The 67627-nt window shown below is 42.0% G+C and overlaps 1 protein-coding gene and 1 long non-coding RNA gene across 3 annotated transcripts; both read left to right on the top strand.

The window, feature by feature from the left end:
• Positions 1 to 16607: 16607 nt before the first annotated feature.
• On the top strand, positions 16608 to 20960 carry LOC119044965 (uncharacterized). Of its 2 annotated transcripts, none has more exons than XR_005081706.2 (3): positions 16608 to 16774; positions 19083 to 19270; positions 19743 to 20960. It is a non-coding gene; the product is annotated as an uncharacterized LOC119044965 (long non-coding RNA). The 2 variants fall into 2 exon arrangements; XR_005081707.2 differs by having other exon boundaries at positions 16608 to 17405.
• A 25950-nt stretch (positions 20961 to 46910) lies between these two features.
• PBDC1 (polysaccharide biosynthesis domain containing 1) lies at positions 46911 to 52629 on the top strand. The gene is made up of 6 exons (XM_037139552.2): positions 46911 to 47016; positions 47105 to 47170; positions 48423 to 48482; positions 49009 to 49149; positions 51426 to 51537; positions 52144 to 52629. The coding sequence occupies exons 1-6, from the start codon at positions 46987 to 46989 to the stop codon at positions 52362 to 52364; spliced, it is 630 nt and encodes a 209-aa protein (XP_036995447.1). The 5' UTR covers positions 46911 to 46986; the 3' UTR covers positions 52365 to 52629.
• Positions 52630 to 67627: the final 14998 nt, after the last annotated feature.

Genomic DNA, 67627 nt, shown 5'->3' with positions numbered 1-67627 from the left:
TTGTATCTTCTCTTGACTTGGTATTTTTTCTTTTTTGTTCCACATAGTCTGTCCCTTGACATTTTCCCATATGTACCCCACTATAATATTTGTTTGAGGTTTGTTAGTCTGCTGATGAGATGGGTAAAGTGGCATTCTCTCTTTCTTATGAACTAGGATTTTCATGTATGTTCTTCACAAGTATTTATACCCCTCCTCCAAATCTAAAAGCAACCGGGGAGATGAATATGGGCACACCTGTGGTGGTGATCTCCATTACCTCAACTGTAATAATGAGTTTCCACTAATGCACTACAAAAAATATAAAGTCTATTGGCCCTGACTGGTGTGGCTCAGTTCATTGGGCATCATTTTGCAAACCAAAAGGTTTCCAATTAGATTCCCTGTCAGGGCACATGCCTGGGTTGTGGGCCAGGTCCCCGGTTGGGGGTGTGCTAGAGGCCACTAATCAATGTTTCTCTCTTACATCTATGTTTCTCTCCCTCTCTATCTTCCTCCCTTCTCCTCTCTCTAAAAAAAAATAATAAGAGCTTTTTTTTTTAAAAAAAAGATAAAGCCTTTTGTTCTGTAATGCAAATGGATGGGAGGAGGATATTGGTCTAAGTTGATTTTGGCAATGACTCTTGTTTACTTCCTCCAGCCAGAAACAGCGGGGAGCTCTCTTAGAATTCTCTTCAATCTTATCTATGGGGTTTCTAGGGAAAAAAGTCCTGCAAAGGGGTGAAAACATATTTGTGCCTGAGGCTCTCAGGGACTACATGCTCTTATGCTAATACACAATTGACCTTTAGCAATTGGCTAAATATTTCTAGTTTAATCCTCCTACAGTTTATATGGCATTCACGACATCTATTCTGGGTAAACAATGATCAAGTTCTGTTTTTCTCTGAAGATTACTCTCTCTCTCCAGATTTCAAGTCAGTTGTCTGCCTTTAGTTCAATTCACTGATATGCTCAAGAAAAGTTGTTAATTCACATTTTGTCGAGCACTTTTTCTGTTGTATGGCTCTTTCCACATCTCTATATATTCCAGCTGAAAAGAGAAACTACTGTGTATAAGCTTTTAAAGAGATTTAAATAATAAAATTACTTTATATGTTTATCCATGCCATTATAATTTTTGCAGGCACTCACTCATGTTGAAAAATATTTCCACAAAGTATTATTTTCTACCTCTCTGAAAGACTTCATTTACTTTTTTCTAAATATATTTTATTGAATTTATTGTGGTGACATTGATTAATAAAATTAAATAGGTTTCAGACCTGGCTGGTATGGCTCAGTGGATTGAATGCCAGCCTGCAAACCAAAAGTTCACCAGTTTGATTCCCAGTCAGGGCACATGTCTGGTTCCAGGCCAGGTCCCCAGTAGGGGGCATGCAAGTGGCAACTGATCAATGTTTCTCTCACATCAATGCTTTTCTTTCTCTTTCCCTTCCCCCCTCTAAAAAACAAATAAAACCTTAAAAATTGTATAGGTTTCGGGTTTACAGTTTTATAATATATCATCAGTATACTGTATTGTGTGATCACCACCCCAAGTCAAGTCTCCTTCCATCACCATTTATCCTCCTATACCTTTTTCTACCTTCACTACTCCCCTTTCCTGCTGGTAATCACCAAACTGTTATCTGTATCTATAATTTTTTGTAATCCCTTCACCTTTGTCACCCAACCCCTTAACCCCCCTCCCCTCTGACAGCAGTCAATCTGTTCTCTGTATATGTGAGTGTTTTATATTTTGTTTCTTTATTTTGTTCTTTAGACTCCACATATAAGTAAAATCATATGGTATTTGTCTCTCTAGCTGTTTGTGGTATGGATCTACTGCTAATGTATACCTGAAAAAGTTATTTCACTTCTATCTTTTTGAGAGTTTTTTTCCAGATATAGAATTCTAGGCTGACAGTTTTTGTTTTTCAGTACTTATGTTAGTCAAGGTAATACAGAGAAAAAGAACCAATATAATGTAGATATATAGATAGATAGATAATTTTAAACATTTGGTGCTGGTCACACTATCATAGCTCCTTTCTGCCCAGTGGAAGTTAGTCTTTGCTCTATTAAGACCATCAATTGTTTGGATAAGATCCACCACATTATGGAGGGCAAACTGATTTACTCAATGTTTACCAATTTAAATGTTAATATTCAAAAATATCCCCACAAAAACACCTAGAATAATGTTTGATCAAATGTCTGGGTGTCATGGCCAAACCAAATTGACATGTAAAATTAAATATCACAGTACTTTAAAAATATTGATGGGCCATCTTCTTGTTTGCATTGTTCCCAAAGAGGTATCTACTATCCTCCTCATATTTATTCCTCTGTATATAACACGCCTTTTCTCCTGGGTGCTTTTAGATGTTTTTCACTTGTTTTGAACAATAAGATTATAACATGTCTTTGCTTATGAACCTTACCCAAACTAATCAAAAAAGGAAAGAAAGACAGAGAGAACTGAAATAAGTGAAATCAGAAATGAAAGATGAGAAGTAATAACTGACATCACAGAAGTACAAAGGATGGTTAAAAAACAACTATGAACAAATATATTCCAATACATTGGACAACCTGGGTGAAATAGATAAGTTCCTAGAAACATGCAATCTTCCAAAATTGAATAGGGAAAAATCAGACAATCTGAATAGAAAGATCACAACTAGTAAAATGGAAGCAGTACTAAAAAAAAACTCCAAACAAACAAAAGTCCTGGACCAAAGGGCATCACAAGTGAATTTTACTAAACATTCAAAGAAGAACTAAGACCTCTCCTTCCCAAACTATTCCAAAATGTTCAAAAGGAGTGAAGACACCTAAGCTCAGTTTACAAGGCCAGCATTATCCTAATTACAAAACCAGATAAAGACACTACAAAGAAAGAAAATTATAGGCTGATGTCCCTGGATGAACATAGATGCTAATATCCTCAACAAAATATAGCAAAGTAAATACAGCAATACATTAAAAAGATCATACACCATGATCAAGTATGATTTATTCCAGGGTTGCAAGGCTGGTACAATATTCACAAATCAATAAATGTGATATATCACATAAATAAAAGAAAAGATAAAATTACATGATATTAATAAATGAAGAACAAAACAGATGTATTTACAGCATTCATTTGTGATAAATTCTCAGCAAAGTAAGAAGAGAGGGATCATACCTCAATTTAATAAAGGCCATATATGACAAACCTACAGTCAACATCATACTCAATGGGCAAAAAAAATTGTTTCCCTTAAGATCAGGACAGAACAGGGATGTCCACTTTCACCACTTTTATTCAACACAGTAGTAGAAGTCCTAGCCACAGCAATCAAACAACAAGAAAAAATAAAAAGCATACAAATTGGAAAGGAGGAAGAAAAACTGTCCTTACTTGCAGATAACATGATATTGTATATAGAAAACCCTAAAGACTCACCCCTCAAAACTACTAGGTCTAATAAATAAATTCAGCAAAGTAGCAGAATAAAAAATGAATATTCAGAAATTGGTGGCATTTTTATATGCCAATAATAAACTATTAGAAAGAGAACCTAAGAAAATGATCTCATTTGCTATTGAAACAAAGAAGAGAGTACCTAGGGATAAGTTTAACCAAGGAGGTAAAATACCTGCACTTGAAAAACTATAGGACATTGAAAAGAATTTAGGAAGATACAAATAAATGGAAACATATACCATATTCACAAATTGAAAAAATTAACATCATTAAAATGTCTATACTTCCCAAAGAAATATATAGATTCAAAGCAATTCCTATTAAAATTCCATGGCACATTTCACAGGTTTAGAATATTGTTAAAATTTATATGAAACCAAAAAAGACCCCTAATAACCTCAGCAATCTTGAGAAAGAACAAAGTTGGAGGTGTCACAATACCTGATATCAAACTATACTACAAGGCTGTTGTTATCAAAACAGCCTGGTAATGGCATAAGAAGATAGATAGATAGATAGATAGATAGATAGATAGATAGATAGATAGATAGATATAGATATAGATATAGATATAGATATAGATATAGATATAGATCAGTAGAACAAAACAGAGAGTCCAGAAATAAACCCACATCTTTGTGGTCAATTAATATTTGACAAAGGAGTCAAGAGCATACAATGGAGGAAAGACAGACTCTTCACTAGATGGTGTTGGGTTCTGACTAGTTGCTCAGTTGGTTGGAGCATTGTCCCATACATCAAAAGTTTGTGGGTTTTATTCTTGGTCAGGATATTCACCTAGGTTGCAGGTTTGATCCCCAGGCAGGGTGCATATGGAAAGCATCCAATCAAACTTTCTCCCTCACATCTTTGTTGTTTTTCTCTTTCTGTCTCCCTTCCTCTATTTCTAAAATCAGTAAATATTCTCAGTTGAGCATTTTTTAAAAATAAATAAAAAGTGGTGCTGGAACCCAGCAATTCCACTATTAGGAGTATATTCTAAGAACCCTGAAACACCAATCCAAAAGAACCTATGCACCCCAATGTTCATAGCAGCACAATTTACAATAGCCAAGGGTTGGAAGCAACCTAGATGCCCATCAGTAAATGAATGGATCAAAAGATTATGGTACATGTACACAATGGAATTCTATGCAGCAGAAAGAAAGAAGGAGCTCCTACCCTTTGCAACAGCATGGATGGAACTGGAAAGCATTATGCTGAGTGAAATAAGCCAGGCGGTGAAAGACAAATACCACATGATCTCATCTTTAACGGGAACCTAAACAACAAAATGAAGAAGCAAGCAAAAAATGACCAAAGACACTGAAATATAGAACAGGCTGACAGGGACCAGAGGGGAGAGGGGAGAGAATTTCAGGGGAAAAGGGGAAGGATTCACAGGAACGAGTATAAAGGACACATGGGCAAAAACTAAGGCAGGGGGGAATGGGAAGGAGATGGGGAGCACTGGGTGGGGGTGGGCTGGGATGGGAGTATAAGACAGAAAACTGTACTTGAACAATAACTAAATAAATGTTTTAAAAAAGTGGTGCTGGGAAATGAGTACATGCAGAAAATGGAACTGGATCACCAACTTACGCCATACACAATGATAAACTCAAAATGGATAAAAGACTGAAATGTAAGTCATGAAACCATAAATATCTTAGAACAAAACACACACAATAAAGTCTCAGATATCTCCTGTAGCGATATCTTTGCTGACATATCTCCTAGAGCAAGGTAAACAAAGGAATAAATGAACAAATTAAACTACATCAAACTAAAATGTTTCTGCACAGCAAAAAAGAAAAAAAAAAACACCAACAAAATGAAAAGGGAACCCACTATATGGGAGAACATCATTCCCAATAATGGGAATGGGTTCATTTCCAAAATACATTTTTAATATATTTTATTGATTATGCCATTACAGTTGTTCTATTTCCCCCTTCATTCCCCTCCACCCTGCACACCCCTCCCCCACCATTCCCCCCCTTTAGTTCGTGAACACGTGTCTCAAGTTCTTTAGATTCTATATTTCCCCTACTATTCTTGCCCTCCCCCTATCTATTTTCTACCTACCATCTATGCTACTTATTTTCTGTACCTTTTCCCCCCTTCTCTTCCTCCCACTCCCCTGTTGCTAACCCTCCATGTGATCTTCATTTCTATGGTTCTGCTCCTGATCTAGCTGTCCTCTTAGTTTGCTTTTGTTTTAGGTGTGGTTCTTAGTGACTGTGAGTTTGCTGTCCTTTCACTGCTCATCTTTTTTAGCTTCTTTTTCTTAGGTAAGTCCCTTTAACATTTCATATAATAAAGGCTTGGTGATGATAAACTCCCTGAATCTGACCTTATCTGAGAAGCACTTTATGTGTCCTTCCATTCTAAATGAAAGCTGTGCTGGATAGAGCAATCTTGGTTGTAGGTCTTTGGATTTCATGACTTGGAATACTTCTCTCCAGCTCCTTCTTGCTTGTAAGGTCTCTTTTGAGAAATCCGCTGGCAGTCTAATGGGAGTTCCTTTGTAGGTGACTGTCCCCTTATGTCTTGCTGTTTCTAGAATTCTCTCATTCATTTGAATCTTGGCTAATGTAATTATGATGTGCCTTAGTGTGTTCTTTCTTGGGTCCAACTTTTTTGGAACTCTCTGAGCTTCCTGGATTTCCTGGAAGTCTATTTCCTTTGCCAGATTGGGGAAGTTCTCCTGTATTATTTGTTCAAATAAATTTTCCACTCTTGGCTGTTCCTCTTCCCCTTCTGGTACCCCTATAATTCAGATGTTGGAACTTTTAAAGATGTCCTGAAGGTTCCTAAGCCTCTCCTCATTTTTTTGCATTCTTGTTTCTTCATCTTTTTGTTTGGTCATTTTTTTTCTTCCTCCTGGTCCACTCCTTTGATTTGAGTCCCAGTTTCCTTTCCATCACTATTGGTTTCCTGTGCATTTCTCTTCATTTCAATTAGTTTAGCCTTCATTTGTTCCTCTAATTTGCGACTAAAGTCAACCAGTTCTGTAAGCATCCTGATCACCAGTGCTTTGACCTGTGCATCTGATAGGTTGGCTATTTCTTGGACGCTTAGAGTTATTGGCTCTGGGGATTTGAGTTCTTCTTGAGCCATGTTTTGGTCTGTTCGTGCCTGTTATGTATGAGGAGAGGAGTCTTAGGTGTTCACCAGGGTGGGGCCACCCAGGTCGCTGGGTTGTGATGCTGTATGTGGGGCTGGGGTCAGAGAGGATCAATAGCAGTCCCCTCTGTTGCTTCCCACAGCTGGGGCCTGCTTGGTCTTTCTCACTGCTTGCTCCTTTGCCTGGTTTATCTGTGCATTAATGTGTGACGGTGGTCAGCCAGCCACCCTGTGCTTTCACTGGGTCTGCTCGCTGCAGCCCCACACCTGGGATCTGCCAACCTCCGCCTGCTCACCTGGGTCTGTCTGGCTGAGTTTTCCTGGGCAACCCTGCTCTGCCAGTCTCTGGCTCTGCCCCTCTTACTGGTGTGGCTGAACAGTTCACTGTTGCCGGACTTCCATATAGTTCAATTTTCTGTGTTTTGGTTGCGGTTTTGTTACTAAAACTTTGTTGTCTTTAAACTTGGTTGTGTGAGGAGGCACAATGTTTCCACCTACACCTCCATCTTGGCTGGAAGGCTCAAAATACATTTTAAAACTTATGCAACTCAATACCAGGAAGGCGAACAATCTGATTTTTTAAATGGGCAAAGGACCTGAATGGACACTTCTCCAAAGAAGACAGAGATGGCCAATAAACATATGAAAAAATGCTCAATATCACTAATCATCAGAAAAGATGTCAAAATGGCTATTACCAATAAATCAAGAAACAAGTTCTGGCGAGGATGTGGAGAAAAGGGGACCCCTAGTGCACTGTTGGTGAGAATGCAGACTGGTGCAGCCACTGTGGAAAACAGTATGGAATTTCCTCAAAATCTTAAAAATGAAACTGCCTTTCTACCCAGTGATCCTACTTGTGGGAATATCTTTTAAGAATCCCCAAACAACAGTTTAAAAGAATATATGCACCAGTATGTTCACTGAAACATTATTTACAAGAGCTAAGATCTAAAAACAGCCCAAGTATTTGTTAGTGGACATGTGCTACATTTACACAATGGAATACCATATGGTGGTTAAAAAGAAAGAACTCCTACCTTTTGTAACAGCATGGATGGACCTAGAGATTATTATGCTACATTAAACAAGCCAGTCAAAGTCAAGTACCATATGATCTCACTTTTATATGGAATATAATGAACAGAATACACTTATCATTAAAATAAAAGCAGCCCTGGTTAATGTAGCTCAGTGGATTTAGTGCCAGCCTGTGAACCAAAGGTCACTGGTTAAATTCTCAGCCAGGGCACCTGCGTTGTGGGCCAGGTCCCCAGTGAGGGGCACTCAAGAGGCAACCACACATTGATGTTTTTCACCCTTTCTCTCTCCCTTCCCCTCTCTCTAATAATAACTAAATGAAATCTTAAAAAATAAAATAAAAACAGAGGTGAGGGTACATGGAACAGACTGACAGCTGTCATGAAGGGAGGGATGGGGGGGACTGAATGGAAGACGGTGAAGGGATTATCCAATGAACATATATGCATGATGCATAGTCACAGGCAACATTGTGGTGATGGCCAGAGGGAAGGGGGAGCTGGGTAGATGTGGGCAAAGGGGGAGAAAATGGGGACATCTGTAATAGTGTTAATGAAGTTTTTTTAAAAAGCTTTTCCATACATGCTGAAAATGAAAGAATTCACCACCATAAGACCTGCATACAAGAAGTATAAAAAGGGGCTCTTTTACCATAAATAAAAAGACAAAAGGATACTAAAGTATGAGTAAGATTACTAACAGGCAGTCAGAGCAGAAAATTGTAACTATTGTTCAAAATAGGATATTAAACACTTTAATATAACATAAAGGATAAAAATGTTAAAAGCATTTAAAAAGACAATGATAGCTACTGCAATTTGGAAATGAATGCACAGCATGAAAAATTATTTGTTGACAGAAAAAACATGAATATAAAGGATAAAAGAACTAAACTTACACAGGTAAATGGAAATAAGATGTAATCAGAGGAGAAATGACTATTGTACATAGAAAAAAATTTGCATAAATATAATGGTAACTGCAAAACAAAAATCTATAACTGACATATATAACATAAAAAGATGAAACAGTAGAAAAATATAGATTATCACCAAACCAAAATAACAGAAAAATGGGGCAAGAAATAATTTAGACACAGACCTAAAACAAAAGAAAAATTGCTATAGGAATTTTTCACAAATCAATAATCACTCTGAATATATATAAACTGAACTCACCAATTAAAAGGCACAGAATGGACTTAAAAAACCAAACCAAACTATATACTGCCATTAAGAGCTACATCTCAGCTGTAAAATTTACCAGACTAAAAATCAAATTGGTGAAGATTGACACTTGAAGCAAGTTAGATCCAGAGAAAATCAAGAGTAACAATAACTATGTCTGACAAAATGGAGTTCAAAATAAAGACAATAAAAGAGACAAACATGAACATTCTGTAATTGTAAAGGTGGCAATATATCAGGAAAACATATAACACATTTTAATACATATGCACCCAACCTGGGAGCAGCAAAATGTATAAAGCAACTACTCACAGAACTAAAGGGAGAAAAGGACAAAACTAAAATTATAGTAGGGGATCTAAATACCCTATTGACAGCTACGAATAGATCATCTAAACAAAAAACATTTTAAAAATTGGCTTTAAATGACCCATTACATCAAATGGAAATAATTTATATTTGCATAGCCTTTCACCCAGATTATACATTCTTTTCATGTGCACATGGAACATTCTCAAGTATAGGAGAGATTATATGTTGGGGCACAAAACTAACCTAAACAAATTTAAAAATAGAAATCATACCAAACGTATTCTCTGACCACAATGCTTTGAAATTGGATATCAACTACAAAAAAAGGGTGGAAAAAGCACAAATATGTGGAGATTAAACAACATGCTACTATAAGAACAACTGCATCAGCAAAGAAATAAAGAAGAAGTCAAAGACACATAGAGGCTAATGAGAATAATAGGACATATTAAAACTTCTGGGATACAGAAAAAACACTAAAAGAACAGGAAAGCTTATCATTATCAGCCTATCTCAAGAAATAAGAAAAATCTCAAGTAAACAACCTAATTTCACATCTTTTTAAAAAAACTATATTTTATTGATTATACTATTACAGTTATCCCATTTTATTTTTCCCTTTATTCCCCTCCACCCTGCACTACCCCCTCCCATCTGCATCCCCCACTCCTTAGTTCATATCCATGGGTTGTAACGTAAGTTCTTTAGCTTCTCCATTTCCTATACTATTCTTAACTTCCCTGTGTCTATTCTGTACCTACCATTTATGCTTCTTATTCCCTGTGCCTTTTCCCCCATTCTATCCCTCCCCCTCCCCACTGATAACCCTCCATGTGATCTCCATTTCTGTGATTCTGTTCCTATTCTAGTTATTTACCTAGTGTTACTGCTTTTATTTTTATTTTTTGTTTTTTAGGCTCAATTGTTAATAGTTGTAAGTCTGTTGCCATTTTACTGTTCATAGCTTTGATAATCTTCTTTTATTTAGATAAGTCTCTTTAACATTTCATATAATAAGGGCTTGGTGATGATGAACTCCTTTAACTTGACCTTATCTGAGAAGCACTTTATCTGCCCTTCCATTCTAAATGAAAGCTTTGCTGGATAGAGTCATCTTGGATGTAAGTCCTTGCCTTTCATGACTTCAAATACTTCTTTCCAGCCCCTTCTTGCCTGCAAGATATCTTTTGAGAAATCGCCTGATAGTCTTCTGGGAACTCCTTTGTAGATAACTGTCTCCTTTTCCCTTGCTGCTTTTCGGATTCTCTCCTTAGCTTTAATCTGGGTACCTTAATGATGATGTGCCTTGGTGTGTGTTTCCTTGGGTCCCACTTCTTTGGGCCTCTCTGAGCTTATTGGATTTCATGCAAGTCTATTTCCTTTGCCAGATTGGGCAAGTTCTCCATCATTATGTTTTCAAAAAAGTTTTTCATTTCTTGCTCTTCCTCTTCTCCATATGGTACCCTTATGACTCAGATGTTGGAATGTTTAAAGTTGTCCCAGAGGTTCCTCAGCATCTCCTCATTTTTTGAATTTTTATTTCTTTATTCTGTTCTGGTTGAATGTTTATTTCTTTTTTCTGCTCCACATCATTGAGTTGAGTCCCAGTTTCCTTCCCATCACTGTTGGTTCCCTATACATTTCTTTTATTTCAGTTTTATATAGCCTTCACTTCTTCCTCTATTTTTGACCATACTCAACCATTTCTGTGAGCATCCTGATTACCAGTGTTTTTAACTCTGCACCTGATAGGTTGGCTATCTCTTCATCATTTAGTTTTATTTTTGGAGCTTTGATCTTTTCTTTCATTTGGGATATATATATATATATGTATGTATATATATATATATATATATATATATATATATATATATATATATATATGTCTCAGCACTCCTGTTACATAGTAAAGAGCAGATCCTTAGGTATTCACCAGGACAGAGCAACCTATATCATTTCACTGTGGCACTATATGTGGGGGAGGGGTCCAAGAGGGAACAATGCCACTTGCTCCACTCTCGGCTGGCTTTCAGTCACTTCCTCCTCTACCCACAAGCAAATTGGGCCCTTCTGGTGCTGATTCCTGGGTGGGTGGTTTGTGTACATTCTAGGTGCCTGTAGGTCTCTCCAACTAACTCTTTTGTGAGGCTGGGAGTTTCTCCCACCACCACAACCCCCACAGGTATTTACAACCAGAGGTTTTGAAGCTTTATTTCCCTGCACTGGAACCCTGGGTTGCACAGTCTGTCTTGCTCCACAGCTGTTCCTCTTGGTTTATCTGCATTAAAATGTGGGACCCTGTCCACCAGCTACCACCTTGCCCACCCCAGTCTACCAGCCACTGTCTTGCTGTGTGTCCTCTCTGTTCCTCCTATCAGTCTGGATTAATGTTTCTTCTTTAACTCCTTGGCTGTCTGACTTCCATACAATTCGATTTTCTGTCAGTTCTGGTTATTGTTTTGTTTTTAAATTTGTTGTCCTTCATTTGGTTGTGTGAGGAGGTAAGGTGTATCTACTTTTGCCTCCATCTTGGCCAAAAGTTTCTCCTAACTTTACATCTCAATGAGTTAGTTAAAGGGGGACTTCCAGCCAACATGGATAAAAACAATAAAATTTCAAAAAACAAAAATGAAGGAAACAATGTCCTTTGCAATTGCCACAAAACAAATAAAATACCTAGGACTAAACAATTAAAAAATGTGAAGGGCTTATACAATAAAAACTACAAGACATTGTTCAACAAAATTTTTTAAAAAGATACAAAGAGGCCTAGCTGGGTTGCTAAGTTGTTTAGAGTGTCATCCAAATATGCCAAGGTTGTGAGTTTGATCTTTGATCAGGGCACATAAAAGAGGAAGCCAGTGGGTTCATGGATGGGTGGAGAAACAGATGGATGTTACTCTCTTCCTCCCTACTCTCTCTAAATTCAACAAAAGGGATTTAAAAAAATAAGACATAAAGAAATAGAATGATATTTTGCATTCATGATTAGAAGAACCAACATAGTTAAAATGTCCATTTGACTTAAATAATATATAAATTTATTGCTATTCCCACCAAAATTACAATGACATATTTTTAAAGACAGAACAAAAAAATCATTAAATATGTATGAAGTCACAAAAGACCCAAATAGCCAAAAGCAATCCTGAGGAAAATACAAAAAGTCAGCTGTATCAACATTCTGACTTCAAATTATACTACAAAGCTACAGTAACCAAAACACTATGGTATTTCAGAAAACCAGACAGAGAAACAGAACAAGGATTAAGAGGCCTGAAATAAACCAACAGGTACATGTGTAACAAATATTAAATGAAGGGATTAAATAAATACAGTGAAGAAAAAAGCCTCTTAAATAAATGGTGTTGGGAAAATTGGAAAGACATACACCCCCAAAAAACCCTAAATTGTTACCTGTCACCATATACAAATATTAACTGAAAATGAATTACAGATGTGAATATAAGCCCTGAAATAATAAAATACATAGAAATAAACATAGGTACTAAACTTACAGACCATGGTCTCAGAGACGATTCTATGACCTTGACCCCATAGGCAAGTGTTGTAAAAGCAAAATCAAATGAATCAGCCTACATCAAATTTAAAAGTTCTGGACAGCCCTGACTGGTGTGGCTCAGTTGTTTGCATACTAGCCTATGAACCAAAGGGTCACCAATTCAATTCTTACTCAGGGCACATGCCTGGGTTGTACGTTCCCAGTGGGGGTGTGTGAGAAGCAACCACATACTGATATTTATTCTCTCCCACTCTTTCTCCCTCCTTTTTTTCTCTCTAAAAATAAATAAACCAAATCTTCTAAAAAAAAAAGTTCTGGACAGCCAAACAAGCTATCAATATACCAGAGAGGCAATCAACTGAATGGTTAAAGATATTTGCGAAGAATACTTCCAGTAAAGGGCTAATATCCAAAATATAGAAGAAACTCATACAGGGACTTCCGCCAAGATGGAGGCGGAAGCACTGCGCCTTCTTACACAACCAAGTTTAAAAACAACAAAGTTTTAGCAACAAAAATGCAGCCAAACCACAGAAAATTGAACTACACGGAAGTCTGCCAACAACGAACTCTTCAGCCAAACCGGTAAGAGGGGCAGAGCCAACAGCAGAGTGGGGTCAGTCAGGAAAGATCCACGAGACCAACCCAGGCGCGCAACCCAGGCGCGCAACCCAGGCGCGCAACCCAGGCGCGCAACCCAGGCGCGCAACCCAGGCGCGCAACCCAGGCGCGCAACCCAGGCGCGCAACCCAGGCGCACTGACAGCTGTAGGTGGATCCGAGGTGTAGAGTAGCAGGCAGACCCACTGAAAGCACAAGGCGGTGGACTCAGTGATGGCTGACCACAGTCACACATTTGAAGGAGCGAAGCAGTGAGACAGACCGTGCAGGCCCCAGTAGTGGAAAGTGGCAGAGGGGACCGCCATTGTCCCTCTCTGACCCCGCCCCCACATACAGCATCACAAACCAGCGACCTGGGTAGCCCCTCCCTGGTGAACAACTAAGGCTCTGCTCCTCATATGTAACAAGCACGAACAAATCAAAACATGGCTCAAGAACAACTCAGAGCCCAGAGCCCATAACTCTAAGCAATGAAGAAATAGTCAAACTTTCAGATGCACAATTCAAAACACTGGTGATCAGGATGCTCACAGAACTGGTAGATTATAGTCGCAAATTAGAGGAACATATGAAGGCTAAACTAATTGAAATGAAGGAAAAAATACAGGAAACCAATTGTAATGGAAAGGAAACTGGGGCCCAAATCAAAGCAGTGGACCAGAAGGAGGAAAAAAATGACCAAACAGAAAAGGATGAAGAAACAAGAATTCAAAAAAATGAGGAGAGACTTAGGAACCTCCAGGACATCTTTAAACGTTCCAACATCCGAATCATAGGGGTACCAGAAGGGGAAGAGGAACAGCCAAGAGTGGAAAATTTATTTGAACAAATAATTAAGGAGAATTTCCCCAATCTGGCAAAGGAAAGAGACTTCCAGGAAATCCAGGAAGCTCAGAGAGTCCCAAAGAAGTTGGACCCAAGAAGGAACACACCAAGGCACATCATCATTACATTAGCCAAGATTAAAATGAAGGAGAGAATCCTAGAAGCAGCAAGAGATAAGGGGACAGTCACCTACAAAGGAGTTCCCATCAGACTGTCAGCGGATTTCTCAAAAGAGACCTTATAAGCAAGAAGGAGCTGGAGAGAAGTATTCCAAGTCATGAAATCCAAAGACCTACAACCAAGATTGCTCTATCCAGCAAAGCTTTCATTTAGAATGAAAGGACACATAAGTGCTTCTCAGATAAGGTCAAGTTCAAGGAGTTCAGCATCACCAAGCCTTTATTATATGAAATGTTAAAGGGACTTACCTAAGAAAAAGAAGATAAAAAAGATGAACAGTGAAACGACAGCAAACTCAGTTACTAAGAACCACACCTAAAACAAAAGCAAACTAAGAGGACAGCTAGTTCAGGAGCAGAACCATAGAAATGAAGATCACATGGAGGGTTAGCAGCAGGGGAATGGGAGGAGGAGAAGGGGGGAGAAGGTACAGAAAATAAGTAGCATAGATGGTAGGTAGAAAATAGATAGGGGAGGGCAAGAATAGTAGGGGAAATACAGAATCTAAAGAACTTGAGACACGTGGTCATAAACTAAAGAGGGAGAATGGTGGGGGAGGGGTATGTAGGGTGGAGGGAATGAAGGGGGGAATAGAACTGTAATGGCATAATCAATAAAATATATTAAAAAAGAAACTCATACAATACAAAACATCAAACATACAAACAATCGTATAACAAATTTTAGAAGAAAAACCAAGCAGACATTTTTCACCCAAATACATACAAATGGCCAACAGATACTTGAAAAGGTGCTGCACTTTTCTAGCTATAGAGAAAAATGGAAATCAAAACCACAAATAGATACCACCCCATATGTTAGAATGGTTATTATCCAAAAGAAAAAAAAGTTAGGAAGGATGTGAAGAAAAAGAGACCTAATACTAATGGTTGGAATAGAAAGTGGTACAACCACTATAGAAAACAAAGTATACATTTTTTCCAAAAATTAAGAATAATGCTGTCATGTAACTGAGATATCTTCCTCTTCTGTAATAAACAAAAAATTTTGAAAACAATTCAATATAAAAATATATGTATTATGATTGTGTTCATACACAATATATATCACAGCCAACACATAAAAATTTCCCAAATGTTCTTCAAGGAATAATTGTATAAAAAAGATGTGGTCTAGCCCTGGCTGGTGTAGCTCAGTGGACTGAGCACAGGCCTGTGAACTGGAGGATCGCGGTTCGATTTCCAGTCAGGGCACATGTCTGGGTTGCAGGCAGGTTCCCTGCAGGCCAGTTCCCAGCAGAGGACACGTGAGAGGCAACCATACATTGAAATTTCCCTCCCTCTCTCCTTCCCTTCTCCTCTAAAGATAAATAAATAAATTTTTTTAAAAGATGTGGTCTCTGTGTGTGTGTATATATATATAATTGAATATTAATCAGCTGTGAGTAACTGTGACATACTGCTATTCGCAACGTTGATCAATTTTGAGTAATCAATAGAAAAAACTCTAACAAAAAAACAAGAACCATATGATTTCACTAATAAACAGACAGCAATAAACAAACGAAGTACAAAAAACAATGAAAAATAAGAGTGGTTACCAGATAAAAACCAGAGTGGAGGGGAAAGCAGAGGGTAAAGTGGGTCCAATATATGGTGACTGACAGAGACTAGATTTTGGGTGGTCAGTGCAGAATGCAATATACAGATCGTGTGTTATATTCAATAGAATTGTACTTTTGAAACATATATGTTATTAACCAATCACACTGCAATACATGGACCTGGGCTAGGATGATTCATTTAGTAAACAAAACAGGGAAATTAATAAGCCCTTCAGGACTCTTGGCACAATGACCAAAAAACCAAAAAGTCATGAGCCAGAAAGTTTACAAGCCTACAACTAATCAAATACATTTAAAGAAAGAAGAGGGAGCTACCATGACTCTAGGAAAAGATCTGCCTCAGCTGAGAGGTAATTTAAGTTTTGGTCCTGAGGATCACTTTTTTCAAACACAAGGGCGGGAGCTGGGTTGGGTGTATTGGTGAAGTCATGCTGCCATCTAGTGGTCACAGTTTCGCTGAGCCGGGACGAGGAGCTAGACCAGGAGCCTGGGGACCTTCTGTTTGTGGCCCCAGAAGTAGCCCGCAGAGGTGCCTGAGCCAGATGGTGGAAAGCGGAAAAAGCAACAGCAGCTCCAGCAGGGAGTCTGAAAAGCAGCTAGTGGGGACGGGGGTGCCAGGGCAGTGGGCTTGCGACTGAGATTCCTTTGGGCAGATTTTGGAAGCCCTGTCCCGTAGCCATAACAACGGCGGGGGATGGGGCGGAAGTTTGTATCTCTCCAGCCAGGCCCTCCGGCTATAGCGCCAGGACTGATGGGAAGTGTGGCCGTTTCGGGCCGTAGGAGGGAGGAATTGGGCTCGGGCCTTAGAGACCTTCTCCAGTTATTTTGCAGGCCGCTTCTTTAGTATCCCTGCTGCAAGCACAGACAACTTAAGGGGTTACCGGAGGGGAACACGAGAGGAGTGGAATGCAGAAGGTATAGTGGATCAGTTATATGGGGACAGAGAGAGACTAGATTTTGGGTGGTATGCCCACAACACAATAGAGAGATGATTTGTTACAGAATAGCACTTTTGAAAGTCATCTGATGTTATTAACCAACGTCACTCCAATAAATTAGAAAAAAAGAATGAGTGAATGAATAGTGGTGTAACAGTTCACTACTTTTCACTAGATACTTTGTTTTCACTAGATATAAAGGTTTTTAAACGTTAAGAATTTTAATAAACGTAATCAAAACAAGAATAAAATAATAGAGGAAATAACTGCATACAAAAAAGGAGACTCTGTTTCGACCCATAAAAATAGGTATTAGATATGGAGATGTATTTTTGAGGGAAAGAACATTAATTTTATCCTAAAGTGAGGCTCACTGTTTCAGAATGGGAAAAAACAAAACAAAACAGGACAGAAATCTGAACTACATAGTTACAAGAGGTCTGTGTAAAAGGGGTCTTGAGAAAGGACATTTTCTATGTGGCCAAGCTGGTGAGACTAAAATAAATTTGGCACTAGTGGAGTGGCTCAGTTGCTTAGAGCCAAATCTCAAGAGGTTGCAGGTTCTTCCAGTCACGGCACATACAAGAATCCACCAGTGAAAATAATCAGTAAGTGGAACAGCAAATTGGTGTTTCTCTCTCTCTTTCTAAAATCAATGGAATAAAAAAAAACTTAAGGAATACTGAAAAGAATTTACTCGTGGGAGAGAACTTAAATCTCAAAAGTAAAATGATGCAAAATTAGATGAGGGTTTTCTCTGCTATAAAGGACGATTGGTCTGCTACTGAAGCTGTGAAAAACTTTTCTGCCTCCAAAGAAAAGATTGTGTTTTATTAAAATAAGTTTCTATGTTTTATGTTGTCTTAATCAGATCCTTGATTACTTAAGAAAACTGAATGACCTCAATAGTAAGACCTAAGTTTTGCAACCAATTATATAAACATATATATATTTGTCTTTGAAATCTATTATTGTCTCCCTGGTTAAATGGATAATTAAGTATTGCTTCATAATGACCCATGATCCTGTTAAGTCAAATGCTCAAGCTTTCTGACACATTTTGACAGACTTCCAAAATTTAAATTATAAATAGAGTCTTGACCTGGGAATAACTTTGAGGTTTATTCTAGAGGGACTTCTGGAACACCTCAAAAGAAATGTTTTCTCTCCTTATACAAGAGAAATACTTAACTAGGTAGGCTTATTTTTGGTGTGTTATAATGGTGTGGGAAACACTGACAAATAAGAAACAACACTGAGTCTTCTTTATGTTGTTTTTGTGTAAGTCTGTTGTAAGTGTTCCAGAAATTCTGTGAAATTCCTGGAAATCTGAGATGTCCTGCACCAGGTGTCAGTCACCAAAACTGAGGGACACACTGAAAGGACTGAGACCCAAGTCTCACATTGCAGCACAAGAGGATGGAGTTCCATCTAGTTTGGCAAAACAAACTCCTCATTTGCCAGACCCTTGCCCTTCTGCTGTGCTGGAAACATGGCAATGGTCTGCTTCTGAAGCAGAGATATTAAGATGGGTAAACAAGGCCTATAAATTACATGAATAGTTGGGGGCATGAGAACCCCAAGATGGTCACTCGGTTCTTCCAGGATCCCTGGCTTTTTTTTTTTTTTTGCTTTTTGCATTTCTTTATCCACCTGAGTACAGGTAAGCTGGATTTCATTCAACAGCCACGAAGTTTGGATTATCAATATGTTCTTGTTGTGTGTGTGTTTTCTGGATAAGTTTAAGCTGTCCCCAGCCACGAGGCTGATGCCCTCACAATGGCGAAGAAATTGCTTCCTATTTGGGGTATACCTTCCACAACCTCTAGTGAGTTACACACCCACTTTACTGAACAAATCATATAAATCTTTTTTTTTTTTCAAATCATATAAATCTTGATGTACAGCTTTGCAGACTTCTTGGAATCATCACTGGCCCTATCACCCTCAATTGTCAGGCAGGGTCAGGAGAACTAAGTGGGAAAACTGGGTTCAGGCAGAACAAATCTAATTGCACAGGACTGAATGAACTGGTAGAAATGGTTACAATGTCCGGTTGAGTTTTCTGGTTTTTAAAAAATCTTTTTAATTTCAGATGAAAGGAAGCTTCTCTTAAAACTTCCATTGATTTAGCAATTTGGTAAATTACATCTGTGTGAGCAGCATTGAAACGTTTATTTTCTTCTCTCTGCCTGATCCCTCCAGAGTTTGGAATCTCTCCGTGACTATTATGAAAATATGTTTGTTTGCTTAAATTCAGTATGAATCTATTCTCTTTATAACAGGACAGAATTGGAAACCGGTTTTATTACCAAGGCTTTGACTGGAATGCCATGTATGACCAAGACACGCATAGACTCCGGTAATGACCACACAGTTTTAAGGAATTAAGACCGACTTATGGAAGCCAACAAAAACTCTTGAAAATATTGGCCTGGCAGCTTGTTCACACCATCACCAGCGGCCTCACCACGTGAGTAAAGAATATCACTTTTTGGCAGGTGCAGGCACCTCGGGATATTTTGGGAACCTGGAGAAGAGAGGAATCCACCCCAATCTATAGATATCGAAGGCATCATCTGACAGCAAGTCCTTGACTAGGATTTTCAAGCCTTCGGAGGCCTTTTTAAGTTCAGACTAAAGATTCCTTATGAAAAAATTTCAGAAAAGCAGATTTAAAAGAGTCTATGTGTTTAATTACTCTTCTCGCTGGGCTTATACAAATAATCAAGCCTAGTAAATGCACTAGACTTATGTTGCATATAAATTAGTCATAATTTTGCTATCTTTGATAAAAATGAGTGTGATTTTAAGAGAGAAAATTTGTTTGAATACAAAGGATGATATAACATTAGTGGGTATTATGTTCTAAGGTTGTTCATTCTGTTTTGAGGTTGTTGGTTTGTTTTTTTAATTTTTAAATTTTAATTTTAATTTTTTTTTAGTTGTCTACCTATGAACAGGACTGAATCCTGAACTTTTCTAGTGCTCTTAAATATTTGGCTGAGAACCTCCAAACCAACATGTTAATTCTTCCATCCTTTAACTTGGAATCATTGAGAACTAAAGCTACCCTTTTCCCCACCGAGGTCTTGCAAGCTAAAGTGGGACAAGTTGATGTTGGCTTTACAGAAATCACCACAATGGCTCATCTACTGACAGTCTTCAAGCCTGCTGCAGAAAGATCACCAGAGACTTGCAAGCTGCAGGCCAGGAGAATCTATCAGACTCTCACTGCCTGCCTTCACCACATCGAAACACAATTCTACATGGACATCTAGAAAACTCAAATGCCTGCTTTCAGAACTCAGAACCTGAGGAAGTCTGCTCCTATCATTACGCTTGGTTTTTCTTTTGTGTCCATAGAGATGCCTCATTATATATTTCACTGCTTGCACCAGAGGCTTAACTTTGGGAGTAACACTGCCTTCCGAGGTGAGACACAACTTCACCTGAACTGCATGGACTTTTCTCAGGACTGAGACTGAACAGTCCCTCAGCTCAGCCTTGAGTGTGAAACATCCAGGAAAGTTTTAGAGGAGAGAACTGTGGAAGTGCAGAACAAGTGACTCTGAGATGGGCCTGTGTGGTATGTGGATTGTTTAGAGCTGAAGACAACTTTAGCTATGGGCTCAAGAGAAACTTCTGTTCCTCATTTAATTATCTAGAAAAACTTGCATTAGGGGCTTTGCCCATAATAACACATCATCAGCCACAATCTTTTTGATGCACCTATATGGCAGGGCAAACTTCTATTTACTAAACATCAGCTCTCCTTAGCATCCTGCAATGACCCTTCAAAGACCCCAAAGGCCTGTGAACTCATCCCTAGCTTGAGATGTGTTACAGACTTTCCTTCCTGTGGAATCTCTGACTCTCATGTACAAGGGCTTCCCATGCGTATGTATGCCTTAAATTTTGTCATTTTGTTTTACTAATCTGTTTCATGTCTATTTCATTATTAGAACCTTGAATGTAAAGGAATGTTTCTGTGTCACCCACAATGTTATCTGGACTTACTGTGGCGATCAGTCTGCAATGTATACAAATATTGAATCATGATATTGTACAGCTTAATTAATTAATGTGATAGCATATGGCACTTATACCTCAATTAATAAAAATCTTTACAAACAAACAAACAAACAAAGAAAAAAGAAACAAGCTACAGACCTTGGCTAGAATAATTTGGGAATAAATTCAAATAATAATCTTGTCAAGGGTATGGTAAATCCTGTCAATGCAAGAAATCTACAAACCTGTAGAGAATGGTTACAAGAATTTATTTGAGCCAAAATGAGGACACAGGCCTGAGAGCAAGATCCGAAATGCTCAAGAGAGTAACAGTTTTTCAGCTTCTTTGATATGTTTGATGTTAAAAAGAAAATTTAGGAAAGATTGCAGGGAGGTGGGAGAAAGCAAGAGGGAGACTGGATGACAGGACAGTTAACAAGATTATGTGCTTTCTTGAGGGTAGTGTTGTGACTTATTTCCAAGCCCAGTTAACCTAGATGCACAGAAACAATGGACAAGGCTTGCTTGAGACAAAGGACAAACCATCCACTACAGAACAGGCCTGAGGTGTCAGTACCCACCTTGAGCTGCCCAGTTAGGAATTTAAGATCAGATTACCCTGTGAGGTTACTTTCCACAGTCCACATAGTCTATGCAGAATGACGTTGATATTGCACAATAAGATGAAACCCTTCCAAATGTTGTTTGTGAACAGCTGCTGATGAGTGGGGAAAATACTACCCCCAAAATGCTATCCGGTTTATAAGGCAATAGAAAGTACACTGGTGGTCACTTCTGAGTAGTGGAGTGGGCTATTTATCTTAAGTATTTGTTCTGAGTTCTCATCATTTGTATACTCAGTATCTTGACATTCACTTAATAAATAAAACTGGGAAATTAAAATAAGACCTACAGGACTCATGGCACAATGGCAAAAAAAAAAAAAAACAACCCAAAAAGTCATGTGCGAGGAAGTTTATAGGCCTGATACTAATCAAACACATTTAAGGAAACACGTGAGAGCATACCAAGACTCCTGAAAGATCTGCTTCAGATGAGAGGTGATTTAGGTTTTAAAGCTGAGTACCACTTTTTTTCAAACACAAGGGCGGGAGCTGGGTTGGGTGTATTGGTGAAGTCATGCTGCCATCTAGTGGCCACAGTTTCGCAGAGCCCGGACGAGGAGCTAGACCAGGAGCCTGGGGACCTTCTCTTTGTGGGCCCAGAGTAGCCCGCAGAGGTGCCTGAGCCAGATGGTGGAAAGCGGAAAAAGCTCCAGCAGCTCCAGCAGGGAGTCCGAAAAGCAGCTAGTGGGGACGGGGGTGCCAAGGCAGTGGGTTTGCGACTGAGAGTCCTTTGGGCAGACCTTGGAAGCCCTCCCTCGTAGCCTTAACATAACGGGGAGTTGCAGATGCCTTACCGCAAGGGCCGTTGCAGTGACTTGAGCGCCAGGGTTGCTGGGAAGTGTGGCCTTTCAGGGCGGGAAGAATTGGGTCCGCCCCTTAAAGGCCTTTCTCAGTTTAATTTTATAGGCCTACCCTCCCCCGCCTTTTTTTTTTTTTTTTTTTTTTGCTTCTGGTGTTGGCTGACATTACAGGGAAAAGGGTAAATGAGAAGGAAGAAAACGTTATTTTTTGGACCAGTTTTCAGAATCATGTTGTTAATTACAATTGCAAAGTAAATTAACAGATCATTTTACTCATATATCATATGCAAATCTAGGACACAGGCCTTGGTATTAACTGGACATGTTCCAAAATGGGTGGGATGGGCAAGGTTTCTAAAGCTAAAAGCCATAAGGAGCTCATGATCAAAGAGATGTATTTCTTAGGAAAATAAGATCATAAATGTACATTACTGCTTATTTGGTGGGGGCAGCTGGACCTTTTGTTACCAAACAAGAGGTCCGGGGGAGTGGCAATACAATATTTGGCCCACCTAGGTTTGCCGAAAACTGCTATACAACAGGGGCCCCTCCCAAAAACAAAATACTAATATCTACTGGGCTCTTCTGTCCGCCACCAATTGGAAAGACATCTCTCAATGGCAGAGATTTGTGAAAAGGAAACAAAATGTTTATTTAATGCTATTCAGGCCTAACGCCTCCACTAAAATATCAAAGTCCTTTAGGGTATACACCTACACCCGCACAGCTCTCCCTTCTCCCACTGTCCCAACTCCGGGTACCGTAAATCAGGAAAAGAGCACACGTCTGTGTTTCAGGCCGCTGGCACCGTCAGCTGTGTCACTGTACAGAAACTCGAGTTAATCCAAAGTACTGTGGTACCCTCTCACGGTCCACTGGCAAGAGTTCTTTGTACCCAGTTCCAGTCAAAGTCTCTTGCTTTCCAGGCCACTCGGCCAAAGGGGGCACCCCAAAGTTGCGTGGGCCTCTTCTACCAAAGCTGCAGGGGTTCTCACTCCACCAAAAGCACTTTGTCTTTCTTCTTCACCTGGCTGCAGGGACCTCCATTCTGGCAAAGCTGCGTGATTTTCCCATTCACCTGGACAGTTATCACCTCATGTCCTGGAGCCCATCTTTTCCAAGCACTCTCGCAGGCCTTCCCCCCCAGGGGGGCAGCCCCTAGTTCCATCCTGAGTCCCCAGCTACTCCCTTCTCCCTCTCCGGCTCAAAACTTGGCCACAACTATTGAACATATCTATGAAACCAGTTAAAGGTTATAGATATGTTCAATAATCATTCCAGAGGTTAGCTGCAAAACTGTTGCTATGCAAAACAGCTCTCAATGGCCCTGCTCTATTGGTCTCTTCCCCCTGGGGGGGGTGAGGACATCTTATATGTCTCTCCAATATTCCTATACACTTTGAATTCTGGACACCATTCCAAATCCTTTTTTGCCCCCCCCCGCCCCCCCCCCCCGCTGCACCCTGTATCACTTTGAATAGTTGGCTGACTCAATGAGTAGAAGTGCTGTTATGAGATGCAGATGATGTGTAACATATGATTAGGCATTTATCAGTATCCTAATTCTGGTTCATGCTTGTAGGACAAAAGTGTTTGGGTAATTATTAACAAAATGAAACAGCACAGAATTCTTGTTTTGCAGAAAGTTTCTTACTCTAAGGAGCAGAGTTAGAGGCTACTCTAAAGTAGCCAGAGTTCAAACTGCAAAATTCAAATGTTGGGCCACAAGTTGTAATATTAATGTTGTGATAATAAAGTCCTCGATGTAGAAAAGAAATACAAAAATGGACATTTTCAGTCTTGTCTGGACATTTCTGCTTATATGGATCTCCCAAGCCAGCTGTGTCATCTCTGCCTTCAAGATACTTGGCAGGAAGTTTCTGCTGTTCCTTTACTTTGGGGGTCTGGACTTGTGTGCTTCAGTGGAATAAACAGAAAGCCAATCAGCACTGGAACCCATTAAGGGTTGATTCATTAGCCCATTAATTCATTAAACAAATACTTGTTGAGCACCCATTATGTGCCAGACACAGTTCTCAGATTCTGAGGCCCCCAAGACAATTAAGAACACAAGGGGTCTATAAAACAAAGAGAAAGAACTCCTGGACATGGACAATAGTGATTTGGAGGTGCGGGGGGTGGGTGTGGGGACGACTTTGCCTGCAAGTCCCCCCATCTGCCATGGATAAAAGTTACACTACCAAGATATGATCTGCTTGAGGAGGAGAGGTGGCCAATTTCTCAGATGAAAGAGGCCAGGAGCCCCTTCCTCTAGAGGCTTTTATTGGGTTGTAATACAAAGGCATACAGGGCAGCAAGGATCAAACTGTAGATAACATTTCAAAGAAATCTGAGGGCTTAGTCTCAGTGTCTGTCAGGAAAGGGGGTTGCAGAAACTTTGGGAGACATACTCATTTCCTGCTCGGACCCTTAACATGAATGAAAGCACTCTTACCAAAGCAGGTTTCACAGGACTTTTAGAAATTCTTTCTTATGCCAGGTTTACCCCGGATACCACTCTAGCAAGGCAAGGAACTGTACCACCTCCCCCATCACAGGTTTTCAGGCTTAAGTGAATTAGAGCCAGGAAGCGCTACTCTCAGAGGACATGAGGTCTCAGGCTATGTCAGAATAGCTGGGGGTGCAAGGGTCCATTGCTCCCTCTTTGTTGAAGCCCCCCAAGTCCTTCCATGATGGCCTCCCAAGTGATTGTGTCTGGCTTAGGTTGCCCCTCCTCTGACTAGTCTTACCCGTCATCCACTATCCAACCATGCATTGGGGGCAGGGGACTAAGCTGAAGCAGCGTTTGCTACCAAAGACAAACTTTGTCTCTTTGTGGCTTGCATTCCAGAGGTCCCTCACTCAGCCTTAGCCATGAAGGAGTTACAACTCCTGAAACCAGGCAGACCAGTTCCCAACATCTTCCCCCTTTTATTTGCTAAATCAATTGTAGCTGTTAGGCCTGTGAAACCCACTATTTGCTGTTCTTGAATGTGATCATGGGAAAATAACTTCCATATACATCGTAAAGCACAAATAAAAATTAAAACAAGGAGGAAGCCAAGGGATGCCATAGCCCAAAGTTGTAAATTCAGTCTGTTGAAAAATGATACAAATGCATGGGAATGACAAAAGTAACAGGTCTGGTTACAACTCAATCTTTGGAAGAATTAGCACAGACTTCAGGAAGTTACTTTAAAGATGTGTAGCAAGGGCTTGTGCCTGAACTCAGGGTGAAGGAGTTTTATTACAAAGCATTATTAGAACCAGTAAACAACCAGTGGCTCCAATGACCCACATTATCAGATTAAGTCCATCAAACCAATGTTTGGGGTTCAGGTAGTCAAAATTGTCAGGGAGGGTCTGAAAAACCTCCTGCTTGGTTAAGTGTTGAATGTCCTACAGCTATTGATCTAATTGTAACTGCAATTTATTAATTTGTCCCTTTAAGTTGGTAGAAAAAGTCTCTCTTAGATGATGTTGAATACCACTCCAGGGAAATGACACACAGCTTGGAGAAGTCTGGATCGAGAGAGTCCAGTGGGTGGAGGTGGGTCTTCCTCAGGGAAGCCTTTTCTGTGATATGGCTTCGCCCTTTTTGCTGGCAGTTCCAAAGGTCATTCTGGAAAGCAAACACAAGCATACCCTTTTTCCCAAGTTAAGAGTTAAAATCTGAGGGTAAGGTGGTTTTGACTCTTCTGTCTGAAAATGTTTTACAGTTGGAGTACAGAGCAACTCATCATAATTTAGAAAATTATAGATAAACATGGCAAATGAAATAAAATTTTGGGGGGTAGGACTCATAACTCCCTCTTTTTTGTTTGTTGAAAAGATTTTTAAAAGTATGATGAGCCTGTTCCACAATTGCCTGACTAGTTGCACTGTAAAGTACTCCTGTTAAAGCAGATGCATGTAGGGTATCAGAGTAAATATCAATAGAAATATGAACATATTTGAATTTTCCAAGGAGAGCATAATGAGTGACATCTGTTTGCCAAATTATTTGAGAACTTAGTCTTTGAGGATTAACTCCTGTACAATAAGGACATTCTCTTTTTTTTTAATTAAGATTTTATTCATTTATCTTTAGAGGGGAAGGGAAGGAGAGGGAGAGAAATATCAATGTATGGTTGCTTCTCATGTGCCCCCCACTGGGAACTGGCCTGCAACCAAGGCATATGCTCTGACTGGGTATTGAACGGCAATCCCAGGCCCACGCATTCACAGGCCCACGCTCAATCCATTGAACTACACCAGCCAGGGCAGGACATTCTTTAATAATTTGAAAAACGGTTACACGCCAAGGGCCTTTTGTGACTTGACTGACTAGTCATTTCCTCCGGGAGACAGTACACCTATATTTCAGTTTTACAATAAAAGTCACAGCTCTGACGTAAACAAGGAAGATTCTTAATATTTCTTTAACATGTCACAATTTTTATCTCACTTAGATCAAGCTTTAGATTGATAAACTTATGAACACATATATAACTTTTAGAAACAGTTTTTTCTCTATTGGCAAACATCTTTACCTTCTGCCTTAGCCTCCTGAGTAGCTGGGACTATAGGCACACACCACCTTGTCCAGCGCACGTGCCACCATGTCAGGTGGTGAAAACTTCTGTGGCTTGTACTTGAGTCTCACTCGGGCTCTGTCAAAATAGCCGGGGGACGAGGGTCCATCACTCCCTCTTTGTTGTAGCCCCCTAAGTCCTTCCATGATGGCCTCCCAAGTGACCGTGTCTGGCTTAGGTTGCCCCTCCTCTGGGGGGTCTTACCTGTCATCGACTAACCGACCATGCTTTGGGGGCAGTGGGGGGAAGCAGAAGCAGCATTTGCTACCAGAGATGAGCTTTGTCTCTTTGTGGCTTGCATTCCAGAGGTCGCTCACTCAGCCTTAGCCATGGGGGACAGTTACAACTCCTGAAACCAGGCGGAGTGGTTCACAACAGGTGAGGAAGAGGGTTTTGAGGGCTAAATGGTAATAGAAAAAGTACAATAAAAATGATGTAAAAAATGTAACATGTTAAAATTTTTAAAAAAGAATCAAGGCACCTGTTTCTGAGATCATTCCTCCCAGTGGGTGGAGACAGAAAATAAACAAACAAATTAACATTTTCTTTTCTCTTTTTTTAATCATTTTAAAATTTTATTGATTGTGCCAATACAGTTGCTCTATTTCCCCCCTTCATGTCCCTCCACCCTACACACCCCTCCCCCACCGTTCCCCCCTTTAGTTTACGTCCCTTTATCACAGATTCTTTAGCTTCTACATTTCCCATACTATTCTTTCCCTCTCCCTGACTATTTTCTACCTACTATCTATGTTACTTATTCTCTGTACCTTCTCCCCCCTTCTCCTCCTCTCACTCCCCTGTTGCTATCCCTCCATGAGATCTTCATTTCTATGATTCCACTCCTGATCTAGCTGTCCTCTTATTTTACTTTTGTTTTAGGTGTGGTTCTTAATAACTGTGAGTTTGCTGTCCTTTCACTGCTCATGTTTTTTTTTTTAACTTCTTTTTCTTAGAGAAGTCCCTTTAACATTTCATATAATAAGGGCTTGGTGATGACTAACTCCTTGAACTTGATCTTCTCTGAGAAACACTTTATCTGTCCTTCCATTATAAATGAAAGCTTTGCTGGATAGAGCAATCTTGGTTGTAGGTCTTTGGATTTCATGACTTGGAATACTTCTTTCCAGCCCCTTCTTGCCTGCAAGGTCTCTTTAGAGAAATCTGTTGACAGTCTGATGGGAACTCCTTTGTAGGTGACTGTCCCCTTATCTCTTGCTGCTTCTAGGATTCTCTCCTTCATTTTAATCTTGGCTAATGTAATGATGATGTGCCTTGGTGTGTTCCTCCTTAGGTCCAACTTGTTTGGGACTCTCTGAGCTTCTTGGACTTCCTGGAAGTTCATTTCCTTTGCCAGATTGGGGAACTGCTCCTTAATTATTTGTTTAAATAAGTTTTCCACTCTTGGCTGTTCCTCTTCCTCTCTGGTACCCCTATAATTCGGATGTTGGAACTTTTGAAGATGTCCTGGAGGTTTCTAAGCCTCTCCTCATTTTTTTGAATTCTCGTTTCTTCATCTTTTCTGTTTGGTTGTTTCTTTCTTCCTTCTGCTCCACTCTACTGATTTGAGTCCCAGTTTCCTTCCCATCACTATTGGTTCCCTGTGCATTCTCCTTCATTTCACTTAGTGTAGCCTTCATTTTTTCATCTAATTTGTGACTAAAATTAACCAGTTCTTGAGCATCCTGATCACCAGTGTTTTGAACTGTGCATCTGATAGTTTGGCTATCTCTTGGTTGCTTAGATGTGTTGGCTCTGAGGCTTTGATGTGTTCTTCCATTTGAGCCATCTTTGGGAGGTCTGGTTGTGCCTCCTACATGGTGAAACCTTAGGTGTTCACCAGGGCGGGGCAACCCTACCGCCAGTTGCTGGGCTGTGATGCTGTATGTGGGGGGGGGGCGGGTCAGAGAGGAAACAATGGAGTTTGCTCCACTGTCTCTCAGATTTCAGTCCCTTCTGTTGCTTCCCAAAAGCAAACTGGGCCCTTCTGGTGCTGGTTCCCAGGTGGGTGGTCTTGTGTATGTTCTAGGACCCTGTGGGTCTCTCCAATGAACTCTCCTGTGAGGCTAGGAGTCTCTCCCAGCACCCCAACTCCACAAGTGTTTTCAATTGGTGCTTTTAGGCTTTATTTCCTGGTGCTGGGGCTCTGGGTTGTGTGGTCTGTCCCACTGCCTGTTTTCGTCTGATTTATCTGTGCACGAATGTGGGACTGCAATCAGTCAACTGCCTTGCACACCTCACTGGGTCTGCTTATTGCCACCTTGCTCCCATGGTCTGTCACCTGTGTGCCCAGGTCACAAACCATGGCTTTTTCATGCTGCGACCCCTCTCTGCCAGCTGCCAACTCCACCACTCTTAATGGGCTGGATGAATGGTTGTCGGACTTCCGTACAGTTCAATTTTCTGTTCCTTCTGGTTGTTTTTTTGTTTCTAAATTTTTTGTTGTTCTTAATTTTGGTACAGTGTGTCTACCTACGCCTCCATCTTGGCCAGAAGTACCCAATTTCACCAAGTGATCAGATTTTGCTTCTTCAAGGAAATGACAGTTCAGGATATTCGGAGTGGTTCTCTACAGCCTTGATGCCATTGATAAGGATAAAAGCTTCTTTCTTTACATTGTTTCATGCCTTATTAATACAGAGGCTTAGATTAATGCAAAATAGAGATATGTTTGCTGCTTCAATTCCTGCAGTAGCTCCTAGACTCCCAAAACTTGCATTAAAATAGACATTTTGGATAGATGGGCTTAATGGATCAAGGCCAGGAAGTGCGGGCACTACAGGGTAGACAACAAACACTGGTAGGTTAGGGCCTCGAGTGCTTAGTTTAAAGGCCTCTTTCCATTGAGTCCAAAGAGTACAGAGGCTAGGGTAGCCTGGTGTTCCATCCTCTTTGTAGCCTTCCTTCTAGCATCTTCTCTCTGTGAATCCTAGGATCTTATCTTTTCAAAGTAGGTCACTATGAGGCTTGGCTTTGCTGTACTGTAGGACTGTGCCACAGACCAGAAGTACTATCAATGGAATTTTGATACCTGTGGAATTTTAATTCCATATTAAGGGTTTGAAGTAGGCCCAGGGATGGTACTGTTAAAATGTTGTCATAAGTGAAACCATTTTAAAATGGAGTCAGGAAAGCCATTCCAGAGGAATTAGACCTCATGCGTTACTCCTCAAATCTTTGGAATGTTTGAAGTGGGCAAAATAACATTTGAGCTGGGCCAAAGAAACATTATATTCAAAATAACTGACTGCAAATCTAGCAGGAAAGCAGGCATCCTAACTACAGAACTGAAAATTTGAGACATTCTGTAGAATTGGTAGCACAATGCATCTAATGAATAACTTAGCTTATTAGCAGTAATAGAAATATGTCCCTTCTATTCATGTAATTATTTCTCTTCCTTTCTCGTAAAATTCCCTTACTTTCAAACTGTAATTGGAACAATATTTGAGTTTCTTCCTGAATCATTGCTTCTTGAATATCTATTTTTTAACCTCAAATAAATGTCTGTTGAGCCCTGGCTGGTGCAGCTCAGTGGATTGAATGCTGGCATGCAAATCAAAGGGTCACCATTTAGGTTCCCAGTCAGGGCTCATGCCTGAGTTGCAGGCAAGGTCCCCAGTAGGAGGCATGCAAGAAGCAACCACACATTGATGTTTCTCTCCCTCTCCTTCTCCTTCCCTTCTCCTCTCTAAAAATAAAAAAAAGATTTTTTAAAGTTATCTTTAAAGTGTCAGTTGCTTTTTAATCTTCAAGGTTAATAGTACAGTAGGTCCTACATAATTTTTGGAGGCTTTTTAGACTTGGCATAAGTGACTATGATTGTGATAGTTTGAAGACTCTTTTGGTTCAGCATGAAGGTGAAATCATGTTGAAAGCAGCATCCCAAATGGAATGAATGAATGAATGAATGAATGAGTACTCTGTGGTAGACAGCAATAGAATCCTTTCATTTATCCTGGGTCTGGAGGAAGGAGGGGAACTGAAAACCTATAGACACATCATTAGCTGTGGTTCTCCTTTCATAGGTGTGAGGTGCACAGTGAAGAGAAATTAGAAAAATAGGCCTTCAGAAACAATGGCCACAATGAGATCCAGGGTTTGACTGTGCAAAGTAATATCTTGAGGCCTTGACCTGAGAAAATGGACTCTGAGACAAAAGAACAGTAAGTAGACAAAGGAAAGTGCATGGCTCTAGTAGTTGGGCGGGGGGGGGGGAGGAAAGGAAAGAGTGGGTCTGGTCACTGTGGTGTAAGGAAAGTCCTGAAAGGAGTCCCTGATACCCTGTTATTGGGCATCTACCCATTTATCTTGAGCGGAAATATGGAAGACACCAGCTGTTGTAGGTAGAGAAGTGGCAAGTCTCTGTCCTGTTGTATTGCATGGCAAGTTGTGGCAGACAATGATCTTCAATTCTTCCTATAATCAGCACTCACCTATTCTCCCAATATAGGCCATGAAAGGATTTGTTCTCTATTGTCAGAATAATGAGAGTTAGGATTATCCATACTCTACATATAACTTAATTACATTATTTGGGGGATAGAATTCCCTGTAAAGATGGGGGAAGGGGAGGTTAGAGGTGGAAGAAGTGTCTGCCATGGTATGTTTTGATCGATAGTGATAGTAATAATGGATGACTGCCTCCATTTTGGTTTTCTCATGTGTCAGGTCCAATTTCAAGGGCCTTCTCCATATTTCCTCATTCAATCTTGACAGTAACACAGAACACCAGTACTCTACTCCAATTTCTGTGTATGAGAAAACTAATTGAAGCCATGGTTTCAGTCCAGCTTTGTCTCTAGTCCAGTTTTTTCTGGAAGTGTGCTCCCCAGAACAACAGCATCAGTAGCACCTTGTGCATGCCAACATTTGAACAATCACTAACAGCATTGCCAGCATACCTGTGGAGTCGATGCTAAATTCTTGTTCTACTGCTCACCCTCCATGAAGAAATACAATCACCAGGTACCACAGAGAATACTAGGTTGGTGAAGACAACTACCTTTCCTTCTAGCACATCCATATTGTCTGCCAGCAAAAGAAGCCATGAGCCTGTCTACTGGGACCTTTCTAGAAAACAACAGTCATCATTCTTGTGAGCATCCATCTCTGGTTTTCTCTGTCTACATGAATCCACCAAAATTCCAAGGCTGTCTCCTCCAGCCTATCCAGTATGACTATCGCCTTCTGAGTTGGATTATCTCTTACAGCCTGCACTCCTAATCCAGAATGAGGAAGTGGAATAAGAAATAAAGACAGGATAGACTTTCAGCAACACTGTGGCATTTCCTAGTTTTCTCCACCCAGTAAGGATCCTACCTATAGGACTGATCTCCAGAACCAGCTGGAAAAATGCCCTAATCAGGTCAAAACATTGTAATGAGTGAATCCTTGGAAATCCAGGCCCCTGATACTCATGGTACAGGATTTCATGTTTGAAGGTAAACAAGGAAGCCAATGGGGCACAAACAGTTTGAGGGTCTTGAATTATTACCTGCTGGTTCAGGTTGAAGACCCAGAAGGTTTCTCTCTATTGCTTCTTATTACCTCAGGGGATGGCCTCAGGCAGCCCCTCTGGAGCCAGTTTACGTACTCTTCTCTGACTAGCAGTGCCTGCCTTTTACATTTCAGATCTTGTTCTTGTATTTAACGAACTACATGGACTAGACATGCTTGCTGAATAATATTTGGAAGTAGGGGAAAGTTACCAGAATTAATGAAAAAAAAACACCCCAAATTCCACAACCAGTGTATAATCACTCTTAGTACTGAATGTACTTACCAGTAGTCTCTTCTCTGTGAAAGTAACTTCACAGGTATCCTACTACCACCAGATGAACTGGTAACCCTCATTGCATTCCAGACATTGCTGGTGTGGGTGGTGACCTGCAGAATGCCTTCATCCTCCAGACCCCTCCCACAAACCCCATCCTTCATGGAAAATATGCTTCACCTCAAAACTAGGCAATGAAAAGTTTTAGCCACAGTGAGATACAATTTCTTTCCTATCCAAGGACTGTTTGATTTAGGGACTGAAATGGCTACTAGGAAATGACATCCCATGGAAGAGTGAGCCAGGAAGCCCATCTTGGTCCACTAACAGTACTGCAGCTGTGGGAAGGAAGCGGTGGTTTTGAGGATAGAACTATATCGCGTACTTAGGCTTACCTCCTGGCCTAGCCCCCATTTGACAGAATATATCCATATTTTGCCATGTATAATGCCCCAAACACTCGTGTTTTTTACCCAAACTTTCAGGGAAAAAATCTTTCATTTTAATTTTTAATTCATTTATTTATTTATTTACATTTAGATGCCTATTTTTTGTATTATAAAGGAACTTTTGCATTTCTTTTTGAACATATTATGGTACAGGAAATTTTATGTAACAAGTAATTACAAAACACAACAACAGGAGCAAGTTATTTCAGGTACTACCAGTGTAAAATGCACATCCTTATTTTTCCCTCAAAAATTGGGGCAAAAAGAAGTGCTCATTATACATTGTGAAATACAGTAAGTTCACTGAGGGGCTGAGGGGAAATACTGGAAGAGTTGTTTTCTTCAAAGTGTTGATGCTGTGCAACTCATCCAGCACCGCCCAAACAGCTCCCTCTCATGGCAGTCACTCAGTGCAACAGGTACCTCTGGTCAGAACATAGGATACTCCTGTGTCACCAAAAACCACAGGAGCCACTCCCAGAGAGATCTACTAGTGATACCTGGGTCTAGAGCCCTGAAATCTTTTGTATAAGTGCCAGAATCAAACCAGGGATGAGCACCAGGCCTGCAGAGTAGAGTTGTTGCCAGTCTAATCCCTGACTCTTCTCTGGCTGCTTCAGAACTCCTGGTGACCTCTTCATCAATGTACTCAGCAGCTCCAAGCAGCATGCAGTGGTCACCAAGGTTATCAGCAGGCTCAGTAAGGGTACAGGCTTGAAGGCACATCCTGACATATGATGTCATATCTCCACCCAAGAATGGAATGGAATGGTAAAGGAGAACTAAAATATGGCTGTGGGCAAGGCTTCAAAGGGCTCTGAGTGAAGAACTGATCCAAGTCTTCAATGAGTATTTTTTTTGTTTTTCCCTGTTTTATTAAAATGCAGTATACATTTGAACTCTTCTCTGTTTAAAATAATTCTCAACCACATGATACCACAATAAAAAAAGACAGGGCCCTGGCTGGTGTAGCTCAGTGGATTTACTACCAGCCTGTGAGGCGAAGGGTCACCAGTTTGATTCCCAGTCAGGGCACATGCCTGGGTTGCAGGCCAGGTACCCAGTGGGGGGTTCATGAGAGGCAACCACACATTGATGTTTCTCTCCCTCTCTTTCTCCTTCCCTTCCCCTCTCTCTAAAATAAATTTTAAAATCTTGAAAAAAATAAAAAAGACAGAAGGAAGAGAGTAGAAGTGCAACACTGTGTTTTGTCATATAATCATTCTGGTTTCTACAGACAACTAGATAAGAAACAAATGGAAAATTACCACTGTTTCTTATACTTTTCTAAATTTCTATTTCTTTAAAAATTTTTTCTTATTCTTGTTCATTTATAGTTGCCCTCCCCCCCCCCACTTACTCTCCCCTGCCCTGTCCACCTGAACAAATTATTTGATCGGTTAGAAAAAAAAACACAACTCCGGCAAGCACTTTTTCACATTTCTAGCTGAGAAAATGTAGAGATGGGGCTTGAGTTATTTGGTGTTAATAGCATTAAAAGCTGTTTTATGTTTCTATAAAAATTGCTCTGTGGTTATAAGAAAGAAGGAAGAAAAGGGGAGGAGAGGGTAAGAGAGCTCGCCTGTACAAAGAAGAAGGAATTAAGACTTGAATTCAAGGTATAAGTTTTATCACTATCTGCTATTATGGATATTGAATGGTGTCTCTTGAGTTTTCCTACCTCAGAAGCAAATTTGTCATCAGCTACAAAAAAAATAGCTGTAGCTAGAGTGCATGACCAGCCTGGCAGGTAAGATAATTGTTAACACAGCACCCTGGGAACACAAAATTTGGATGGGTGTGGCATCATGCATGTGGCACAAGGCCGAGAGGAAGTTATGGAGATTAGTAAGTAAATGGCTGTACCTTTCAGAAAGGGAGAGGTATTGGTGGCATCAGTTTCATGATGTCAACCCCCTCCTGGCCACTGCACCGCAAGATAGAGCAAGATTTTCGGGTATTTGTAAGTCCCTGTGTCAAAAAGGACGCAGTACATTGTCAGTTCCTATAACAACTTGTGTGAGGCGGACGAGGATGCCATTTGTTCATAAGGGACTGTTGTACTTCTTCCTGACCACGAACATACCCTGTATACAAGATCACTTATCTACAAGTCCCAACAAGCTCCAGCAACATGGCACAGGGCACCTCTTTTTACCTGTTACATTTTGTAAATCAGGTATTTTGCTTTCACTGAATACTGTCTCACATGCTTGCTGACTACAGCACCAACTTAATTTTTTTCTCTCAAATTTTGGTCACAAGTTTCAAGGCCAACCAAGTGTGCCTTCCTATCTATCATCCAATAGCCAAACAGTCACTAAAAAATCACATCCCTAAATACTATCTGCTTATTTTGCTACTCAATTCATGTTTAATATCTCAGTGACCTCATTGCCCCAAGACATCTTGCTTCATATTAATATGGCTTCTAGTTTGTCTGCATAAATTGGACTGTTTTTCCCCCAAGATTACGTTGGCCCGGGTTATATTTATTGTACATGTTGCATAGGTGCCTGACAATAATGTGTATTACGTAATATTTGGGTCCAGAGTTCAAGATTTATCTATTAAGTCATTTCTGCATGTTGTTTAAAGCTTCTAAATTTGTATTATGTTGCTGGCTGTTTGAGCTGTCAAATGCTGAGAGATGTGTTAAAATATCTCACCATTTTAATGGATTTGCCCATTTCTGCTGGCAATTCTCTCCATTTTAACGTTATGTATTTTTTAAATTTTTTAATTTATTTTTTAATTGATTATGCCATTACAGTTGTTCTATTCCCCCCTTCATTCCCCTACACCCTACCCCCCGTCCCCACCATTACCCCCCTTTAGTTTATGACCATGTGTCTCAAGTTCTTTAGATTCTATATTTCCCATACTATTCTTGCCCCCATCTATTTTCTACCTCCCATCTATGCTACTTATTTTCTGTACCTTCTCTCCCCTTCTCCTCCTCCTACTCCCCTGTTGCTCACCCTCCTTGAGATCTTCATTTCTATGTTTCCACTCCTGATCTAGCTGTCCTCTTAGTTTGCTTTTGTTTTAGGTGTGGTTGTTAATAACTGTGAGTTTGCTGTCCTTTCAGTGTTCATGTTTTTTTAACTTCTTTTTCTTAGATAAGTCCCTTTAACATTTCATATAATAAGGGCTTGGTGATGATGAACTCCTTGAATTTGATCTTATCTGAGAAGCACCTTATCTGTCCTTCCATTTTAAATGAAAGTTTTGCTGGATAGAGCAATCTTGGTTGTAGGTCTTTGGATTTCATGACTTGGAATACTTCTTTCCAGCCCCTTCTTGCCTGTAAGGTCTCTTTTGAGAAATCAGCTGACAGTCTGATGGGGACTCCTTTGTAGGTGACTGTCCCCTTATCTCTTGCTGCTTCTAGGATTCTCTCCTTCATTTTCATCTTGGCTAATGTAATGATGTGCCTTGGTGTGTTTCTTCTTGGGTCCAACTTCTTTGGGACTCTGAGCTTCCTGGATTTCCTGGAAGTCTATTTCCTTTGCCAGATTGGGGAAGTTCTCCTTTATTATTTGTTTAAATAAGTTTTCCACTGGTGGCTGTTCCTTTCCCCCTTCTGGTACCCCTATAATTTGGATGTTGGAGCGTTTAAAGATGTCCTGGAGGTTCCTAAGTCTCTCCTCATTTTTTTTGAATTCTTGCTTCTTCACTCTTTTCTGTTTGGCCATTATTTGCTTTCTTCTGGTCCACTTCATTGATTTGAGTCCCAGTTTCCTTTTCATCACTATTGGTTTCCTGTGCAATTCCATTCATTTCAATTAGTTTCGCCTTCATATGTTTGTCTAATTTGTGGCTGTAATCAACCAGTTCTGTGAGGATCCTGATCACCAGTGTTTTAAACTGTGCGTCTGAGAGTTTTGCTATTTCTTCATTGCTTAGATTTATAGGCTCTGGGGCTTTGAGATCTTCTTGAGCCATTTTTGGTCTGTTTGCACCCATTAAGTATGAGGAGTGGAGCCGTGGACTCCCATGTTGCTGGGTTGTGACGCTATATGTGGGGGCGTGGTCAGAGCGGGGAAATGGTGGTCCCCTCTGCTGATTGTTTCGTGCCGCTGGGTGAGGAGCAGAGCCTTAGGTGGTTCACCAGGGTAGGGCTACTTAGGTTGCTGGGTTATGATGCTGTATGTGGAGGTGGGGTCAGAGCGGGGAGATGGCGGCGCCCTCTGCTGCCGCTCGCTGTGGGGCCTGCTCAGTCCTGTAGTCTCACCGCCCACTCCCTCGCTTGTCTATCTGTGCACAAATGCGCGACCACAGTCAACCCGCAGCCCTGCTCCCTAGCGGTTTCCCTGCGGTCGCTCGACGTGTTGCTCACTAGGTCCAACCCTGCGCCTGGGTTCCACGCGCCTGAGTTTCTCTGACCAAGTTTTCCTGTGCAACCCTGCTCTGACAGCTGCTGGTTTCGCCCCTCTTACCAGTCAGGCTGAAGAATTTGTTGTTATCAGACTTCCGGAAAGTTCAATTTTCTGTGTTCTGGCTATGTTTTCTGTTGCTAATATTTAGTGGTCTCTAAACTTGGTTGTGAGAGAAAGCATGGTGTCTCTACCTATGCCTCCATCTTGGCGGAAGTCCCAACGTTATGTATTTTAAAGCTATGTCATTGTGAGGTTTCTGGGACAAGCTCCAATCTGGGAAAGCATTTGAATGTCACTGTTTTTCTCCCTCAGAACACAGAACACACCAGTAGACACCATCACTTGAGATCATCTCTAATATCCTGATTTCACGTGAAACAGCCTTATGAGGTGACACAAGTCAACCCCTGTAGGTGTGATGACTCACATACATCACAGCAAACACTTTTATTATCCAGATTTTGTATTTTCATGGTAGGCCATTTCCCAGGTTTCTGACCATAGGCCTATTTTTCCTCCCAGCTTTTAAAGAACAGTTTTAAGGTGCTTCAAGTTTTCCTTCATCATAGTCTGACAGCCACCAAGATCCCATGATCCCTATTTTTAGGGTGTATCTATATGGCTTCCCCACCTGCAAATAGCAGTGCTCACCCAACTGCCTTGCCATTGACAAACTTACATTCAATAATGTGAGGTGAATGCCTTCCATGCAAGACAACTTTCTCTACTCTGTGACACCCTAGCTCCAGCAATTATACCTTTTATTTTCTCCACACCCTTGTTATCCCTGGCATTGAAGACACCTTAACACCTTTGTTAAGACTGAAGATACCTTTGGCCCCACCATGGTATGTCCACATTACCTGTTTTAGAAGGAAGCTGAAGGTTAGCTCCGTGGCGCCCTTCCAGAAAACCACAGAATAATCCCAGTGGACTTCCATCTTAAGATTTCTTACCTCAGACCAAAGGGTCTTTCCTTGATATAGTTCTTAAAGTCCACCAGCTAATTCATGCCCTTTATGTATTACCTTTTGTTCCTGTCCCACTCCTCCATGCGTTATTTTCATAGCCAGCTACTTTGAGTCCATCTGAAACAGTAGGTGTGGGTGTGAAGGCCAATACTCATTGTAATACCTCCACCTGGGTTGGTTCTGGGACAGGCTCAGGATGACAGTTTTATCTCCTGCTGTTTTGTGGTGCAGAAGCCCTTGGCTTTTTCAGTCTTGTGAGGATCCAATTCCTGGTCTCTGCAAGTATCTACAGCTGTGAGTATTTCACTAATGAGAAGTTACCTTATTTGATTAAAACAATTTAAATAACTATGACAAACAAACTATGCATACTCTATATATCTTAACAGTTTTTTTTTAATTCAAGGTAATGGCCCTGGCTGGTGTGGCTCAGTGGATTGAGCACTGGCCTGTGAACCAGAGGGTAGCCAGTTCGATTCCCAGTCAGGGCACATGCCTGGGTTGTGGGCCAGGTCCCCAGTAGGGGGTGCTCAAGAAGCAACCACATGTTGATGTTTCTCTCCCTCTCTTTCTCCCTCCCCTCTCTGAAAATAAATAAATAAAATCTTTTAAAAAATTAGAGGTAATGAATCTGCTCAAAATATTAGACAAAGCAAATTACTTAAGCATTTCCTTGAGTAAAGGCCAGTTGGGTTTCTTGGAATTTTATTCATATTCACTTGTCATGAGCTAATCTGGCCGTCATCTTGAGCCTATCTCTCCATGTTGTAGTTGTCTATTGACCCCTGGTCTGACCTTCACATTCACTAACAGTCAACATCTATGTGCATAACCTCCCTTACATGCAGACTTCTGGGTTACATATACATTGCTGCCCTTGAACAATCATGTCCTGTACTTTCAGCTGTTCCCTGAAAACATCCCTTTCTCTCCTTGGCTCACCCTCTTCTCCCAACTGCTATACAGCACTTGTTGAGACATTCTTCTCAAGACAAGACTAACACATTCCCTCTTGCTCTCAGCTGCCATCTTGTGCTTCACAGAGAAAACAGAAAGCATCTGAAGGGAATGCCTCAATTTCCTGTTTTTGCTGCCTCTCTTCAATCAATTTCTGGGGATATATATACCTTGATCACCCCCAGGGCAGTCTTTTGTATAAGGCCAATTCCCCAGTACACTTAAATTGCTCTAAACTTAAAATAGGAATTTAAAAAGTCCCTGAGTTTCTTCAAAAATTTAAAAAAATCATTACCATGTGATTCAGCAATCTCAGTCTTGGATATAAGTCCAAAAGAATTAAAAGCAGGGTCTCAAAGTGATACTTAAATACCCATGTTCAAAACTGCCAAAAGATGAAAGCAACCCAAATGTTCACGGACAAATTAATGGATAAGCGAAATGTAGTATGTCCATATAAAAAGAAAGGAAGCTCTAGCTGGTGTGGTTCAGTGGATTGAGCACTGGACTGAGAACCAAAACGCTGCCAGTTCAATTCCCACTCAGGGCACATGCCTGTGTTGTGGGCCAGGTCCCCAGTTGAGGGTGTGTGAGAAGAAACTGATCTCTCCTCTCTCTAAAAATAAATACATAAAATCTTTTAAAAAAAAAGAAAGGAAATACCGTTACATGACAACACCATGGATGAACCTTGAGGACCTTATAACAAGTGAAATAACCCAGTTGCAAAAAGATAAATACCATTTATATGAGGTATCCAAAGTAATCAAATTCATAGGAAAAGAAGGTAGTATGGAGGTTGCCGGGGCAAAGGGAAGGGGAAAATGTGGAGTTGTTGTTTAATGAGTATGGAGCTTCAGTTTGCAAGACAAAAAAGTGTTGGAGGTCTGTTGCACAGCAATGTGGAGGAACTTGACATTATTGAACTGTATACTTGTGTTGCAACCCTTCAAGGTCAAGCAGGTTCATGGTATTTGTGCAGACAGAAAAATATTCACGGAGTACTTGGGATGTCTGGCATGCCTTTATTCACGGGTTGGCAAGCCACGCATGCTGCGAGCTGCATGTCTATCTGCATGTCTCATGTAGCCCTTGCTCCCCAGCATGGCACCCATTGTGGCCCCTGTCCCCTTGTATGTGTCTCATCACCATCATCCCCAGCAGGGAGTCCCTACCTGTTTAACTACTGAAGGGAAACAAAGCCGGAAAACTGCCAACACATTACAAAACATAACACAATTCTGCGTGTGGGAGCTCACTTCATGTTATGGGAACAGTTTATCAGACCCAGTCTCAAGGCTGTGAGAACGCTGCTTATCAGGCCCTTCCAAGGCTATGGGAACACTGCTTCCCTCAGCTACCCAGACTCCTGGGTGAGGAAGCCAGACTGCCTCCACTTACTCTACAATCCACCCCTTCTGGGTTCCTCACCTTGCAATCTATGCGAGGATGTCTTCCACAAAGGTCCCTTGGTGAGGAGGGCAGAGCCCTGGGCACATAACCCACAACAGCAGTACAGGCTACACTCACTACCGCAGCAAGCAAGCAAAACACAAGTGCTGCCGCAGCAGCAGTGCAAGCTTCAATAGCATGCAGCCAAAACACAGGTAATCAGGGCACCCCTAGGTACAACAGCCAGTCCAATTTCCATATGAGTAAGGCCACTCTTGTGGGCCACCCACCCAGAGGGTCCCAGTGGGAACGGCAGCCCACACACCATTTTGCGTCCCCCAGCAATGTCCAAGAATACGGGTCTGACACAGACCTGTCAGAGTCCAGCCCACCTGGGCTTGTCCTTTGAGGTTCTCAATGCAAAAGGGAGCTGGTCCAGCCAGCTCCACGGCCTCAGTTGTAAGCCATCTGAGCCATCCCATATAGAGGAGCCACTTAACGGCCTGGGCTGGTCACACCACCGCTTTGCCCCAGCATAGATGTCAGTCCAGGTAGCATCCCACAGGGATGTTTGCTGTTCCACTGTTTCTGAAGCCAAGTCCAGTTTGAGACAGAAGCTGGAGAGATGCGCCATGGGAGGCCGGCCAACCTGCTCGGGAGGAGTTCAGTGCAGACCGAGCATGCTGATTGTCAGCCACTGAGGCACACGTATGAACCCAGTCCACTAAGGTGTTACCTTGACAGAGCAGTTATAGGCACCAGCAAAGGCAAGTCACAACCCACAGGCAATATATAAGCAAGCTTCTGGTCAGCCGATAACACGGTGGCTGGCAGAGGGGTCTTTCTGGGTGTGAACACCAGACCTTTTGTGTCTCACCTGGGGGCTCAGCATCTATTTGCAATAACAGGGAAGAAATCATAGTAGGCCACAGGGAAATCACAAGGGTGCCACAGAGAATCATCTCATGGTCTGCAGGCCCTGGATATGTCATCTTTAAGACTGGGGGCCATGTCCCAATTACCCAGGGTACTATTTGTAAGTTTCTCTTCCCAACCCCTTAGCTCCAAGGGGCAACAAGAGCCACCCAATGCAGGTGGGGGGCTTTGATTTCCCGAGGCCATGTCCAAGTGGCTGTTTGCCCTCACTCCAGGCCCTCTGGAGCAGGCAGGAGAATATTCCCCTGTTTTCCCATCCCTGGTTTCAGCAAGGCACCTTAGTCTGTACCTGCAGCTGAATAGGAGCAGCAGTCCAGTGGAGCAGTGCTTCCACCAGACCTGGGCCCCACCTCTGACTCCTCTCATATAGAGTCTGGAGGACAGTCCAGAATTGTTTCGTCCAACCCTTCAGTGTAGGGGTGGCAGCCGCAGCTCGCAGGCCTGCTTTAAGAAGCCATTGTACCCTTCAGTCATTCCAGTAGCTTGGAGATGATAGGCCATGGGGAATTTCCAGTCAATCTGCAAGTTCCGAGCCCATTGTTGTACCAAAGCCCCAGTGAAATGTGTTCCCTGATCACTTTCCATGATTAAGGGTGGCCCATAAGAAGCACATAACTGCTCTAGTGCAGCAATTACTGATTTCTGATCTGGGTGCCAGGCAGGATAAGCAGCTAAAAGTCCTGTGGCCGTGTCCACACCTGTAATAGCATACTTATATCCTTTTGAACTAGGTAGGGGCCCAATTACATCCATCTGCCGTTGGGTCAGAGGTACCCGTCCCCGCACTACCTGTCCAGAAGTTCCCACAGGCCTTCGGGGATGCTCTCACAAGCAGACAACACAGGTCTCACGGGCTTCTTGTGCTTCTGCCAATGTAACTGACAGGTAACCCTCAAGATTTGGTAGTGGACCACATGGTCTTCTGTCCAACATGCAAGAGGCAACAATGTAGCCACTGGGCTACTTCCCTTCCTGAGGGCTTGGCAGGTACCATTTCTGGCCACCGCACCATGGCTAGAGTATCAACCCCATCATTCCTAGAAGAAGCAAGAGGTGCATGTTTAGTAACATGATGTACAGTGATTTGTTTCTAGTCGCCTAACTCCCATAAGTCTTGCCACAAAGCCTGTCCCCACAATGGTCTCTGAATGACCATCTATTTATTTGTATGCCAGGTACAGATCCATGACATTAGCCCCTGGAACATCACCCAGCTATCTGTGCAAACAGTCAGAGGCGAGGCTTCATTGACCGCCAGTAGCCATACGGCTCAAGTTCTGCTCACTGGCTGCTCTGCCCCATGCTAATGTCAAACCAGACCGTCTCTGTCTGGTTGAACTGCCACAGCCATCCACAGAGCAGGCTGGCCCCTGCTGGCCCCATCAGTGTACCGTGCATCTGAGGAAATAGGTGTCTGCCCTTCCTGGAAGGGGCTAGTTTCTACCTCCTCTATACAGACAGGAGCAGTTGATTTCTCATCTCCATGAATAACTGGAACTAACACTTCCTGTAGCTCAGCCCACAAAGGGCTATGGACAGATTACTGCTTTGTTGCAGATACCTGCCCCCCCACCCTCCCTCCCCTTGCTTAGCCAGTGTGGGCGTCTGAGCTGTCCCACTACGAGGCTTGGCCACCCAGTTCCGGACCCCCGCTGCAATGGGAAGGGTGGTCCTACCTGTCACAGGGGCAGTTCCTGTTATGGCCTCTGTGGCCAACAGGGCAGCATGTACTGCAGCCAACTGCTTTTCTATTAAGGAGTACTGTACCTCTGCTTCCTTCCAGAGTTGGGACCAGAGACCCAAGGGTTAATGAAGCCATTCCAATTGCTGCCACAAAACCCATCCCAAGCCTTCCTGTATCACATGCACATCCAGCTCACAGAGTCTAACAGGATATTTCCTCCCTCTCCTTGGGAGGTTGGCACAGCCAAAAGAGCCTTTAGACACACAGGATGGGCCTCTTTTGGTCACACCCCCCAGGGTCTGGACAGATAATTTGAGCCTGCACTGGATGCCAGTGTGCAGGCACCAGGATTTGTACTTGTGAAGCACAAGTGCATGATGCCTGGGTGGGCGATGGTTGTTGGTGCGCCACTGCATCCCTCAGGTCACTGGGCCGCTGTTTCTGTGACTCTGGTGACTGCTGTCTCTGTGGTTCCAGGTGCCACTGTCATCTTCCGGGGCCTCTCTGACCAGGTGCTGAGTTTGCCTGCCCACCACCACCGTGGCTCTCTGGCCCGCTCCCTATCAGTGAGCTTTCTGGGTGCCAGCGCCTACTTCCCTATCTCATGCCAGGCCCAGCCTGCTTTCTCACAGCCTCCCGGGTCACTCCACCAGCTCTAACAGCTCCCACGGCTGCCCCTCCTTCTGGAACACTGCTGCAAAGCTCAGCTCCGAGCACTCAACCTTGACCCACAAGCACCACAGCCCACACTGCCTGCCCACAGTAGTCCCCGTTTCTTCTAATCAGCGTGCTGGGAGCAGAGCTTTCCAGGTGCTGGTGCTGCTGCTGCCAGAGCACCCAGCCCAGGCCAGCCCTCTGGCCCGTCACTCTCAGCAACTGTGTTCATATCCGTGTGGGGCAGGGGAGGCGTGGGGATTCCCAGACCCAAACTTTCCCTAGGAAAGTTTGCTGCTTTCTGGGCTGCATAGGCTGCTGCCCTCTGGGAACTCAGTTCCTTTCCTCCCAACCCTTTTCCACTAAATCACTCACTATGAGAGGCGAGGGGGGGATTGCAGCAGCTAAGCTGCTCAGAAGTTTTTTTTTTTACCAGGGTGCAGGCTCAAGCCTTCAAGGCTTTTTTCTCTGCCTCCATGTTCAACTTTGCAGGGTCAAGAACTGGAGCCTCCTACTCTTCAGCCTTCAGGGCTTCCACTCCCTCTCATGGCTCTTGGAACTTCACTTTGTCTCAAAGCGTATCTCTGTCTCAGCTCACAAAGTGGAAAGAAACACCCAGCCCATGACCCCCATAGCCTCAGGGTGCTGGGCTTCTCTAGGGTCTTCCCCTCCACCCACAGGGCTTTCTCCACTGTGTCCGGTGTGCCACTGACATAGGGACAGTCATGGGGTTGGAGGCTGAGCTTCCAGGAGCCCAGCCACCAAACACTACCTGCCAATGATCAGCCGCTCCAAGCTCCCCTCTGGGAGTGCTGGCTCCATACTGTTCTGCCACGAATCCTGACAGCTATGCCAATTGTGTTGTCATCCTTCAAGGTCAGGTAGGTTCATGGTATTTGTGCAGACAGAAAAATATTCATGGAGCCATTGGGATGTCTGGCATGCTTTCATTCATGGGTGGACAAGCCACACATGCTGTGAGCTGAGTGTCTATCTGCATGTGTCATGTCATGGCCCTTGCTCCCCACCATGGCACCCATCATGGCCCCTGTCCCCTTGCATGTCTCTCATCATCATCACCCCCTGCAGGGAGTCCCTACCTGTTTAAGTACTAGAGGGGAACAAAGCCAGAAAACTGCCAACACATTACGTAACATAACGTAATTCTGCACATGCAAGCCCACTTCATGTTATGAGAACAGTTTATTGGACCCCGTCTCAAGGCTATGAGAACACTAGTTATCAGGCCCCTCCAAGGCTATGGGAACCTGCTTCCCTTAGTTACCCAGACTCCTGGGTGAGGCAGCCAGACTGCCTCCACTTACTCTACAACACTTAAAATGGTTAAGATGTTAAATTTTTATGTTATGTGTATTTTACCATACTTTTAAAAAGTATCTGGACCCCATGTCTCTATTTTCTAAGAACATTCTATGGTCATTGTCATCTGTCCTTTAACTCTCACTTCCTTCTCAACCCACTGTGCTCTCACCATTTCACCAAAACTGCTCTTGCTAAAGTTGTGAGTGACCTCTCAGTACTTCTGGGCTTAGTGTGCTCAACCCACGACTATTTGACACTGTTCACCACTTCTTCCTGGGGGTTCTCTCATCTTCTGGCTTCAGTGAGACTCTCCCTTGGTTCTTTGCTGATATCTCACCCACAACTATTTTTTTTGCTGCCTTTTATTCTTCATAAATAATTCCATCCTTGGCCTCTGGATCTTTGTGTCTTTAGAGTTCTGCAGTTTCCTTGAAACAGCTCAATTAAACTTGAAGAATCAGCTGTCAGATTGATATTTCTGATCAGATCTCCCTCTAACTAGTCAACTCTATCTAAATGTCCTGTAGACTCTTCAAATTTACCTCCTCAAACAAAACTCATCATCCCTCCACTTTAGTTTTCTACCTCAATGATATTCATCCCTGAATCCTATTCTGCAACCTGGGAGTAATACTGGAATCCTAACTCTTCATTATCCTCCATATCCAACAAGTCAAAAAGTCCTATTGATTCCCTTTCCCTTATTAATTCTCAAAATCCATCTCAACTCCAGTGCCTTGGCTTAGGTTTTTATTATCCAGTGCCTTCAAGTGTCTTTCTGTGTCCAGTTTTGCCTTCCTCAATTTTATTGTGCACGTTGTGTTTTAGTGATATTCTTCTTTTTTTTTTTATAAAATGTTTGCTGGGTCATTTTTTTTAAAGATTTTATTTATTTATCTTTAGAGGGGAAGGGAAGGAGAGAGGGAGAGAAACATCAATGTATGGTTGCCTTTCATGCATCCTCTGCTGGTAACTGGCCTGCAGGGAACTGGCCTGCAACCCGGGTATGTGCCCTGACTGGGAATTGAACCCCGATCCTCTTGTTCACAGGCCCGAGCTCAATCCACTGAGCTACACCAGCCAGGGCTTTAGTGATATTCTTAAAACTTAAATTTGATTGTGAGTTAGTCTACTTAAAGGCCTCCAGTAGCTTACATCTGCTTTTAGGTTAAGGTCTTAACTCTTTAATATCCACCGTACAAAGCCCGTCTACTCCCCCCAAATCATAAATTACTACACTCTTTATCCATCCGTGCGCTAGTGTTTGTGAGCCCGCATTCACAAACCAAGAGTGTGAATTCGATTCCCTGCCTGCACTTGGTGCAGTGGGACGCGAAAGCCGCATTATTTTAACCTAGGTTTTTCCCATGATCATCTCTGTCATTACTGAGCATTTCAGCATCTCAGAGGCCGTTAGCAACCCAGCCTAGCAACAACGCAGTACTCTTGAGTCTGCGCAGGGCCCGTGAGAAGGGGCCAAGCACTACCTCCTCCAGAAGAGAGAGGGCGCGCGCGGGCGCGGGCCCGGGCCAAGGAAAGCCACTCTTCCCAGGTTTTCCCTTTCCGATCAACTGCGTAAAGAGCTCCCGTAAAGTCATTTCCGGGACGTGGAGCCGCGCTGTCGTTTCTTAGCTGTGGTAGCCGCTGCAACATGGAGGCGAATAGTGAAAATGAAGAGCCGGTGAGGCGCAGCTCTGGGGTCGGGTGAACCGGGACGGCGAGCTTAGTCTAGCCTTGAACTTTTCCTCTCCCCTGCTTTTTCCATCCAGGTGTCCGGGGAAGTGGTGTCAGTGGCACACGCTCTTTCTCTCCCAGCTGAGTCTTATGGCAACGATGTGAGTATGACTCACCCGAAGCTCCCATTCATCTAGCTAGTCTGGGATGTCTGCAGGGTCCGCCACGAAATTGTAACTGCCTGCCGTGATATTCTGTGTGGACCCGGTCCAGGTCCTCCAGAAACCACGCCTTTCAGTTCATTCTAATCCTTATGGTCCACAAACGCCGAACTAATGCCAGTGGAAGTAGCACTCAAAACTTTGCTGCATTTTAGAATCCGCTGTGAAGTGTTTGAATATCCCGATGTCCATGGAGCACTGCATATCCATTAAATCGGAGTATCTGAGGCTGAGCGACCGGAATCCATGTTTGTAAAGGTCTCCTGTGATTCCACTGTGCAGTAAGGTTGCACTGGCTTATGCTGTGTCTCGTTTAGATTCTTAAGGAGAAAGCACATGGTGTATTTGAGATTCAAGACAGAGGGATATGAGAACAGTAGTAACACTCAAATAAGAACGTGATGTATGCTTGATGAGTGGATCAGGACATATGGTACAAAGCAGTTCAGTTGAAGAAGGATAAATAAACCCTTAGGACCGAGACAGTAGAGGAAGACTTCACTGAGATAGTGGATCTGGAACTGGATCCTCTAAGTGTAGGTGGGCCACGGACAAGAATTGTCAGTCAGGCAAAGAGCCTGGAGGTAAAATGCAAATGGCTTGTTCTGGAGTCAGTGAAGTAGATCCCTCCAGTTTGAGTGAGAGATTCTACTGGAACAGGGGCTGGGTGCTTGGTAAGGCATATTTATAAACTAGCCTGCTTCACGGTACTGTTTCATCTCTAAGTGTTATAGGGTCGGGAACTGGCTATTGGATAAACACAAATGATGATTATGACATGCTACACTCTCAAAAGTGGAGAGTAATTTCACTTCCATTATCTTACTTTGTTGTTTCAATAATTCAGTTGTGTATTTGAGTTTATTTCAGTTTTACAATGATTTAACTCAGTCTTGAGAGTATTATCTATCTACCGTTTTATTTAGTCTCTCACACTTTTACTAGCTTCCAGGAAAAGATAGTCCGTGACTCATTCTATTTGTTAGACTGTGTGGATAGCTTTTTGTTGTTTGTCGTAGGGACAGAGAATTTTTTATTGTCCAAACCCATTAATCCAGTTTTTATCCTTGGATAGTAACACTAAGTTTGGTAGCTCTCTGGAGCATTAAATACACAATCGAAGACTTTCTTAATTTGTTCTCTAGCAGCACGTTGGGAGATTTCTGACTTGGTGTTCTTAACTCCTTTGCAGCCTGATATTGAGATGGCATGGGCCATGAGAGCAATGCAGCATGCTGAAGTCTATTACAAAGTGAGTTGTCTGTCTTCATTATTAAACAGGTTTAACCATGTACTGTGTGATTCTTGGCTAATCACTATTCTCAGCAATTTAAATAATTGTGTTTTGGAGATAAATTTTATTGCTGTAAGATCTAATCATTAGAGAACGGCGCGGGGGGGGGGGGGAGGGTGCGAGTGGATTTTGTTTTGACAGTGAGTAGGAGTTGATTTTCTTTGCCCAGAGTTCTGTTGGTAACTGTCAAACTGGTGCCTGGCCCATAGTAGGCACTTTAATAAGTGTTTATGGATTGAATGAAAAATTCACAGAGGGCACTAGCCAGTCAGTACCAAGGCCAAAAGTGTTTGAACTGGTGAGATGGACCATAGTATATTATGATGCATTAAAACTAGGTCATGATTTCATCCAGAACCTGAGCTGTCTGTACTTCCTAATGACGTCTTCTGCCCTGAGAACCATAAAGGCTTTCTGGGGAAGAGGGAGTAGAGGTGTAGTAAATTAAAGACTACCATATGTATGTCGTTTTATTGTCTCGCAGCTGATTTCATCAGTTGACCCACAGTTTCTGAAACTCACCAAAGTGGATGACCAAATCTATTCTGAATTTCGGAAAAATTTTGAGAAACTCAGGATAGATGTGTTGGACCCAGAAGAACTCAAATCAGTATCAGCTAAAGAGGTAAGAATTCTCTCTCTTAGATATTGCCTAGCCTCTGACCAACAGTTATTAATGGTGAATACACTTTTATACATTTAAAATTGGGGGGGGTGGGAAAAGGACTTGAACAGACACTTCTCTAAAGAGGACATACAGAATATCCAGAGACACATGAAGAGATGCTCAATATCGTTAGCTATCAGAGAGATGCAAATTAAAACCACAATGAGATACCACTTTACACCAGTCAGGATGGCTATAATAGACAAAGCAACAAACAACAAATGTTGGAGAGGGTGTGGCGAAAAGGGGACCTTAGTTCACTGTTGGTGGGATTGCAGACTGGTACAACCATTATGGAAAACAGTATGGAATTTTCTCAGAAAAATAAAAATCGACCTGCCTTTTGACCCAGCAATTCCACTGCTAGGATTAAACCCTAAGAATCCTAAAACATCAATATCAAAGAACCTGTGCACCACAATGTTCATAGCAGCACAATTTACAATAGCCAAGAGTTGGAAGCAACCTAGGTGCCCATCAGTAAATGAATGGATCAAAAAATAGTGGTACATATACACAATGGAATTCTATGCAGCAGAGAGAAAGAAGGAGCTACTACCATTTGCAACAACATGGATGGAACTGGAAAGCATTATGCTGAGTGAAATAGGCCAGGCATTGAAGGACAAATACCATATGATCTCACCTTTGACAGGAAGCTAAAGAGTAAAACAAACAAGCAAACAGAATAAAAACAAAGACACTGAAATAGAGAACAAGTGGGCAGCGACCAGAGGGGAGAGGGAAGGGAACTTAAGGGGAAAAAGGGGGAGGGATTTTGAGGAACAAGTATGAAAGACACAGGGATGAGGACTGGTGGGGGGGGGAATGGGAGGGAGGGGGGAGACGGGGGGTAGGGTGGGATGGGAGAAATAGATAAAAAAAAAAATGTACTTGAAAAGTAACTAAATAAAATTTAATTAAAAAAAATAAAATTGGGGGGTGGGATGTTTTAATGAAGATATATAAAGAACCTGTGCACTTATGTAGTTGTCATCAACTAGTAAGTTATGAACTGACTTCTTGTTTATAGATTTTTTAAATACTTATTTTATTTTTAGAGAGAGGTTGGGGGAGAGAGAAAGAGAGGGAGAGAAATGTCATTGTGTGGTTGCCTCTCCAGTGCCTCCCACTGGAGACCTGGCCCACAACCCAAGCATGTGCCCCAACTGGGAATTGAACCAGCGACCCTTTGGTTCACAGGCCAGCGCTTAAACCACAGAGCCAAACCAGACAGGGCTAGATTTTTTAAATGGTTATTGAATCTTTTTTCCACCTTCTTGACTTGGACATTTTGTTCCTAATGACCTAACACTTTCAAGGGAGTAAGATTACATTTGTTTATGAGCGTAGTTGAACCAGAACACTTGGATGGAAGATTGATAAGTAGGGTACAGGGAGGTGTTTGATTTCTTTGGATTTAAGTTGATGTTATCACAGACCATGCCAAAGATCATTGAAATATTTGTGTTTTGCATTGTTTATTTGATTAGCTTGTGATTTTACAGGGCACTAAAACTCTTCAATTTTTTATTTATTGATTTTTAGAGAAAGAGATGGGGGAGAGAGAGATCAAGAAAGAAAAAGGAAAAGAAACATGGATTTTTTGTTCCTCATATTTATGCATTCATTTGTTGCTTCTTGTATGTACCCTGACTGGGGATCGAACCCATAACTTTGGCATATTGGGATGACACTCTAACTGAGTTACCTGGCCAGGGCTACAACTTTTATAATTGGAAAAATATTTTCCTGAGAGAAGGCCCTTGACTTATGAAGAATGTAAACTTTTAACTCTTAGCAGAATGTCAAGTGATCTTTAGAAAATTTTCTCTACTGAATGGACTTCTTTCTTAGAATTTAACTTTGCGACTTTGGGCCAAATCCCTGCTTCCTTTGTCTCATTTGTGCTTCAGTGGGGATGAATGATCGTTTGGGGCTGAGCTAGCCAATGACTAAACATAGAACAAAGACTCCATTTAATAAATCAAATTTTGATTCTGCAGTCAAGGATTTAAGTATTTTGTCAGGTAAAAATATTCATGTTGGGAAATACTAGTCTAGAGACATAATGGGTAGTGCAGAAACGTGTTGCTGAGACGAGCAGTCAACTCAAACCTAGTCTCTTTCACTGGGGTCATTTTCCTTACTGAGGAAGCGGGAAGTCCCTCTGTGGGCCCAGCTTCACCAGCCTCCTGCATTAGTCACATAATGCATCTTTTTTGCCTTTATAGAAGTGGAGGCCATTCTGTTTGAAGTTCGATGGGGTTATAGAAGACTTTAACTATGGTACTTTGCTGCGACTGGATTGTTCTCAAGGCTACACCGAGGAAAACACCATCTTTGGTGAGTTTCTTGCCCTGGGAATTATTTCAGTGTAAGGTGAGTAAGGCCCATAGTAGGCACTTTAAGAAATGTTTGTTGACTGAATGAAAAATCTAGAGGGCAATAGTCAGTGAGTACCAAGGTCAAAAGTGTTTGAATTGGTGAAGTGGAGGGATCTAGTTTTACTGATGAATGGTTTTACATGGATAGTTTGGGGGTCATCTTATTTGTAATATCTTTAAAGATCATGTTACTAATTCTTGAGTTACTGTGAGATAAGATAGTTAAGTATATTCACCTTCTAAGAATTAGCATTTCACATCTCTGAAACTTATGACTATACTTTCTAGTCATAGATTTATTAGATTTCCAGTAGGTGTAGAGTGGGGGTGTCAAAATCATTTTCACTGGGGGCCACATCAGCCTCGAGATTGCCTTCAAAGGGCCGAATGTAATTTTAGGACTCTATATAAATATAAGTACTTGTTAATTAGGGGCAAGGAGCTCGGTGCTCCACCGGGTAGAAACAAAGTGGAGGTCTGGATTCTTCCAGTGGGCCTTGTGTTTGCCACCTGTGGTTTAGAGTAATTGTTACTAGGACAATAATCAATTCTATTTACCTTGCAGCCCCCAGGATACAATTTTTGGCCATTGAAATTGCTCGGAACCGGGAAGGCCATAACAAAGCAGTTTACACCAGTGTTCAGGACAAAGAAGAGGACAAAGGAGCCAACAGAGGAGAACCAGAGAAAAGCAACAATGGAGGAGAACAAGAGAAAGAAGCCAGTGAAAGCATCGACAAAAGTGGCGAAGCACCTGTGTCAGGTAGCGAGGGAACAGCACCCTAGAAACGGACTCAGCTGAGTCTACAAGTACCATGATGCTCCTTGCAGATCCCTGCGGTTAAATGTGTGTCCCTGTTCAGTTGAAGGACATGCAGAAGGACATTTTTTTGTAGCCTAGTAATCAGGAGCTTCTCTGGTTATTCTTTTGTATGAACTGGCTTAAAAACTATGAGTGGGGTCATAGTTGATTGTTTCTTGATATATTTTTTCCTGGTTCTCTTCACTGGTTAAGTAAGAAATTTTGTAAATAAACTTCTTTTGGTTCTTATGACTGTCTGCATCTCTGATTAACTTTGAAAAGGTATTTAAAATTATTTAACGCTTCTGTTTTTTTTTCAGGTGCATAATCTCTATGCCATGTCTTATATAAAATGATTAATGCTAGTTTCTTAAACATCTGTTTTATGTTCTAATTACAGTCAACATACCATACTGTATCAGTTTCAGGTGTACAACACAGTGATCAGATATTTATATAACTTACGAAGTGATCACTAAGGCGAGTCCAGCACTGATTTGACACCACACACACCCAGTATGACATTAACTATATTCCCTGTGCTATAGCCCACATCCCTGTGATTTTTGTAACTGCCAATTTGTACTTCCTAATGCTTTTTCACCCAGCACCCCAACCCCACTGCTGTCTAGCAACCGTCAAAATGTTCTGTGTGTCTATGAGTTTGTTTCTGTTCTGTTTGTTGAGATATTTTGTTCTTTAGGTTTCACATATATGTGAAATCATATGGTATTTGTCTTTCTCTGTTGGACTTATTTCAGTCAACACAGTACCTTCTAGGTCCATACATGTTGTTGCAAATGGCAAGATTTATTTGTTGGGTTTTTTTTAAGATTTTACCTACTTTTGTTTAGAGAGAGGGGAAGGGAGGGAGGAAGAGAGGGAGAGAAACATCATTGTGTGAGAGAAACATTGATTAGTTGTCTCTCACATGTGTCCCAACTGGGGACCTGTGGCCAGAAACCCAGGCATGTACCCTGACTGGGAATCAAACCGGCAAACATTTGCTTTGTGTGATGATGCTCAACCAATTGAGTCATGCCAGTCAGGGCTCTTTCTTTTTTATGGCTGAGTAATAATCTGTTGTATATATGTGCCACTTCTTGTTTATTCATTCACATATTAATGAACACTTTGGTTGCCTTCATATCTTTGCTATTGTAAATGATGTTGCAATGAACATATAGATGTGTATGTCTTTCGATTTAGTTTTTTTGGGTTTCTTCAGATAGATACCTAGACATGGAATAGCTGGGTCCTTCTATGCCTCTTGTTATAGCCTTTGTTTTACAGTGTGTTTTGGCTGATGTAAGTATTACTGCCCTAGCTTTTTGTTTCTACTTGCATAAAATATCTTTCTTTTTTTTAATGGAATTTTTTTAAAGATTTTATTTATTTATTGTTGGAGAGAGGGAGAGAAATATCAGTGTATGGTTGCCTCTCATGCATCCCCTGCTGGGAACTGGCCTGCAACTCAGGCATGTGCCCTGACTGGGAATCAAACCCCGATCCTCTTGTTCACAGGCCCGAGCTCAATCCACTGAGCTATACCAGCCAGGGCTAAAATATCTTTCTTTATCCTTCTACTCTCAGTTCTGTGTGTGTCTTTCAATCTGAAGTGGGTCTCTTGTAGGCAGCATATGTAAGGGTCTTGTTTTTTTTTAATTGATTTTATTTATTTATCTTTAGAGGGTAAAGGAAGGAGAGAGGGAGAGAAATATCAATGTATGGTTGCCTCCAGGGCATGTGCCCTAACTGGGAATCAAACTTCAATTCTTTGGTTCTCAGGCCTGCGCTCAATCCACTGAGCTACACCAGCCAGGCAAGGCAGGATCTTATGTCTTTTGATGGAAGTATTTAATCCTTTTAAATTTAAAGTAATTGATAGGTGTGTGATTATTGTTGTTTTAGTGTTCACATTTTCTTAATCCTGTTTTTCTCTTTCTTGAAGAAGACCCTTTAGTAATTCTTCTAATACTTGTGTGATGATGATGAACTAAGTCCTTCAGCTAGCTTTTTCTTGTCTGGAAACTCCCAGGATTCAAAATAATAGCTTTGCTGATAGAGTAATTTTGGTTATAGGGCCTTCCCTGACAGCATTTTAAACATTTTGTGCCAGTCCCTTCTGGTCTGCAAAGTTTCTGTTGAGAAATTAGCTGACAGTCATATGGGGGTTCCCTCATAGGTAACTGACTGCTTTCCTTTTGCTGGTTTTAAGATTCTCTCTTTGTCTTTAATCTTTCACATTTTAAATATGATTAGTCTTGGTGTGGACCTCTTTGGGTTCATTTTGTTTGGGACTCTCTGTGCTTCTTGGACTTGTATGTCTATTTTCTTCAGCAGGTTGAGAAAGTTTTCCATCATTATTTCTTTAAATAGGTTTTTAATTTCTTGCTCTGTCTTTTCTTTCTGATATCCCTATGCAACAAATTACAGTACACTTGATATTGTCCCAGAAGCTCCGTAAACTATCCTCATTTTTTTTTAAGATAAGTTTTTCTTGTCGCTGTTCAGATTGGATGTTTTCTGCTACTTTGTCATCCAAACTGCTGATTCACTCCTGCGCTTTATCTAATCTACTGTTGTTTCCCTCCAATGTATTTTGTTTCTGACTGGTGTTTTCTTGTTTTTTATCTCCATTTTTATGTTTCCTATTTCTTGATTGAAGTTCTCACCAAGATCATTTACTCTTCCCTTAAGTTCTTTGAGTGTCCTTATAACCAGTGTCTTGAACCCTACATCTGGTAGATTGCTTGTTTCTATTTTGTTTAGTTCTTTTTCTGGAGTTTGTCTGTCTCCTCATTTTGGCCTCTTCCCTGTGTTTCTGTGTAGCACTGCTACATCTCTGGATCTTGGTAGAGTGGTCTTAGGCAGTGGGTGTCCTCTGGGGCCCAGTGGTGCAGCCTCCCTGGTCACGTGAGTGCTCAGGTGCTCTAGGTGTGTCCCTTGCATGAGTTGTATGTGCCCTCCTGTCATAGATGAACCTGGAATGCTGTTGCTATGTTAGTGGGAAGGACTGAACCTCAGGCTGATTGGTTGTGAGGACTGGCCGTGACTACAGTGGAGCAGCTGTTGTGCAGGGGCAACCCTAGGAAGCAGGAGTTGCTTTATTGGGGTTCTGGTGCCTGCTGAGTCCACCCTTTGGCTGTGTCGTTTGTGGAGGTGTTCAGGTAGCGCTGTGGTGTGTTGTGAAGCTGGCCACCAGTGTGTTGCCAAAGGACGCCTCTTGTGAGGGGCTCTGGTACAGGCCAAGGTCAGCCATTGCATGTGCCCCACCTGGTGTCATCTGATCTGAGCTAGAAAGAGATCTGCAGATGGCTGCCACTTGTGCGGGGCTTGCAGATGCCCGGGAGGGGTGAGGCTGTCAGCTGCGGCTGGCTGCTGCTGGTGCCAGCCTTCGGGCTGCATAGCAGGAGGTATGAGGCACACTGAGGCCAGATGCTGCTTGTTTGTTTTTTTTGTGAACCTTTGAGAGATTTTAGGAAAGTCTGCAGTGTGAGTCAAGACAGTCTATTTTAGGAAAAAAACCACTGGAAGTGCATAACATGCAAGAAAGGATCTATTCCAGGATGGGGGGTGGAGAATGAGGCTTCCTCCCCCACTGGATACAGGAGAAAAATGAAAGTTACACTTAATGGATGAATTGTCCCCTAGGCAAGAGCTAAACTAGAAAGGCACACAGCAACAGTTGTACACAAAGCAAACAGGTTTGTCTGCACTTTAGGTCATAGACACAGGCTGTGATTTCCTGTTTTTTAGAACACTTGTCCTGGGGAAAATACAGGACTGAAAACATGAAAGGCATCTGGATATTTGGAAGGTAGCTATGCTCACCACTATACCACCAATGCCACACCATCTGGATATTTGATGGTTAACATTATTGGAGACCAAGTTTTCCACATTCCTCTTTTAAAGCCCACAGATACCAGGCCAATGAACAGGAGCACCATATGGCTTGCCAGCATTGTGATAGGAAGTCTGGCTGTCCCTGAAACTAGGGTCAAGAATGGGTCAAAGGCCATACGGTCCATTAATTAATTGCTAATTAATTGTACCATTGGGCATCTGCTCCAGAGAAACGGAAACTGAAAGTTACACAAAAACCTGTATGGGACTGTTCATAGCCACTTTATTGTGAGTTGCTAACTACTAGAGCAAGGGTGTCAAACTCATTTTCACCAAGGGCCACATCAGCCTTGCAGTTGCCTTCCAAGGGCCGAATGTAATTTTAGGACTGTAAGTATAACTACCCCTTAACTGTTAAGGAGTTGAAATTATATTTAGCCCTTTGAAGGCAACCACGAGGCTGATGTGGCCCCTGGTGAAAATGAGTTTGACGCCCCTGCTCTAGAAGCAACCCGTATATATATTCATTAGTGAGCAAACGGTTAAACTGGCGCATCCACACCATGGGCTGCAACTCAGTCATAAAGGAAGATAACTTATTGGTATATGCAGCAACTTGGACGCATTTCAGGGGGATTATGCTGACTTTAGAAAGTCAATCTCAAAAGGTATTATATATGATATGTGATTCTATTTATATAACATTTTGAAGTGACAAAAGTATAAAGGATTGGAACAGATTGCTGAAAGTTGCCAGGTTGCAAGATTAGGGGCTGAGTGAGGGTGTGAGGGGGGGGCGGTTGGCCAGAGAGGAAGGTGGGCGTGGTTATAAAAGGTCAGGAGGAAGGATCCTTACGGTGCTGGCACTGTTCTGGGGTGTTGGATACACAAACCTACACAGATAATAAAATTCCATAGAACTATAAATATACACATGGGCATGCACACAGGTATAAAACTGGGGAAATCTGAATCACATGAGTGGATCACATCAATGTTAATTTCCTCCTTGTGATATTGTACTATAGGTGTGGTTCGGTGGATTGGGTGCCAGCCTGCGATCCAAAGGGTTGCAGGTTCAGTTCCCGGTCAGGGTGCATGCTTGGACTGTGGTGTGGGTGTCTGGTAGGGGACGTGCAAGAGACAACCACACACTGATGTTTCTCCCCCCATCTCTCTCCCCCATTACTCCCCTCTCTGAAAATAAATAAAATCTTTTTAAAAAAGAAACCATTAAGGGGAAACTGGTTGAGGGTAACATGGGCTGTCTCTGGATTATTTCCTGCAACTGTGAGTGAATCTGCAATTATCTGAAAGTAAAATGTTTAGTTTTTAAAAAGAGAGTGAGTCCGTAAAACAACTGAAAAAGAAAACAAAACTCCTGGGGAAGGCTTCTGAGAAGCATCAGTGCTCCTGTCCCAGGGGGAAGGTACCTGGCAACTGGTGTACCTGACATGGAAAATACTGACTTACACGTTCTGTCCCAGGTCCTAACGAAAAGTGAACCTGGGGTAGCAAAGCTGCTGGAGCATAATAGTGGGACCTGAAAGGAAAATTGCTTTTAAGACCTTCCTGCCCTGGCTGGTGTAGCTCAGTGGATTGAGCACGGGCCTGTGAACCAAAGGGTCATTGGTTCACTTCCCAGTTAGGACATGTGCCTGTGGTTGCACAAGAGGCAACCACACATGGATGTTTCTGTCCTTCTCTTTCTCCCTCCCTTCTCTATCTATAAAAATAAATAAAGTCTTAAAAAAAAGAGAGAGAGAGAGAAACCAAACCTTCCTAGGAGTCAAATAGAGAGGCTGGGTCTCCTGGGTTATGTCATTAGTTCATGGCCCTATTCTGCCTGTGTTTAGACAAGGTACCTGTCTCAGGGAATGGATTTTTGGTTTACAAGTCCATCACTTCAAGTGGGATTCAGGGATCTTCATTGCCTCCTCTATATGACCCACTCCCACACACCCCAATCGTGTTTAGGTCACAGAAGTACTTGACATGTCCGCCTCTTGCCACTAACTCCATCTGCCACTGTGGCTGCGGCTGTGTTGGCTGTGGCTGTTGCTGCTGCAGTGGCTGTGGCAGGGGTCCAGGAATCTGCGATCTAGAAAATGTGAGAAGAGAGATTTGGGCACTCTCTCTCTATCTATCTCCTTTATCCTTCATTCCTCTTTTCCCTCAGGGAGCCCAGCTGGCCCTCGAATGATGCATACCCGGAAAACCAGCACAGCAGACCTCACAACGTTTGGCCAAGGTTGCTAAGTGATTATGTGCTAAACGCTGAAAGAGCAGGGTCGCCCTCTGGCGGTGAGCAGACGCAGGCACAGGTTGTGTCTAATTCTCCAGTGTGGCCTGGTCACCTATGCCTTCCGTTGGATTGAGTCCATAAACGAACAGAAAGAAGGAAGAATTGATTGGAAACAGAGGGAGGTAAAAAGAAAGGAATAAGGATGAGGGAGGAAATGAAGGAAAGAAAAATTGTTAGATGGATATCTCAGGCTCATAGAAGTGAAGGAAACGGGCCTTCCCAGGTTGAACAAGAATTGGCAGCTTAGCGGTAGTATCTCATCCTGAAGATGGCATTAAACTGATTTTTACTGGGGGCCACATGAGCCTTGTGGTTGCCTTCAAAGGGACGAAATGTAACTTTAGGACTGTATAAATGTAACTACTTAACTAGGGGCAAGCAGCTCGGTGCTGCTGCTGGGTAGAAACGAGGTGGAGGGCCAGATTTGGTCTGTGGGCCTCGTGTTTGCCACCTGTGGCCTAAAGGGTGTGCTCACTGTGTTCTTCAATGTGATATTGCTCCTTGATGGGCTTCAGCACCTACAAGCAGGGACAGAGCTTGATCCCAAAGAGCTGCCCATGGAAGAGCATGGCTTGCTGTCGGGCCTTGGCATTAATGCACTAATCAACTTTTCGCGGGACCTTCTAGATGTATTGCTGTGTTTGGGTATGTCCTCGGTGTTATTCTCTTTTCATTTATTGTTTTTGTTTCTGGATTTTTTTTTAAGGTGCATCCGATTTGGACAGGGCTTCACACTGTGAGTGGTAAGAATCCTCTCTCTATTCTGAAAGGTTTTCCAAAACACAAGTTTATAGAAACACGTTATGAGGAACTCATTTTTTATTTTATGGAAAGGGGCCCAAAGAGGTCAGAGAAGGTGTTCATAACTCTAATTCACATGCACACACGCGCACACACACACACACCTCTCCCGTTTCCACCCATGCTAAACACTCACCAGCATGTTATGGTGAAGAAGAGTAAAACCACTTTGGAATGGTATGATCAAGTCCACTGTAGACTTTATGGCAAATTCATCACTGGTCTGTTTGTAATTGAGCTTTCTGTCTTGGCCTAACAGTGCTTCCTCTTCTGGCTCTCATTCATTCTGCTGGGAAGTCACTCCAGGGGAGGGTGTCTTTGTAGCCAAAGGTTACTCCTCAGAGAGCACCCTCTTTGTCTCTCTCTAGTGTTTATTTTTCTTACCTTGTCTGTGAGTTCCTCAGGCCTCGGGTTGGCAATCATCATATTGCCTGTTGTGACTTAGGATATGAAATTCTTGCCTCTGACCCCTAAAAGATTTCTTCTGGCTTATTATTAAAAAAAAAAAAACAACTAGACTTTTTTTATGTTCATCACCACTCTGCAGGTAACTGGTCTTACGGGGAGAATTCCCTTCACTGAGCCAAGGGTATACCTGTGGCACATGCCTAAGAAGGATCTCAGACACAGCTGCTAGGAGAGTCCAGGCTCCAGGCAATTAAACTCCAAGTGCTTCTGACCTTCAGCCTTAAGACCTGCAGTCATAGCACCTGCCCCTGAAACCAATTCAGGCAGACCAACCTCCAAATTAACTCAGTTCTTACCATAGTGTTTGTCTCTTGTCTTCTTTCTAGAAAGCCCTGATTCTCACCACAAAACACTGTGGCCCCAGTCACAGTCAATGACACACCAGACCCCTTTCCCCAAAGTACCTGACAGAGTCCCCAACAAAACCAGGTAGTTCCAACTGGGCCCTGTTTGCTAAGTGAGGCCTGTGAGAGAGATCTCAGATCTCTTCCAGCTGGTTCCACCTGGTCTTATTTATAATTTTTTTGACAAACAAGTCCTAACATCATGGCTTGAACTTTTCTGTTCAGGATGAGGAAAAAATCCTTGTCAAGACAGAAAATTATGAAAGACTTTGCCACCCTACGTACGCAGGACACCTGGGGAGTAAGGACCCACCATGTAGGTAAATCCTACTGGGATGAATTCTATTCACTTTCTTGGGCCCTCAGCCTTGGGGTCCAAGTCTTAATTTCCTGTTCTCCAGGGCACTTGTTTTGTGATGAATACATCAGCAGGAAATGAGAAATGGATCAGGATACTAGGTGGCCAGTAGGATTTCAAACCAAGCTTTCCCCTTAACTCAGGGGTGTCAAACTAATTTTCAATGGGGTCCACAGCAGCCTCGAGGTTGCCTTCAAAGGGCCTAAATAACGTTAGGACTGTGTACATGTAACTACTCCTTAACTGTTAAGAAGTTGAAATTACACTCAGCACTTTGAAGGCAACCGCGAGGCTGATGTGGCCCCTGGTGAAAATGAGTTTGACTCCCCTGCCTTAAGTTCTTTGTAAGAGCACAAATGCCAGGTGGATACAGAAGGGTATCATACCCTTGTCTGCTTTGTTCAAGTGAGGCTGACCGTTCCTGCCACAGGGGGCAAGGATGGGTCAGTGAAACAATTTCTGGGAAAAACAAAAGCCCATGCTTCTGCAACACTTCTGAGAAGGATTATTCTGTCTTATTCCAAAAGGCGGGTGTTTGGCAACTGGTACACCTGACCTGTGAGGTAGCAACCTGTACAACTGGCCCAGGTACCTGAGAAAAAGAACTTTTGATAGCAGGCATGAAGCTGGAGGGAGTAGGGGCTGTGGAGTAGGGATTGTGGAAAGGGGGACATAAAAGGATAATTTAAAAAGATTTCTGGAAGGTAATGGGAGAGTCAAAGACACCTGGGCTATGTCTCCAGGGCATGACCCCTCTCTGTGCAGGTTTGGGAGAGGTACTTGTTTAAGGGTCAATGGATTTAGGGTTGACACAATCATCATCTCCAGAGGTAACCACATAGAGTCACACCTTGCTTCTTGTCAGCTTCAGAACTTATCAAACCCTGTACTTATCACATTTTAAGGAAAAAAATGTTTTAGCACTTAATAGCTTGCTTGGTACTCATCGTTTGCAGCACTCCTTAGGAGTTTCAGAACAAATCAATGACAAGTACCAAGGTACACTGTATCTTCATTTCTCCCTTTCCTATCTGACTCCATTCCCCACCTCCACATTCTGGTTTTGGCCATAGAGGTGCCCAGTGTATCCATCTTATTACCCAAAGCAAAAAGGGGCCTCCCACCCAAAGTGCAGCAGAGGCAAACGCTGAACACCAACTTTGCAGTTGCAAAATTAGAGCTGTTTATTTGCAGAGTGCACAGCAAGGAAAATAGAGCTTAGAACTTCAACTCTCGGATGGCTTTTTTTCTGAACTTTTATTTATTTTTAGAGAGAGGGGGAGGGAGGGAGAAAGAGAGGGAGAGAAACATCAGAATGTGGTTGCTTCTCACAGGCCTCCTGTCAGGGACCTGGCCCACAACCCAGGCATGTGCCCTGACTAAGAATTGAACTAGTAACCCTTTGGTTCACAGGCCAGCACTCAATCCACTGAGACACACCAGTTAGGCCTCAGTTCATTTTTAATCACGGGTTTTTAAAGGCAATGATTGAGGGTTAATTGTTAGAGGTCATAAGCAAACCTGATTAGTTCTCGTGCAAGCTTTACTGATTTCACTCAATCTCATTTAGTTCATGACATCATCTTGTCCAGAGCCTTTGTAACAGTTTCAGTGATCTGACTGAGATGAAGAATTAAGATTCTGCAAAACATCTCATGATTGTGCATCAGTGACGTTATCTTTAAAGCAGAGTGCAGAAACTAAACATTTGGTGACCATATTGTTTAAGCTGTCATTGTTTTATGCTTACTTGGCTACATTTCTCTATTATCTTTATTGATTTTAGAGAGAGAGAGGAAGGGGAGAGGGAGAGAAACATCAGTGTGAGAGAGAAACATTAATTGGTTGCCTCCTATATGCACCCTGACTGGGGATCAAACCCTCAACCTAGACATGTGCCCTGACTGGGAATCGAGCCCCTAAACTTTTGGTATATGAGATGATGCTCCAACCACCTGAGCCACCTGGCCAGAGCAGCAAGATGTACTTTTAAATATTTTTGGGGGAACTTGCTTTGCAGGCAGGCCTCCTGGAAATGACGACCATTTTCTTACTTTTTGACTCTAAGCTACATGCCAACCAAATCAATGAAAACATTTAGTTAAAGCCTAAACCTATATCACTATACCCTGTGATTTAATACCTAAACGTTTTCTGTTAACTGCCATTGTCAGCCTGTCTCTGCATACTGCTGCCTCCACTGTGGCTGCAGCTGTGGTGAGAATGGCAGTGTAGCTGGCAGCTGTTGCTGTTGATGCACCCGTGGCAGAAGGAGCAACACAGATGTCTGTGATCTGCACCATGTGGGGAGAAAAAGATGGCAGGCTCCCCACATTCTTTGTTTTTCTGTTTTGGTCTCTCACTCCTCTGGCCTTCATGGGATCCTAGCTTCCAGCCTTCAATGCTGGCTCTTCGATTGTGCTAGAAAACGAGCACAGCTGGCTTCACACTGACCTCCATGGTTGCACAGGGTTGGCGTGGGACCAAATTCTGAAGGAGTGGAGCGCCCTCTGGCACAAGCTGTGTCCAGTGCTCTTGTGGAGGCCTGGTGCTTGTATCTCCCAGTGTGTTCCATCGGTGGATGGACACAAAGGAAGGAGGATAGATAGAAGAAAGGAAGGAGAAAAAAGAAGAAAAGGGTAAGGAAGAAAAAAGATAAAAGGAAGGAAGAGAGGGAGGGAGGGAGGGAAGGACAAAAAATAAAAAGGAAGCACGGATGAATGGATGGTGTGGTCTCCCATAGCGAAGAAAGTTTGGTTCAACCCAGGATGACCAAGCAACATTAGGAGGTTAGCAGTAGTATCCTGTGTGTACATTGACCTTGTGTGTCTGAACTGTACTCGAAGGGGTCTGAGCTGTGTCTCTGGGATGTGACAGCATTTGTTTGTCAAGACTGTTGCTCCCTCGTGGAATTCGGTTCCTGGAGCCAAAGATGGAGCCAGAGCCCAGAGCCTGAGTTCAAGGAGCAGCTCAGGCAGGTTGAGGATGGCGGCTTCCCTGCTTGGCCTGGGCGACAATGCAGCCCTCATTTTTCTGGAGCACTTGTGGCTGTGTTGCTGTGTTTGGCGGAGTTGGTGTATAATTTCTTTTTTTTCCCTCTATGTCTTTGTTCCCGGGTTTATTTAAAGGTGTGCCTGACTCGGCTGGGTTTTTGGACCACCAGTTCTTTGAAGCTTTTCTGCCTCCCGAGAGGCCCTTCCCAAACCCAGAACACACACAGACAGATGAGCAAGAACTCATTTTAGCTCTGGCAGGTGCAGCTCAGTGGACTGAGTGCCAGCCTGCAACCTGGAGGGTCACCAGTTTGATTCCCAGTCAGGGCACATGCCTGGGTTGCAGGCCAGGTCCCTAGTAGGGGGTGTGTGAGGCAACCACACATCGATGTTTCTCTTCCTCTCTCTCTCTAAAAATAAAATAAATAAACTCAAAACAAAAGAAAAGAAAAAACTATGGGGGAAATGTAAATTAGTAAAAGTAAAATTAATTGAGTTGATTAAATTATAAAAGTATAAAATGACATAGGCAAGCAGAAATTTTTGATACCTTTCAATCCCTACCCTATGCTCAGCTGTTTCATATCTGCACCTGTTTTTACTACTCTTAAGACAGGTTTCCCTATTTTATGTCTACATTAGGTTATGAACTTACATGGAGAATTTCAAACTTATTCCTATGAAATGTAATATAATTGATTTTGGCTCACTATTAATGAAGAAGATATCTTTTAAAGTATCTGGCTGCAATTACTTGTACATGTAGATAAAGATGCTATTTTTATTGAGACATAATTGATATATAACATTGTATAAGTTTAAGGTATACAACATGATGATACATGTTTATATTGCAAAATGATTATCATACTAAGTTTAGTTAATGTCCATCAGTATCATAGTTATAATTTTTTTCTTCTCATGAGAACTTTAAAGAAAATATCAGGAGCCTTGACTGGTGTGGCTCAGTTGGTCGGGCACCATACTGCAAAGTGAAATATCCCAGGTTTGATTCCCGGTCAGTGTACATACCCGGGTTGTGGGTTTGGTCCTGGTTGAGGTGTGTGCTGGAGGCAGCCAATCAATGTTTCTCTGTCACCTCAATGTTTCTCTCCCTCTTTTTCTCCCTCTATTATCCTCTCTCTAAAAATAAATAAATAAAATCTCTTAAAAGAAGAAAACGTCAGGAGATGGAGAGTGGGGGAAATAGGGAGAGGATAGCAAAAGGGAACTAAGTTTTCACTCTAAGATGAACAAATTCTGAGGATCTAATGTATGACATAGTGACTATAGTTGTTAACTCTGTATTGTAAAATGGAGATTTGCTAACAAAGCAGAACTGACTTCTGATTAATATGGAGGCATAGGTAAGTATGGCTTGCCTACCTGCACAACCACATCAAAATTACAACTAAAAATATAGAACAGCCATTGCTCACAACTGCCAGAAATCTAGTTAAATGGAAGTCTGACGACTATGGAATTAAAAAGAAACCACATTCATCCAGACTGGCAGGAAAGGCCAAGTTGAGGAATGGGCTGGTCCCACATCCGTGTGTGATGGATAAAAATTCAGGAGGAATATCTTGGGAGCAAGGAGTCCCTGCCCCAGACCAGATCCCCCAGCCCAGGGTTCCAGTGCCAGGAAGAGAAGTCCCTATAACTTCTGGTTGCAAAAGAATAGCAGGGATTGAGTTGGTAGAAGAAACTACTGAATTCCCAACCAATTCTTTTTAAAGAACCTGCACACAGACTTGTTCAGAATCACTACCTCTGAGCTCCAGCATTGGGGTGGCAGCTTGAAAGGCACCAGTGGCACACAGGGAGAAACTGAATTGTCTGGCATCAAGGTAAGAACTGGGGGACAGTTTTCTCTCAGACAGAAAGGTGGGCAGAGGCCATCGTCCCATTCTGAGCCCTCCCCCAACACAGAGCCACAGAGCTGGCAGACAGGTACCATATCTGAGATTCCATCAACCTGGCTAACACTGTCTGCCTTGCTCTAGAGTTCCCATAAGACTGTCCACTGATTTCTCAAAAGAAACTTTCCAGTTTAGAAGGAATTGGCAAGAGATATTCAAACTCATGAAAAGCAGTGACTTACAGCCAAGATTGCCTGAGGGATGGGGGGTGCTGGGTGGAGGGGAAAAAGGGGGGCAAACTGGGACAACTGTAATAGCACAATCAATAAAATGTAATTAAAAATAAAGTCATATTTAATTGTAATTAACTATTTTTAAAAGATTTTATTTATTTACCTTTAGTGAGGGGAAGGGAGAAAGAGAAACATCAAAGTGTGGTTGCCTTTCATGCGCCCCCTACTGGGGACCTGGCCCACAACCCAGGCATATACCCTGACTGAGAATTGAAACAGTGACCCTTCAGTTTGCAGGCTGGCGCTCAATCCACTGAGCTACACCAGCCAGAGCATAATTAACTGTTTAAAGCAAAAGTGGTAATAATTGTGGTAAAAGTGGTAATATTGTGGGGTTTAAAATGAAATTTATGATAAAAATAATGCCACAAAAGAGGGAGGTAGAAAATAGAAATAAACTCTTGTTAGGTCTTTCACAGTATATGAAGTAACACACTATTATTTAAAGGTAGAAAATAATAAGTTAAAATGTTATGTTCTAAATTTAAAGCAATCCTGCCCCCCAATGTTTTAAATTGAGAGGAGGCACTTGTAAGCCAAAAATGAAGAGAAAATGGAACCTTAAAAAATATCCAAGAAAAAGCAAGGAAAGAAGAAAATTAAAGAGCAACTGGGACAAATAAAAAATAAACAGCAACATAATAGGTTTAAACCCAAATCTATGAGTAATTACACTAAATTTAAATGATGTCAACACAATTAAAAGTCAATTTGTCATACTGGGTAATAAAGCAAGACCCAACTATATGCTACATGCAAGAGACTCTCTTTAAATATAAAGACACAGATAGAATAAAGACCAAAGTTTGAAAAGTATACACCATACAAATTCTACTCAAAGTAAAGCTGTAGAAGTTTTATTAATATCAGAGAAAATAGACACAAACAACAAATATTACCAGAGATAAGGAAAATATTTTATATTAATAAATGGATCAATACATGATGCAAAAAGTGACAGAAGTGAAAGGATAAGTACACATATTCACAAAGATGGCTGGCAATTTAAACACTCCATTTGAAGTATGCTGGAATAAGTGGAGACTTCCTGAATGGGAGAGGGAGAACCCATGCAATCTGCTCCTTAGTGAAACCCATGAAAATGCTGGCAAAGTTGTCAAAGTCAGCTTTTTCAGAACTCTGGAAGTTAACCAAACACTTGCAACCATCTAAGGGTTTATCCAAGACAAACTGCCAAACCTTCTTAAATATTGGCGAAATTTTAATTTTCTAAAAAAATTGGGCAAAATGTGTGAATTATACACAGCAAAGTATGGTACATATCTATCAACAATTGAATCTCAAAACCAAACAAAGCAAAGAAGAAGATCAGAGACAGAATCATGGATACTCAGAGCATTTTGTCAGTTGCCAGATGGGAGGGGGGTATGAGGGAATGGGTGAAGAGGTGAGGGGATTAAGAAGTACAAATAGGCAGTTACAGAATAGCCATGGGGATATAAAGCACAATATAGGACATAGAGTAGCCAAAGAACTTACATGCATGACCCATAGACATGAACATGGTGGGGGGATTGCCTGAGGAAGTGGGGGATGCTGGGTGGGGCAAAGGGGGAAAATCAGGATAACTGTAATAGCAAAATCAATGAAAAATAATTTAGAAAATAGAAAAAGAAGACAGAAAATACTAATAAAAACAAAGAATAGATAAAAAGTAGAACTTATGGTCTCACTGAACTATATACTATGTAATATAGGTAGCTATGTAGATACAGATAGACGTACAGCTATAGGTATGTCTGTGGTGAATGTGTTAATTAGTTAGATGGGAGGAATCCTTTCACGATGTATACATCTACCAAATCATCATGATGTACACTTTCAATATCTTACAATTTTATTGTCAATTATACCTCAACAAGGCTGCAAAAGTAGAAAACAATTCACACTATTCTTTTTCTGGGGACCTGCCAAATGTATTTATATAGTCACTAGTAACTTCCTTTTCTAAAT

This window comes from Artibeus jamaicensis, unplaced genomic scaffold (assembly GCF_021234435.1).
Source record: "Artibeus jamaicensis isolate MK-2021 breed Jamaican fruit bat unplaced genomic scaffold, CSHL_Jam_final contig_240, whole genome shotgun sequence".
In the NCBI taxonomy this organism is placed as follows: domain Eukaryota; kingdom Metazoa; phylum Chordata; class Mammalia; order Chiroptera; family Phyllostomidae; genus Artibeus; species Artibeus jamaicensis.
This window is presented reverse-complemented; position numbering and strand designations above follow the sequence as displayed.

Coding starts and splice junctions, on each gene's coding strand:
- PBDC1 (XM_037139552.2), top strand. CDS start 46,987: ATGGAGGCGAATAGTGAAAATGAAGAGCCG. Junction 47,171..48,422: donor CTGAGTCTTATGGCAACGAT/GTGAGTATGACT, acceptor ACTCCTTTGCAG/CCTGATATTGAGATGGCATG. Junction 49,150..51,425: donor AATCAGTATCAGCTAAAGAG/GTAAGAATTCTC, acceptor TTGCCTTTATAG/AAGTGGAGGCCATTCTGTTT.